General features: G+C 38.6%; 1 long non-coding RNA gene across 3 annotated transcripts; it reads right to left on the bottom strand.

Moving 5' to 3' along the window:
* Window positions 1–19,883: 19,883 nt before the first annotated feature.
* LOC101715546 (uncharacterized) lies at window positions 19,884–50,022 on the bottom strand. 3 transcript variants are annotated; one of them, XR_001183422.2, is made up of 3 exons: window positions 43,290–49,976; window positions 36,679–36,918; window positions 19,884–35,321 (listed from the first exon to the last, which is right to left on the bottom strand). It is a non-coding gene; the product is annotated as an uncharacterized LOC101715546 (long non-coding RNA). The 3 variants fall into 3 exon arrangements; XR_205230.3 differs by having other exon boundaries at window positions 19,884–29,403; window positions 43,290–49,974; XR_001183421.2 differs by lacking the exon at window positions 19,884–35,321 and having other exon boundaries at window positions 36,016–36,918; window positions 43,290–50,022.
* Between the last annotated feature and the right edge of the window lie 22,067 nt (window positions 50,023–72,089).

The following is a 72,089-nucleotide window of genomic DNA, read 5'->3' as shown; positions in this document are numbered from 1 at the left end:
CCAGGAAGGACTCATCTGTTATATAGTCTCCAGCTCCCCTACTAGTTTTGGGGTAGGAGAAAGGAATCAAAAAAGAATCCAAGATGTCCAGGACTAAACACAGGAATTCAGGAGCACTGGGGACCCTGGAAGAAGCAGAAGTTGTGAAAGGAGGGCCAAGGGAGGCCCTCACAGTGTCGCTCTGGGAAGTGGGCAGCACTTCTGCACTCGCCAGAGGGAATTCTGCAGCTCTTGCTGGACTATGTGGTGGAGCTTGTTTCCAGGGATGGCTGTAGTAACATTATTTTGGGTATAAATTAAGCAATTTATTTTGAAATAACTATAGATGCACATGCACTGTAAAAAATATTACAAATGACAATGACTTAGTTTCCCTGAATGATAATACAAAATTGCAAAACTGCACCATAATGTCATAGTCACAATAGTGGCCTGGATAGTTAAGACACTCAGCAGTCTATTGTCATAAGGATCCCTTATGTTGCCATTTTATAACCATACTAAGTATCCTCATGTCACCTACTATGTAACTTTCTTATTTTAAGAATGTTATATAAATAAAATCATGCAATAGGTATCATTTTGAATAGATTTTCCCCCTTCAAAGCAGAATGCTCCAGAAGCCATCTACATAGTTGCATCTATCTTGAGTGAGCTTCATGTTGTCACTGAGCAGTGTTCCATGGCACGGATGTGCCACAGTTTGTCTCAGCTGCCACTTGTTACCACTACTCAAGCTGCTGTGAACATCTGGGTGAGGGCTTTATGTGAACACAGGGACTATTTCTTTGGAGTATGTGTTCCAGAACATACTACTTGGGTGTATGATAATCAAATATTTATCTTTATAAGACAGTGCTGGACTGCTTGCCAGATTAGCTTTACCATCTTATATTTTCACTAGCAATATGTGAATATCCTAGTTTGCCTGCAACCTTGCTAACATTTGGTGTCATTCCTAGTTTTCAGTTTAGTCATTTTGATAGATGTATAGTAACATCTTATTGTGATTTAATTTGCTATTTCCTAATGATATAAAATCTATTTTTATGAACATGCCATATATATATCTTTTTCTTGCTTATTATGGTCTTAGTTTTCATTTTATCTTATAACACATTTTTTCTTGTGGTGCTGGGGCTCGAACTCAGGGGCTCACACCTACTAGAAAAGTGCTCTACCACTGAGCTAGAACTTTAGCCTTATGTAATTTTTAATTGACAGATAATAATTGCATGCATTTATGAAGTACAGTGTGATATTTTAATATATGTATGTATTGTTGAATGATTAATCAAGGTAATTTGCATAATCATTCCCTCACATATTTCTTTGGTAATGAGAATTTTAAAAAATCTACTCTTTTAGCAATTTTGAAATATAGGTTATATAACTATTAAATATTATCACCCTAATGTGCAATAAATCTTTAAAACTTATTCCTCCTGCCTAACAGAAACTTTCTACCATAGGCTAATATCTCACCATTTTTCCATGGTTTCCCAGGCTATGGAAACCACCATTTTACTGTCTACTTTTATGAGTTCAACACTTTAGACTCCACATATACATGAGTCGATTTTGCTATTTCACTTAACATAGTGTTCTCTGGACTCATTCATTGTGCTCACAAATGACAGGATTTCCATCCTTTTAGAGGCTGAGCAGCATCACATTGTTTATAAACATCACATATTCTTCATCCTTTTGTTGATAAACACATTTCTTCCATACCTTGACCCATGTGAATAATGCTGCAGTGAGCACTTCTTGATGATTAGTGATGAGTATTTTCATATATCTGCTTTGCCATTCAGATGTCTTTTTTGGGAGATGCCTATGCAACTCTTTTGCCTATTTTTAACTAGATTATTTGATTTTCTCTTAGTGAGTTGTGCTCCTTGTATGTTTTGAATATTAGCCTCTCATCAGTTGTCTGGCTTGCAAATATTTTTTTTCAATTCATATATATGTATCAAACTAAAACAGATATATGAAAATACTCATCACTAATCATCAAAGAAATGCAAGCTAAAACAACAGTGAGACATTACCTGCAAAGATGGGCATTATCAGTAAAAGAAAAAGCAATAATTGTGTATAAGGATTTTAAACAAAAGGAAACTTTTATACAATGTTGGTGGGAATGTAAACTATTACAGTGATTATGGGAAACACTATAGAGGTCCCTCAAAAAACTAAAGAACAGAATTACTTGAATAGTCAGACCTGAGTACATACCCACAGCAACTGAAATCTTCATGTTGAAGATATATTGCACTCACATGTTCACTGCAGCATTATTCACATGGGTCAAAATATATTGTTCCTAAAATGCTTGCTCATGTTCTTTGCCTATTTTATAATTGGATTTGTTCATATTGTTACATTTTAAAAGTTCTTTATATATTCTGGGTATCTGACTATTTTCTTGTCAGATACATGGTTTGAGATTATTTGATCCCAGTAACTTATCTTAATTTTTTGGTAACTTATCTTTTCTGACAAACATTTTTAATTTTGATGAAGGTCCTATTTGTTCTATTTTTAATAATGCTTTTAATGTCAATTCTAAAGACTATTTGCCTGTTATTAGCTCCGTCCCATTCTCTCATACTTTATTTTTCTAAAATTTTTACAGTGTTACAATGTACATTTATGTCTCTGGTCCATTTTGAGGTAGGATTTGTATAAAGTATAAGTGTAGGTGACTCACCCATTCTTTGTCCATTGAGTGGGTTTTGCATATTTGTTCCATTTTGCATGGAGCAGTTATGGCACATCAGAAAATAAAGAGTGAGATCAAGGGGAAAATACTGGGGTCCTTTCAAACTATAGTCTGCTTGATTTTCTGGAACTTGTTAGCCCTGTTTGTGTGAGGGTCTATTAGGCTCTCTCTTCTGCTCCACTGATCTGTGCACCTATCTCTCCATCAATACTATGTAGTTGTGATTCTGTAGCTAGCCGTATCCTGGGCCTTAATATTAAGTACAGTGATTTCTCTCCCTTCATTCTTCCTTTCTACAAAGATCATAGGTATCTGGAGTGTGTGCTTTCCACATGTGGTAAAATAAGCTTGTCTAAGTCAATAATAATGGCAATGAACTATTTCTATGAATTTGATAGAAGCCACATTAAATCCATAAATCACCTTAGAGAGAAGAGACACCTTTTCTATGTTAACTCCTCTGGTCTATGACCACAGCATGTCTTTCCATTGATTTAGGTGCTCTTTGGTTTCTTTCATCAGGACTTTGTGAAGTTTACATCTATGTATTTCATTTCCTTTGGGGTGACTATAAATTATATTGTTCTTAATTTCACTTGTGGCATACTCATTGTCAGTACAGTTGCTTGTGAACCAAGGATGGAGTTTTGTTCAATACATGCATCATAAGTTGAAAATACTGTAAGTGGAATGTGCATTTAATACACTGACCTTATAGCTTATAGCTTAGCCTTGTCTAACTTAAACATGCTCAAAGCACTACTAAGTCTACAGTCCTGATGAAAGAATCCAAAGAACCCCTAAACCAATGGAAAGACATAGTGTCCAAAGACTGGAGGATTTAACTTAGAAAAGCTTTTAAATTTCTTTGATGGGTATAGAACTATTCAGGTCTTCATCCTTTATGTTCGTTACTCATAGTTTTTGTGGAATTAGTCTATTTATTCTAGTTGGCCAAGTTGTGAACACACAAAGTTGTTTATATTTTCCTATTATTCATTTAACAGTTGCAAGGTCTGTAGCTATATTCCATGTTCTTCCCATTATTTGTGATTTTTATTTTCTCTTCTTTATCTTTGTAAGTCTTATCAAAGTTTTATTAATGCTCATGATTTTTTTTCAAATAAGCAGATATTTGTTTGTATTTATTGTTTTCTTATTTTTAATTTTATTGATTTCAGCTTTTATGTTTACTGAGATCTTCCCTATGGTTGCTTTGGGCTTATTTTAAAAAATTAACTGCATTGGTACATTTTGGGTATACATTATGATCACATTCATCATCGGGAATTTACACCTGTACATGACATATCTTTGTTCTCATTTTTTCCCATTCCTCTTCCTTCCCTTCCACCCCTCCACCTCTCTCTATTTACAAAAGCTTTGTTTCCATTTTTCCCTTCTTTTCTCATATTTTTTCTTCCCCTTCTACCCCGAATTCCCCTTCCCCTTTGAACCTTTGCTTCTTATTTCACATTATCTATCATACATTTTGGTCCTCATTTACACTTTCAGTTTCTCACACAGAAAGACAATTCAGTATTTACATGTGTGTGTCCTATTTATTTCACTTAGGAGTTTGGCCTCAATATACATCCGTTTAGCTATAAATGTCTCTAGTTTATCATTCTTTATGGCTGGCTAGTACTCCACTTTTGCCTGTCAACTGGTGACTGGATAAAGAAAGTGTGTTATTTTAATAAAATGGGCTTATTTTGATCTTTTATTTTTAGTTTCCTGATATAGACACAGATTATTGATTTGTGCACCCCTTAGGATGTGTCCCACATATTTGATTGATTACACTTCTATTTTTATTTAGTTCTCTATATTTTTTTCTTCTTTAGAGAAAATGAAGACTTACAGATGGGCACTATATTGGGGTGAGATTGCTGTTGCTGGCCAGCCAGTTGTTGTCTAAAGGTAGGAGAACAGAGTTCCATTCCTAAGGCCACAGAGATGCTTTTAGACCTGGTCCTTGTGGCCGAGCACTGCTGGCCACCAGAATCTCCCTGTGGAGGGACGGGTGTCTCGGGCTTGGAGGGCTGCTTATTTTTAGCAGACTCTCTGCTTGCTGATCTTTCTCAATTCCCCTGGTGGGCCGGTTCGGTCTCAGGGGAATGATCCTCCCTACACTCCTACTGTTGCTCAGATGTGGGTTGGAGATGCCAGGCCTGGTTTCCTTTTTTCTGTTGAGTGGTTGGTCCCAGTGACCCACTTCTGGGTCATTTCCGAGTCCTGTGACCCCTGACAGGTTCTACCTTTGTAAGTCCTCCTTTAATTTCCTCTTGTGCAATTTCTGGGCACTCTAGTTGTATTTAGTGGGGAGAAGAGTCAGGAGAAAAAAAATATCGGTTCCATCTTTGAATAGGAAGAAGTCAAACAGCTCATTTAAAGTCTTTATTAATGCCTCTTTTTCATGTCCAATTAGCATATCCATTAGCAAAATGGTCAATCGAGCTGTGGGATCAATGATAGCAGCGAGTATTATCTCAGAGACTTGTTTTATCAGTCAAGTATTTGGCAACCTGAGCTACAATAATCCCCTCGGTCAAAGCCTGGCACTGGCTTACTAAGAACCATGAGAATGCTGGGAGATTCAGGCCTGGGGCAAACCCTGCTGCTACCCATAGTCAGAGACTGGCAGTCTTCCAGCTTAGTAGCTGAGGCCGTACTTCTGAGCTTCCAGGGCTCTTCCAGGGCTGTGGACCTCCACCCCTGCCCTGGTGTCTGTCCAGCAATGCCCTGGACCCCAGGGCTGCCCTTCTCACTTGGTGAAGACTCACACTGCTTCAGGAGTGGCAGAGGGACATGACTGAGCTTCACAAGAAGAAATCACCAAGAACCTTGATAATGCAGCCATGTGTCACATTACAGAATTTGGTTCTCTGTGCAAATTTATAGTTTTTATTTCACAAGAACTACTTCCTAGACAGGTATTATCTCTCATTAAACTAATAATATAATACTGTACAAAATCATACACTTAACCATGAAAAGAAACTGGTATGTTGATGTCCACAAAGACAAACTTCAGGAAACAAATATTAAATATATCCAGCATAAGCTAAAGGATTAAGACTTTACTTATAAATTGCTTAACTGAAAAAGTAATTAGTGTTTAAGAATTTTTTTGTTGATGGAAAAATAAATCTAACAAAACTAGTATGAAAAAAATATAGTGACTTACAAAGACAAACAATATCTTAGTTTCATTTCTTCTATATCTTAAGTGAAATTTATATTAAATGGAAATAAAATATTAAAAGTCCATCAGTACGTACAAAATGATTACAGGTCCTCAAGTCCTGTATAGACCTTCGTATTCTTTAAATTTTTGTAAGAATAGTAAATTGACTTTTCAAAAATAATTTGCCAGCTTCTTAAAATTATTAAGTATGACAGGTATTCTGACTGGACATGCTATGTTTTTTGTTTCCCTATGCTTTTATCATGATAGTAAATATAAAACTCCAATCCAATATTTTATGATCCCATTTCCAAGCTCATTAATACCTTAAAAATAAAGGTCTAGATATAAAGTTGATGGCATAAGTCTCTATAAACAGTAACAAAACAAATGTAACAGATTTTTCCTTACAGAGAGGGTATGAAAGCCAAATGTTTTCTCTTTTTCTTTTGTGAGCTTGCTTCATACCATTCTACACTGTCCAATTTTTTTCCAGTGAGAAAACCTCAAAGAGGTTTACAAAAGTTGGCTGAATGGTCTCCAAAATACGGTTATGGTTTGTTCTTATATTTTAACCCAAAAACCTTGGAAATTAAGTCTTTACTTCTGGTAGAAGATTAAATTATCAAAAAATCACCTTTTCTTCAAAAACTTTCAAACAGGGAGGTTTCACATTGTAAATGCTATGCTTTCCTCCCAGGGGCTCCTGCAAAGGAATTTCTCTCCTCTCCTGGAAGATCATGTGCTGCTCCAGGGGGCAGAACCCCAGCCCTAACCCATCATTCCTCCAGACTTACCCATTTTCCTGATCTTTCTAGAGCCTGGCAGACCTTGCTCATGAAGTATCAGAAATTTCTCATCCTTCCAATGAAGTCTGAATCCTGACCCCTGCAGTTGATCCTGGGAAATCTTCAGAGCTCACTAAGAATCCATTTAAGAGTCCCCATTATCCATTGCACCAAGCCAGACATTTCCTGTGCATGGGTTTTCCCTCGCCTGGAATCCTGTCTGATTTACCAGTTGCAGTCATAAATGAACTGAGCTTATCCTCAGACAGATAAAGCATCAACTTCCTTTCCTGAGCAGTCCAGCCATCAGAGAGAATTGTTGAAGGGTGGACTGGCCTTCCAGCTGGGCTCCGAAGCTCCCCTCAGTAGAGGCCTGGGGACCACCCCTCTGTGGTGTCTGCTGTAGTCACCTCCTCTCTGGTTGATAATGGCTGGTCCTCCAAAGACCTCTCGCCAGATTCCACACTGCTTCCAGACCCAGTGACCACTCACTTAGCTGTGGTTTTTAGCATCTTTTGGTGTTGATATGATATCCACCTCCCCAACAGTGGGGTATGAAGGCAGATGCTGACGAGGTTCCTCTTGGAACTCTTTCCCCCACAGCATGTTCTCCTTTCTTCTGTTCTCATCCCTGAGATGAGGAGGGTGCAGACCTGAGCTGTACGCTGCAACCCTGGGTGAATTCTGTCTTGCTTTTCCATAATACATTCACCAGCAACTCTAGCCTGGTCCTAGGGTGTTCGATCTTGGTTCAGGGACTGCAGAGGCTTCGCTGGTTCATTCTTCCTGTGATATCATTGAAGACTGCATGGGATCGGGGCCTATCCTGCAGCTCCTCCTTTTTCTCAAGGAATGTTGTGCCAAACTTTTAGCTTGCTAGAGGTATCTCTGTGTCTTGGCTGACTCTTCTGACCTGAGCCTTGCTCACTGTGTCCCTTCTTTCCTCAGGGAAGATGTTGGGAGTCACAGTGCTGACCTCGGCTAGGGTTTCTGTGGTACTACTCATATCTGGCTTGTAGATGTGGTTTTCAGATCACAGCTGATTTAAAAGAACCAATAACCTTGAGTTTCTTGTGGGACATATGTTTGTCTTTATCCATTGCATGTATCCTGGAGCACTCAGAACAGTGTAGCAGGGGGTAGATGATGATTCTGATCCATGTCCGACTGCGTGATTTTATTCTGTCTTTCAGAATATCATTGCAGCAACAGGTTGGTTCAGAGTCAACATGTTTGGAGGTGTTTGCCTTTGTGGATTACAAGAGCAAGGAGAACTGATGTGTTTTGTGAGGTTCTCTCAAGATGCTGCTCGTGGAAGGTCTTTCTCAGAGGCTTTTGCTTAGCCTTGTTCTCATCTTCTTCTGCTACTCAGGCCTCTTATATCTTGGTATTGAGCAACTTCCCTTCAATAATCCAAAAAACTAGAAGACTCATTGGAAGTCTGCTTCTGGGTGGCCTTTTTGTCACCGTGTCCAGCACTCAAATACCTGACTTGTCCCTGCTGATGAGGGTGCTGGGCATGCACAGTGATTAGAAAATATTCAGGTAATTTCAGGGTTATCCACTTTTAAGGGAGAAATTTTCAGTTTTTAGATCTCAGTGGAGGAAGTGTTTCTCATGTAAATACTGCAAAGCCTTGTGTTCTGCAAAGACCATTTGACTACTTGGCCTTGGGACTGTAGGTGGAGATCATCTCCTCTGCAGAGCAGATGATTATGACACAATTTAACAGATGCACGGATAAAGAAAATGTGGTATGTACACACAGTGGAGTACCTACCACCATAAAAAAGGAGAACAAATTTGAGTCATTTGTAAGAAAAGGGATGGACCTTGAGATCATGTTAAGTGAGATAAATCAGGCAAACGAGCTTAAATATCACATCATTTCTTTTACCTGAGAAACCTAAAATAGAAATGTATTAAAGAGAAATACAAAAGACAGAAAATAGGAAACAGGGAAATAGAAGGAAAGAGGACCAAGAGATAGAGCAAGGAAGGAAGGAGGGAAGGGGAAAAGGACATAAGAAAAGGAAGATGTGTTATATACATATGTAAACTTTGCATGATGAATGTGACCATTATGTACTAGTAAAAAATTGCATTACAGAACATATTTGGGAAAAATATCCTGAATAATTTGCTGAAGTTTGTCCTGTATATATTTAATCTAAACTGCTAAAATTAAGCCTAAGATTCTGAGGTAGACACAGTGCTACCTCTGAGAAGGAGGGAGTTACAAGCTCACTATCAGGATTAATCTCTTCTTGTACAGGTTTTACAAACACACACACACGCAAAGGGCCTAATGTGCTGGACAGCACTTGAGTGTTAGGGCTGGGGTGGGAAAATGCTGCAGGGATTTGGAGGAGTCCCTATGGTAGCAGAAGTGAGGCCTGAGTTTCCCGGAAGGCTGATGATTCAGAACAGGGTGGTCGTGGTGGCTGGAGATGGACCCTGTGAAGAAGGGAGTGAAGGTGCAAATGGATGAAAGACAGTCAAAGGCCAGGTTGCCACCAGTCCTGTGGAAGGTGGACTCATCAGATCATGGAGCTCAGTGGTGACTGAATCCTGAAAGATGGATGTCCAGCTGGGGGAATCTCCATCTTCTGAGAACCCAGGCGACTTGCAGTGCTCTGGATTAATGACCAGGACAAGCAGAGTTTATGAGGGTCTGTTTACAAAGAGATTTTGTATATCCAGGCCATGGTCAGGACCAGATGATACCGATGTGTGTGTATGTGTGTGCATGCACACATGTGTATATAAGAGTTGGGGTGAAAGTATGGGGATGGCAAAGACCACTGTGCAACTGACTGATAAATTTCTGAAGAATAAATTTCCTTATAACTAAAATACTATATTAACTAGGAACACACACGCAAACACATGGGAATGAATCCTTTAAAGTGGTGCAAATTTGCATCCTGTACTTTTGTACCAGTGCTAATGTACAAAATGCTCTCAACAACACTGCTTTAAGTGTAGTTTGAATTTATCTATGCATGGTTGAAAGTAAATAATACTAAGGCCAAATCCACAAGGCTGGCAGTTGGACCATGGCCTTGCTAACTGGCTCTGCTTGATGTCAACCTTTACAACACTTGATTTAATATATGGGACAAGAGGGAAAAAATCTACGATAACTCTGGACTCTGCTCTAGTGGATTTAGTGAATAAAGACAACTGTATTAACTTTAATTTAAAAAATTGATTGTTTTTACACTACTGAAGAGTTATTATATCATACATGGTGCTTAAAATAGTATTGTAAGTAGCATGCATTAGAGCATAGATAAAATCATTTCACGTACAGGATTGTTAAACATCTATTGGTGATGTTGGAGAAAATGCAGATAGATAAAGTGGTGCATTTGTATGAAAAATGAACACAGTCATCATAACCCAGAACTGAGATCATCTTACTAAGCAGCATGAAGCTGGCTCTTGATTGAGGGGATTCCTACCTTCCTGGGATTCTCAAGTTCCCACAAGTCTAGTTGACAGCTAGGTATGACTTAAGTCTTCCCTAAGGATGTTAGACTCTAGCAGAAAGTCATATTAAATAACAAACAATATAATTTGATCAATATTGTTTATTCAATCTATCATCATTCTAGTGGTAATTTTGAAACCTGTGACAGAATATCATTTTTTGTTTTGCCAATTTGTGTGTTGTGATCATGATATCAAACCTTAAATGTTACTTTGATAATTTTCCTAAGTGGAAATAAATAAATGAATGAATAATAAATATCTACTTTCTATCTGTCAGAGACCCTGACCTGGAAGGAGGAATGAATCAAAGAGATGAATCTATGGAAACGGTCATGGAAAATTAACTCATCTTTAGTATGGGTTTAGATCATTCCAGCAGTATTGCATGTTGTCTGAAATAATAAGTATCATTTCATGCCAGCAGAGCATTGATACGGAGAACATAAGAGTAAGTGATCTTCTGGAAGCTATATGTATATCTCATTTAAACTCATCTGAGCCTATTAAACTCATTAACAAAGATCAATATGTATGAGATTTAAATGCTAAAACCCCAGGTAACTGCTTTGAAATTCCCACGAACAATAAAATCATGACTGTGCATCTTTAAAAATAAGCAGATGAGATGTGAGATCATTATAATAATGCCTTTCTCAGTAAGAACAGACAATTTGCTGACATCAAAATTGTGCTATCTGCAGCTTAAAAGATTTGGTGCATGTCCTAAAGCCTATCACTCCTGCTGTATTCATTTTCTTCTGTTAAAGGAAAGGCTCAGTCCACTTCCCAACAATCCTTCCAAGCCAAGACCTTCTGCTGGGCCTCCTACCTGTGCTGCCCACAGTGAGGGGGAAGCATCTGGTGAATGGGTCAAGCCTGGTAAAGGTGACAGTGTTCTGAGTCAAGAAGGGCACGAGCAACTCATCAGTGAAGGTCACACTTTTGTGGCTAACTTTTGGGCAGGTTTCAGGCTCAGTTACAATCAGTGCTTAATTAACATGTGATCTTTGACTAATCAACCATGACTTTTGTATTTCTGCCAAGGTTGAGGTTTGGGTACAAGGACAATCCTAGCAGAAATTGTGAAGGAAAATATTCTGGTCCTCCCTAAACTTCTGGTCCTCTGATCCTCCCTAAACTGACCTTCAATGCCCTCTTGATGTTGAAACATCTATCTTAGTTTTTGGATTGCTGAGACAAAAATACCCGACACTCAAGGCTACATGAGGAAAGATTTATTTCAGATCACAGTTTGTAGAGGTTTCAGTCCCGAATTGGCTGGATCCAAGGCAAGGTGGCATGGCAGAGGGCCATCACAGGGGAGAAACAGTCCATGGTAGGGCAGGCAGAAAGCAGCCACCTACTTTCCCTCTCTTCCTTTTTATTCCACCCAGGCTACAAGCCCACTGGTTGGCATTGCCCACACCCAGGTTGGGCCCTCCATCATTAGTAAATTCAATCAGCTGTACCCAGAAACTTGCCAGTCCAATCAGCGGACTAATCCTGTTACCACACACCCTTAATCCATATTCAAACACCCTAGATACAGCCACGTCAGAAAAGCTCCACCTATGAGCACATGAGCCAACTACATGCAAGTCATAACAACATCATTAATAATGGTTGGGCAACCAATGCTAACCTTAGAGTAATCTCTAAACCAAACTAGCTCTTATGCTCCATGAGTACTTTATATTAGTACATGTTTGCAGTACATAATGTTTACATTCCTTGTGTGGAGTTGGAATATGTACATAAAACATCTTAATTGCTTTTTTATCCCATATCCTTCCTACTCCTTCCATCTCTTTACTCTCTTTGCATTTGAGAAAGATCTGCCTCTTTACTTCCTATTATCTGTCTTTTGTTTTACTCTTCATAATTTGGGGTTCTCATAAAGAGAAACCATGTGATATTTAAGCTTTTATGTGATTTATGTCACTTAACATTATGGTCTCAAAGTGTATCCATTCTCCTACAAGACTCCTACATTGAGTGTCCCATAATGACTCAAGTTTATCTTTCTTTATTGTAGTGTTGTACTCCATTGTGTATAAATACCACATTTTCTTTACCCATTCATCTGTTCATGGACATACAGGCTGCTTCCAAGATTTAGCTATTATGAGTTATGCTGCTATAAACACAAGTATGTATGTATGCTTGTGATATGATATATTTAATTCTTTTGTGAAGGAAGGTACCTAGAAGTGGAATAGCTGGGGAAAATGGAATTTCTAGTTTTAATTTTTTGAGGAATCTCCTTACTGATTTCTATTGTGGTTCTACTAGTCTACATTCTTACCAACAATTTAGAAGGGTTCCTTTTCCCCCACAGCCTTTCCAGCATTTGTTAATATTTGATTCCTTGGTGATTACATTCTTTCTGGGATAAGATGGAATCTCTGTGCTCTTTTAATTTACATTTCTCTAATGGTCAATGGTATTGAACACTTCTTCATGTATATATTGGCTATTTATACTTCTTCTGTGAAGGAACTATTCATTTCACTTGCCCATAATTTGATTTGGTCTTTTATTTTGGGGAGGGGGCTCTATGTTTTTGAGTTCTTTATATATTCCATATATAGCCAATAAATACATGAAAATATTGACTAAAGATTCCCACATGGCCTCTTCTTTTGGTTTGGTCTTCTATCAGCAAGGCACCTGAGTTCCAAAAAGCAGTGTCATGGTAAGGATGGTGGATATTGAGAGTCCCTAGAAATCTGAATCAACACTGCATGAAGAACTTTTATGAAGTAGATGCAGAAGTCTTGTGACCTCACCTCTTCTGTACTGCATTGTTCACGGTGGGCACCACAAGTGTCTACTCAAATTCTAAACATGCTGTGATTGGAGGGCAAGGATGTCCACATTGCAGTGTGGGATGGAGATATGTGGACACTACTATCTTTAGGAAGTCTGATCTGCTGCACTCCATCATCTTGTAAAATTCCTTACTCCAAACAGGCACACTGCTTCCTGAATACCTCAATGACTCATTTCATGACAATTTGAGCTTCAAGTTCAGAATCTCATCATCTAAATCATGCCTGGATGAAGATGAAGCTCCCCAGGTTGAGGTCCTTGAGTGCAGTTCCTTGAGAGAAGCTACACATGCCCAATTCCCCTGGAACAATGGTATAGCGTTCATTAGGTAACCACAATAGACTTGACAGATGTACACAGGTGGTGCAAGGTATCATTGTCCCATCTCTGGAACATACAACCTGTCACATTTGCCTTTTCTACTTCTTATATATCCATTTCTAGTGTGTATCTTATCTCAAAGGTATCATGCTTCTACAGGTGTCTCTACATTTGTTCACAAAGTTTTCCCAGGCTAGAATACTCTCTCCAACTCTTCCTTGCCAAAGTTGGTCCCAATTCGGTTCCACACATACGTCCCAGGTCTTGAAATCTCTTGTGACACTTCATCTTACAGCTGTTTCTTCATACTCTCAGCTACTGAATGCCTATGTGCTATGCCTAGTTTGATGTTAGAAATAACAGAAGAAGCAAAAATAAACTCAGAGTTTATCCCTAAGGAGCATAAATATCAATTAAAGAATCACACAAGCTACTGTGATAGATTGAGAGTGACTGTGCAGGAGAGGTACACCATGCCAGGAGCATCAATAAAGGAAAATGGAGCCAGTAGAGATGTATAGGAAAGGACTTCCCAAAGATGTGATCATGGTGTGAACAGTGGGGAACAGCTGGACAGAGGAGTTGTAGGCAGGAAGAACAGGAGAGAAAGGCCAAGTTGATCAGATGTGGAGACTTGGTGAGTGTGGGGCCTGAGGTGGCATCCAAGTTTGGAGACTTTGAGTAGCTGTGACCCAGTGTAAGTACTGCTAATATCTAACACATGTGGCCACCTCAACATGCATTACACTTAAGTCCACACTGTCTTGTGACAACTCATATTTGTACAGTTTTGAGTTGATTTACTGTTAAATCCATTGATTTATCTGGTTATACAATATGATTTATTTTTTCTCAAACTCTAGGATAAAACCCTTGAGGTTGGAAGTTGTATTTGTGTATTTTTAAGTGATCATCACATGGACATATAAGTACTATTCAATAAATATTTTGGTGAAAGAACGAATTAAAGTGCATATGAATAAATTAATTTCAGGACTTCTTTGTAAGAACTGTTTGAAGTTCCCTTTCTAATCTATCAATAGTACTTATTAAAATTGTCAAAGTATAATCTGTTACACAAAGTCAAATTTAGGAGCACTCTCAGAAGTGCCAGTAATTTTCAAAACTAGTATGAGATGTGTCCAAGAATTACCCTTTATAGTCTGGCCTTCTGAGAAGAAGCTGACTTCCTGTGAATCTCTATGGAAACTGATTATGGCCTTGGCCTTGAAGCAATCAATCCTGGTCAATCACCAAGCTTGGACTCCAGACCCAGGATCATGCAAAATGAGGAGCCATACAGTGTAAATGTCCCACAGCCCAAAGTCTGGCCCTGATAGATCCATGGGAGCTGACTACCTGTCCAGCTGCCACCAATACTAGTCAGAGCTGGGCCCAATGCACAGTGCTCCAGGGGGTCTGGAATGGTGCCCTCCAACCATTTGCCCAGATTCTATGGCAGTCAGTGAGTGCTATGGAACAACCCCTTGTGGCCATCTGGAAGAAAAGCAAGAGCTAAAGATTAAGATCTATCTCAGTATAGGAGTGGAATTGTGTGGAAGCAGAATGGTGGGCCAAGACTGTGACTGGACACCAGATGCTTTTGAAAATGAACCTTGTGAAATCCAGTACACAAAGCAGAATTCTTTGGTGGTTAATAAGGATCTTGAAGGGAATCACCTTGGGAGGGTGAAACTGCAATCAGGGAAATTCTAAGCTGGCAGCTCTGATGGAAATGAACCAAGGAAAAAGAGGAGGGTGGTTGAGGAGATGCAGGAGACAATCAGACTGACCACTTGGCATGCACATGAAGAGAATATTTGAGAGGGTGCACAGCAGCAAGATGACAGGGACGAGAAGAATGACACAATCGTTCTCTATCCTTATGAGATTCAGAAAGTAAAGCATCATCCCAAGGGGTGGATTCTGGGCATTGTTAGTTGACTGCCTTCTGGAAACACCCACAGTCCTCAGAGCAGACCTCAGATCATGAAGAGGCTTTAGATGTTATGTGCAAATATTGCTTGCTTCTCATGGTCAGAGATTAGGATATTAGACATGATTTAATCTGACAATGAAACCTTCCTTGTCCAAGCAGAATAACCTCAACCTGTCCTATGTAGATCTTGGTGGCTTTTAATGCTCACATAGTGAGTGACAAATAGAACCTAGGAGGACCCTAACCAAAACAATTAGTGTTAGCCCTGAATTGATATTCTAGATGAATTCTTTGCCTCAAATTATACAATCCTGAATACACCCAACCCTGCAGACCTTTTCCAGCAGTCTCTCAATGACCCTAGGGTCAGTTATAAGGAAGAGTTTGCTTCAACACAGTTACAGAGAAATTTTTCCTCACAGCTTGACTTCCTCAAGTGACTGGGTTATCTGCCCTGTACCCATGGCCAAAGACTAGAAACCAGCCTGTAGTAGGACTGCCCACTGCCTCTGATCATTAATCATGGTATGTTAGCTTGGATGGATCCAGAAATGCCTAGCAGATTCATAAAACACAGCTCTGGGTGTGTCTGTAGATGATTGACATGCAGGCCAGCCAACCAAGTGGGGAAGACCCACCCCGGATGTGGGTGGCACCAACCAATAGGCTGCTAGCCACGATAGAATAAAAGGGGAAAGAAGATAGAAGTGTTCTTGTTTTTTGAAGAGTTCCTGTCTTCACTATCTCCATTAGACATCAATTTCTAATTTCCTCCATCTTCCAACACAGACTCACACTAGAGACCCTCCCACGAGCTTCCAGGCCTTTGACCTTGGACTGATGCTGCACCCCCATGACCCTTGTCCTGTGGCTTCCATCTTCTTGGGCTGAGAAATGACTGGATCCTCTGACTCTCCAACCTGCAGCTGGACATTGTGGATTCTCCCCTCTCTGATCCTGTAAACCAACCTAATAAATCCCTTTGCATAATTATACATGCATTTCTTATTGGGTCTGTTTTTATAGAGAACCCTAACTAATACATCTTGCTGAATGTTGAGTGAGCCATGTGTGGAAGTTTTCTTTTCTCCAGGATGCCATAGGCTCCCAAATCAATGGAAAATATTTGAAAGTGATGCTTCCAAAAAGGCTAGAGCTGCAGGCCTGTAACATTGTCTGCAACACATAATGTGTGTCCCCAGCTTGGTTCTTACAAAGAACTATCTCCTGTATGTCCATTTCTGGCCATATTCTGGTGTGTTCTGAGCCTGTGTCAGTAGTAGGCTTTTACATCTTAGAGTGGACAGTTAAGCTTTGGAATATCCTTTGGGTTTGAATCATAGACAAAGGGCTCAAAAGTCTCACACCCTGAACTGATCCCAGAACAGAGTCAATCTCTTGCTGATCTCTATGCAAACTGGCTGCAATCCAGTGCTTATGATTATCAAGCCTAGTGCATTGCCATGTTGGGTGCCATTTCTTCCCTCTCATGCTCAATGTCTCCACTCATTCCTGGAGAAGGAGATTCTGTTACCCAAGACAGTCATTAAATTGGCAAAATAGGGGCAGAGGTGAGGTGTGTCCAGGTCATATTACTTTTGTTTACTGGTCCTTGGTCACGTCAGGAGAGGAGCTGACATTTTACTAAGGATGCATCATAAAAGCTGCACAGCCCAAGGGCCCAGTGCCTTCTGCCAGATCTCAGGACTGTGTTTACATGAATGAGTAAGGGAAATTCAGATCTGCTTCCAATCATGTCTATATTTTCTCTCAGTGTTTACTGCTCAAGATGGTTTGGATTGAGTGTTGCTAGGGAATGCAAAAGTCACCATGAACTCAAGACACATTGTGTTTCCAAGTTATGGGTGGTACAGGCAAGATTTCAAAAGCAAGCTGGATTAACATGGACCTCTAGGCTGGGCTCTGACATCTCAGGACCTCTCATCTCAGGCTATAAGAAGCCTAGTGGTGCTGGGGTAACTCTGTAGAGTGTAGAAACCCTCAAGGACATCTGCAGCCATGCACAATGTCATTTCTGTGATTTACCTAATTCTTGGTCTACAGCTTTGTTTGACCTATACAAAGGAGCCTGAAGTAGCCTAGTTATTCTTTTCACTGTTTTTTGTGTTTCAGAAATTGCACATGAAGCAACAAAAAATGATTTCAGGGGATTTAGCTCAGTAGTTTCGCCACCTGCTGCGCAAGTGCAAGGACCTGAGTTCGATCCCCGGTACACCCCCCCCCCCCCAAAAAAAATGATTTCAGTATTTGCCTCTTTGTGGCCTGGTCAACACATATTTACCAGGCATCCATGAACTCATGTTAAGTGTTAAGCATGACATAAGGTGGTCTTTGTACCCACCTTATGGCTCTACTTTCTGACTTCTCTGAATGAGCAAAAGTCATGCTTATTACATTTCCACTCTCCTGATATCATATGGCATTGAATCCTTCCAGAGTCTGGGACAGATTTTGAGAGGTACACTGTGGAGGAGCAATGACTTAGTGACCGCTGTGGGGACTGTGTGCTGCAACACTTGTCTTTCTATAGAAGCTGTTCTATTTATAATGATGAAGAGATGTGCCAAGAGCAAGGAGTGAAATGGCAAAAGCATTAAATTAGTCTCTTGCTTCACAGGGGCTTACAGGTTGATGGAAGAGGCAAGATTTGTATGCAAAAGAGAAATAAAGAATGGTATAAAAATCCCTCACCCAGTCTTAGATAGAGAAAGTATGAATCACAACAAGCAGAGGTATTCAGTCTGCATTGAAAAGAAAGAATGGTTCCATGCCCCTTAGATGTTAGGGAGCGAGCTGGCCAGTATGACATTGAAGCCTGTAATCAAACTATTACAGATTTCCATGTATACTATTAAACAGATATTGACTTTCATGAGGTTATATTAAGATTTATTGGCCCAAGAGGTAAATATTGACTGATAAGATGTTGAGGTCAATAATTACCTCCAGGGACAATAAATCTTTATATTCACAGACACACAAATTCAATAGTCAGTGTGGTTTGTTAGATTAAACACAAATTCCAAGTCATTAGATCTATCTGGAAATCCCTTTTCATAACCATGACTTCTGACAGTTTATAATTCATCTTAAAACAGCATATTTTAAATCAGATTTGATATAACTAAAGATGAGAAAGTTAGTTTTATTTTTAATCAGAGCCTTCTGGAAAAAGTTGTTTTATGCATTTCTCCAGGCTGGCTAATTCTATTCTAGCAACTAGTCCAGTAATTCTCACATGGTGGGGATTCAGTATGTTTTTGAATGAAATTACTCTTATAAAATTTGGCATTTAAAATTTTAATTAACAGCCAAAGCTGTTTAAAAATACATGTTATATAACAATCATTGAGAATTACTTTCACTTGTTTCTTCATCACAAAAATATTTATTTAGAACTGATTTTAGTGTACAAGGCATTATAAGGAAAAATTTATTCAAATGATGAGCTTAGAAAATTTGTATGGTTTATTAGTTCATTGCTACTTTACTCAGAATTTTATTTCAATCAGATATTAAATTTTTAGTGTATTTAAGCTGGATATAATTGAGAATTTAAGTTTAGAAAATATAAAAATACACTAAACACCATAGTTTAAGGAGTAAATCTTACTTAGGAAATGAATTACTTTTGAGATAATATATCTAAATGCTGATTGCATCAAGATCAAGGCAGCTTTACCTTCTAGCAGGAATAAGTAATAATGCTTGGGGCTGGCATTGGGACCCCAAGCCACATAAAGTGTTGGTGTACAGATGAATTCTTTTGCTTTGAACATATGTACAGTGTGTGCGCTTGTTCTTAGATGCTTATATGGGTGTCCTTTGCCTACATCTTCCCAAACCCATGCTGTAACCGCACACGTTAGCCATCTCTTGTTCTCCCCAGACTCTCCTCAGGTCCCTCCTCTCCATTCACTAATGTTCCCCTTGGATCAGGAGGGAGATGATCTCAAAAATGACCACGTGCAAGTCTATTATTGGCCTTTGGGTGTCCTCTGAGAAATTTAAAGTTGTCTCAAGAAAGAACCAGGAATTGTCAAACTGCACCTATATGCCAACCTTTGTAGTTAACCATTGTTAACCATGTATAGGAGATGATTGACATATATGGTGAATGTTTAAATTTTTAAAAATACAGTGAAAGACACATTTCCATCAATCCCCCTCAAAATACTTGCTCTTGCTTTGAAGATACTTAGCTCATTATTGTTGCCACTTTCTGAAGCAGTTCTGGAAGTCTTCTTCCAGATGAAGAATATGTGTGATGGGGGGATTGTAAATGTGCATTATATATACATATAAGTATATTGTTTATGGAAAGGTACACCATAGTGTCATTAAATTCTCAAAAGAGTCCATGAACTCATTTTGGAAAACCTTTTAAAAAGTATTATTTCATTTCAGTGTCATAACTAAGACAAGTTGATTGACACTAGAACCAAGAAAAGTAGCAATGTACAATGAAATCTCTTTTGTTAGAGAATGTACAGGTAAATTTATTAAATTTCCTTTTTTATATCTCTAATGGGAGGTCACTGCTCCCTCAGAAGGGATTATGTCATTCTCCTGGGACCCTAGTTAGTGTCAGGAAAGTGAGTGATTATAAGAAAAAAAGCTTCAACCATCCCCACTCCCTGGCTTCCTGTCTTACCATACAATCTCTCCTTCTTGGACACCCTTCTGCCATGATGCTATTTGCCATAATGTGCTGTGTGTGTGTGGATACAGTAGTCAGCTTTCACATTGCTGGACACAATACTCAACACTCACAAATTAAAGGAGGAGAGGTTTAATTTGACTCACATTTTAAGAGGATTCAGGATTCAGTTCATGGTCAGCTGACTCCAAAGCAGAAACATCTTGGTGGAACAGTGTGGTGGGGCAAAGCTGCTTAGATCATGGCAACCAGAAAGCAGAGCAGGGGAGCCGTGCCAGAAAGGACCAGATATGCACCCCAAGGTCATATCTCCATGACCAGCCAAGACACACCCAGAAGTGTGCTTTCATAATTCTCTGGGCAGCTTCCAAAGCCAATCAAGTTGACACAACCAAGCTTGCCATCACTGGGCTATTGCTGGAGTTGGTACCATGATGTTCAGACTTTTAGTCTCCAAAACCGTGAGTAAATAAACATCTTTGCTTCATAAAGTATCCAGAGTTAGATATTTCAATATAGCAATAGAAAACACTATCACAACATCAGAGGTCAGGATATGCATTTGCTACATGTAATGAACCTGTTTATACTGTTTATACTGTTAAGTATAATCCATACCTCATTTGTATTTCCTTAGTTTTTATGTCATGTCCTTTTCTCAGGATCCCATCTTGGATGCCACATTCCATTTGGTCACATTGTCTCCTTAGACTCCTCTTAACTGTGACACTTTCCTTGTTTTTTCTTGATGAGTATGGTGGTTTTGAGAGTAGGGGTCCTGTGGTTTTCCAATTTAGATTGGAATTCCTTGATTTTCTTTCTCATGATTAGACAAGGATACAGTTTAGGGAGAAAGGCCACCTTTATCACAATATACCAAGCATCTACACTGTCAGCACATCTTCTCACAGTGATGTTGACCTTGGATATCTGTCTGAAGTGGTCTTGGTCAGGATTCTGTACTCTAAAGTCACAGTCTATGTTTTTGGAGGGAGTCAACATGTGTAGCCTGCACTGGAGGGATCGGGTTTGTGCAATATCAGGTGGAGAATCTACACGTAGTGTTTTGAATTCTTCTACAGAGATTTCTCTATCCTGTCTCATGTATTTATTAGGTCATTGACATCAATTGAGAATCAGGAGTACTTGTATACTTTGGTTGATAATTTAATACCATTCTAACCCTTGCTCAGATTGTCCCAGCTTAGGTCATTGAAAGTTATCAGTCTACCCTGTGCTCTTCTGACACTCACTGCTGTGAGGTGGTCTGTCTGTCTCTCTGTCTGTCTGATTTGAAGGCTTCCTTCTTTTCTGATACTACAGGTTGCTACAGGCTGATCTTGTGTATTTCCTGCCCCAATCCCAAACTCCTGACTCACTTCCTACATTTATTTTAAATCTATTTTGCTGAGAGTGTGTGTGTGTGTGTGTGTGTGTGTGTGTTTGTGTACATGAGCATGTGTGTGTTGATTATAACCACTGGCTGTGTGGCTTCCAGGTACCCCTTTGGATTCACTTTCCAGTCTCCTCTACCTGCTCAGAGCCCGGGGAGGTGATGTGCACGGACAGACACAGAGTGCTGTGATCCAGAAGAAAGTGGGGGGCACCCACTGTGATCCTGGGTGACAGTCCGGTCACGCTCCATGATATGGTAAAAATCTCCATGCTGTGCACATGATTTCTCCATCTGCAGGGCCCCTCACCCCCTAGATGCCCTTCTACTCAGCTCCCCACTTTGTCCCCTTGGGGCTGGGGGTGACTGGTGCTCCTGTTGCAGATACAGGGAAACTGCTGTGTCTTGTAGTTTCTTTTCAGCTCACCCACACTTTTGTAAACATTTTTATTAAACTCCCAAATTATCCTAATTTGATCATGTCACCTATTTCCTGACAAGATACTCAGCATATTTTTCAACATCTTTTAGAAATAATGTATACACACACACACACATATATATGAACTATATATATATGAACATATATATATATATGAACTACATATATATGAACTATACATATATATATATATACACACACACATATGTAGTTCAAGAATAATAGGAAGAGTGAAACAGGAAGAGATAGGGGGAATATAAGAGAAAGAATCCAAGTGAAGAAAGGAAAAGGGAGAGAGAGAAGTGATTAAGAGAAAGCAATCAGGACATCTGAATATGTCTTGTGATAACTTGAGGGAAGATACTTAGGCTCAATGGCAGAGAACAGGTTTCTCCCTCACAGCCAATTTGTTCCTCACAGACTGAATAACAGTTTTAAATCCATGTGGGACTAGGCTATTTCGATTTAGAATTAAACTTTGTAGCTAATAATTTTAATATGCAGAGTTATTATTAATAACTGTTATGGTATCCTGACAATGTGTTAGACACAGAATTCTCAAGTAGATTAAGAGCAAACGTTTCTTATTAGTACAAAACAACTGTGCATGTTCCATATTTCTGCATTTAGGAGGTTTCATAATTTCCTTTGCATTATCTTGGGTACCATCTTAATGAAGGGGAAAATCTTTTTAGAGACAATTCTTTAGTGTTTGCAATAACTGTGACTTATGTGTCCTCTTGGTGAAAAAAAAAAGAATTCAAACCTGCAAGTTGTTTAATATTGACAGCATTGCATTATAATATTTCTTAAAACTGCTGAAATGCAAACAGTGAACTGTGTACAGAAATGTATTGATGTATCCTCTATCGCTTGCCAAACCATGCTGATAGGCAGCTAATATAAATTATATATAAATTGTGAATTTTATAGATGAATAAGGTAGATGGAGAGAATCTAAGTTACTTGCCTGAAACTAAAAAAAAACAAAGATCGTAAAGGCAGAAACCAAACCCCTGGAATGTGAGTCTTCCTACCTGTGAGCTCTGTGCTCTTTTAATTATACCACTGGTTGTTATTGACCTTTATTTTGGGGGAACAATTAATTAAGAAATATTCAGTGTGCTGAAACTTGGAAATTTCTTTCTGTGACGTTTTCATTTACATTGGGCATTAAATTTTGAGTGAGAATTGAAAACACTTTGAAATGAACTAAAACTACTCTTGAAAACATGTAAGAGTAAAAGTAGTCTACGACTAATCCTGGCATAGAATACAACAGAATTGGTTTTATTTACTTTCTGCATCAAGGTACTTATCTTTTTTATTTCAAAGAAAGAAAGAAATAGTCAAAAGTAGCGTTTGTGGGAAGAGAAAAGCAACATGTTTTCTCCTGATTTAAACTGTGGTTGTTTACTTGATCTAACTTTTCCCTGGTAAAAGAGAAAGGACACAAATAGTCTTAATTGAGAAAAGTGGCTAACTTATATATATATACATTTTGGACAACTTCTTCTATTCCAATTGAAATAATGATGTATATTTAAATTTTTAAAACTTCACACATGTTTGCAACATATAACATGTACAGTTCTTGTGCTGAGTTGGTGCATATACATAACCATCTTCATTTCTTTTTTCTTCTCCTTTCCCTCCCCTCCTTCCATCTCTTGATTCCCTTCCCATTGGAGAAACATTTATGTCCCTAATTCCTGTTATCTATTTTTACTTCTCTCTTTATTCATAATTTGGATTTCTTATATAAGAGAAACCATGCATTATTTACACTTTTGTGTCTGATTTACTTCACTTAACATTACAGTCTCAAAGTGCATCCATTCTCCTACAAATGACTGACACTGATCCTTCTTTATAGTAGAGTAGTGCTTCATTGTGTGTAAACACCACATTTCCTTTATTCTTTCATCTGTTGATGGACATACAGGCTGCTTCCAAGATTTAGCTATTATGAATTGGGCTACTATGAACATGGGTATGAAATACTGAATAGTTTCTCTAGTGTGAGAAACTGAAAGTGTAAATAAGGACTAAAAGGTGTAATAGATAATGTGAAATAGGAAGAAAAGGGGCAAAGGGGAAGGGGAAGTGGGAGGGGTAGGGGAAAGGAAAGAAGGAAATGGAATTAATACGAGAAAATGAAAAAATGGAGACAAAGTCTTTGTAAATAGGGAGGGATGGAGGGGTTGAAGGGAGGGCAGGGGGAGGGGGAAAAATAAGAACCAAGAGATTATGTAAAGGTGCAAATTTCCAGTGATGAATGTCATTATATTGTATACCTAAAATGTACCAATAAAATAAAAATTAAAAAAAGAAAGTATCACTGTAATATGTTTTTAATAATATCTATTAACTGATCAGCAATGTGGTTGTTTATACTCTTTTGGCAGTGGCGGGGCTGGAACCCAGGACCTTGGCATGCTAGGTATGTTCTCTACCACTGAGCTATACCTAGCCTCAAATGCCATTTTTTTCTTTCATTTAATTCAACAAATACTTTTTAAGGATTATACTCCAATAGATATGTTCAGGCATCAGTTATTGTGCCAGGCACTGCAATAGAGATGACCACATTATATGCAAATGCAACCTTTACTTAGGAACTACTGGTTCTTCTTGTACCTGAACATCCTTTTCAACTGTGTTCACAATTTCTAACTGTTTGGGTCTGGTGCTTTAAAACACTTATGTTTCCAGCAGTAGTTGTGAATAGCTCTGAGTGCTGGAGGAACAGGCTGCAAGCTTCCTGAGGCCTGGGGTCTTCCTGTGTCCATACTGCCCTTGACCTTCCCAGGAAGTGGGGGAGCTGGGTGAGGTGGTGATTTTTTTCAGGCCATATAGCCAAAGCAAAGCTTATTGCTTCACCGCTCAGTCCCAGGCTCGATTGCCCCACAGAACACCAGCTTATATAGTTCTATGTTCCTTCGTTCCTTCCTCATTTACTTGAGTATATTCTTATCTTGACTCCAAAAAGACAATAAAGGTGTTAAATTACTCACACACAATTCCTTAAAGAAATGGAGTCACGAACAAGGCTAGGAGAAACTCAAGTCAACCCTTTATCCTGGAACAGAACAGGGAGCCAAGAGGGAGGACAGGACTTCCTCAGATTGTGTGGGAAGAGATGGGCTGTGCCATAACCAGAGAATAGCACAAGGGAGCCTACAGCAGGCTTTCCCCTTGGAGATGGCGTGAGCCACAGTCCAGGGGTTCAAGTTGCAACAGAATAGAGAGGAGGCATTTCCTAGGGGGAATTTTCAGACCCGAAGAAATAAATGAAGAAAATATTTACTCTGCCTCAGGGCCAGCATTTCCCAAGTGCTGGACATGCACTAACTGACCAACTTGTCACACCAGAAGGAAGAGACAAGGTGACAGAGCAGGGAACCAGGGACTGCACTGCCTAAAACACTCGCCCATAACCACGCATGGCAGGTGGAGGAGATGGAATTGGAGCCAGGGCAGCCTGCACCAGTGTCACTGGACCTAGTCACAATCCTACATTCTTTGAGAAGGTAAAGCAAATAGTTGGTGTTTTATGCCCTCCTATTGCTTCACCATCTCTGGAGTTCAATTTCTACAGTTGGGAAAAATTACTCAAACCCCCAATTTGAATTTATGCCTTGTCATACTGTATTTGCTTAATGAACGCAAGCCTCTATATTTCCTTTCATGTGTGGGCTTATGAACGTCAGCATCACACTTATGTGTGGTTTTTATTTTTTTTAAATGCCTATCCTGCCATAATTAAAGATACCTACTTTGGGCAAAAATACTTTTCTCCTTCTTGTGACAATCCAGCATTAAATATACCAAAAGGAAAAACAATCCAACCCCTGGGCTGAGACAAGCAGCACTTTGTATTTTTAATGCTCCTGCAATTTAGTGAGCTTACCTTGCCCAGTTTCTAGGCCGATCTTCCTCCCATAGCTTTTCCTCTGTATCATTTTTGTGGCTGCTCCATTTCTGTTTAATATTTGCTTATTTTTGTTGAAATCCCCAGTGCAGAAACCCACAAACCGAACAAATACTCACAGAAAACTCACAGCGGCTCGAATGTCCTTGGAGACACTCAATTTTTTTTTTTTTTTTCTGTTTCTTTTTTTTGCCACCATTTGTCATCCTCTGCTTGGAGAGATCAACAGTTTTTAGCACACAGATCAATAGTCTCTTAACCCAGACCTAATCTGAGGAAATCCTCCCTCCGTTTCACCTTGGCCTCCTCCTCTCTCCTGGACTTGCCCTTTTTCTTTCCCTCCAGCCATAATTTTGTCAGAGTAAGACAGCAATTTTTCATCCTTTGGTCAAAACTGGTGACAAAGGAGGGAATAATGGTTGCTGACATACAAAATGATAGATTTGACATGTGGCTTGCTGAGCTGGGAGTTTTCACGTGCCAAAGGAGAAGACAGATAAGCGGGCTGATGGCTCTCCTGACATCCTGGCCGGCCCACTACCCCCTCCTACCATCACAAGACAACCTGGACTTCTCTTTCCTTTTCTGCCTTTGCTCTTTTTCTTCTCTTCCTCTCCCTCTCCTTCTCCATCCCTCCTTCCCTTTCTTCCTCTCTCTCCTTTTTCTGGAAGTTTATCTCTCTGTGCAGGAAGCTAGTATATACTCTGCTCCTCTGTCCAAAATAAACATCTCTCCATCCTGCCCTGCTGAAATGATCAATCCCCACCCTTTCCCTAGCTCGGCAAGGGCAGTGCAGCCGACTGCTTGAGGAAATATTAACAAATATAGCCAGTGATTGGGAGACAGATGGGATGCAGAAACTGAACCAGCAGATTTCTGGACTATGTTCAATGAGAGGAGTTTTCGAATATGGAAACAGAACTGCTCTTTAATTTTTGTGAGCATCAGTACTCAAGAAACACCTTTCCCCTAACCTCCTGTCTCCCTGTTAAGGACCTGTGCAGAGGGGCACAAAAGGGTCCCATTGTTGGTCACCCTGGCACAAGCCAATGAAGGCAGACACAAGCTAGTGCCAGGCCGGAAAGCAGCTTTGGGGACAGACCTGTGACTTGTAAGCCACCGGCATCCCTCAGCCCTGGGATCCCCTTACATCTCTGCACACAAAAGCTCCTTTCACAGCCTGCACTCACCCACCAGTTCCAACTCCTGCCTGGGCTCCTCCATGCTCTCTGAAAGCCCTCACACTCAGTTATTTATGTTCTTTAGATTTACAAAGAAAAGGCCACCAGCACCTTGCCAGCCTCCTAGCAGCCAGGGCAAGAGAGCTGTCTACTCCCCTTCCGAAATCCACTTCCACTTTCCTCTACAAATGCTACTATTTGTATGGGAAGCTACAGCTCTTTCACCATCGTGCAACTGCAGGAAACATTTAAAAGTCACCCCACCACTGCCAGCCTCCATGGTAAAATAGACAACTATTTGATGGTGAATGGTACTTACAAAGCCTCAAAAAAACCTTTGACTTTTCTTTAAAAGACTGTATAGAAGTAATTTTTTAACCTCATTCCAAAAAGTAGTCTTGTTCTTCAAAACTGCTAACTTCCTGGAGTACAAAATATAATAGGAAAAAATGAGGGAGACTTGATCAAATGTGTGATTTTAATTGCCTAGTTCTCTCTCTCTCTCTGAAAAATATTTCTTTTCTACTAATACATGGTTCCACACATTCTATGGTATTTTTCACAGTTTCTACATGTTTGACATGGATGGGAAACCAAATTGGAGAACTTCAATATTTAGCTTTCAATAAAGAAAATTAATAGAGGAATTTATTTTTCCAATAAAAGAAGATAAAGTTTTGGAGGGATTACTCTTTAATAATTTTTAAGAACTCAAAGATTTACTACCCATAGTTACTGAGAGATAATAAAGTGACTTTTTAGAGTTATAAACATTTTGAAATGTGGATATTGTGAAGAGAAGAAGTACAAAGGAAGTTAAGTAGGAAAAACAAATAAACAAAAGAAACCTAGCAGAAATGAGTTTTCCCTTAAAAAAGTAGTTTGTACAAAAAAAGGTTCAACATAAGGTGTAAGTTTTATTCTTTTCATTATGAGCTAGATTTCTCACAAAATTGCCTGTAGTCTTTGTTTGTTTGTTTGTTTGTTTTCAATTAATGGTAAGGTCAGGATTTGGGGTACATTTCCATAGTGTAGCAGGCCCTTAGTGAAGACTGTAGGGTATCTTCTGGCATTTTCTTTTTAATAGCAATTTCAAGTACAGAATTGCTGAAATGTAGAATCATTTTTGAACACACACCCTGAGGCCACAGGACGATGAAGAACATTTGCAGGGAGTCGATAAAATAAAAATAAAACCACATTCCTGCTCCTCAGCAAGCAGTAAGAGGGGTCTTAGTGGCCTCGACTCTCACCTTGGCCTGTGTCCTACCCGGAAGCTGAGCTCCCTCTGCCTCAGGTGGCAGAAAAGGATCCCCTTCCTACCCAAGCATTTGTAGACACACTGTGAAAGGAAATGTTTCCCATATCATTTCCTCCCCTAAGAATTCCATAGTCTGGGCGATTCCAGTAAAAGTATCCGCTTTTGCTTCTTTCCTTCCCATCGGCTCACTCCTTGTAGAATGCAAAGAGTTAAGAGGATGTTTCTTGTTGTAGAATTAATCAGATTCATATTAGCGGTAGTAAATGTCATGTTGGCACCTTTTCCTTCTCACACATTGCAGTTTCAAGTCTTTGCTATGAGGGAATAATGAAGTCAAGATATGCAGTGCCATATACCAAGCATCTTTTTTGTCAGGCTGCATGAGAAATGAATTGTATTTGCTACCGAGGGGGTCAGGGGAGCAGTGAGTTAAGAAGACTGCTTAGAGAAATGACATGTCAAAGGAAACAAAAACTTATTTTTTAGTACCTTCTAGGTGGATTGCCTTCTGGGAAATAAAACATTTGCAAACACCCCTGTGTGAAAAGGCTCCGGCTACTACATTTCCTTACAACCCACTGAGTGGCTTTGAAGTTCTCACAGCTTAGTTACTGAGATCAATAAAATAAAAACCAGTTCTTGGGAGGCAGGCTTGAGTGCTCTCAGGAGGAAGGGACCCTGCCATCTGCCCTGTCCCGGGGGCCATGTCCTGGGGTTTTTGCCTGAGGGTGGAGTTCTGAGCACGGACCCAGAGCAAGGTTGTTCTTGTGCATCCGGCTCAGCCTGATGAGACTCTTGGGGCAAATACTGAGGAAGGTGCCAGAGCTGATCTTGGAGGTAAAGATGAAGGTCCTTCTGTCCTGTGATGTGTGCCTCATAGGCTGCCCACAGACTGACCCTGGACTGTAGGTTCTGGGTGTGTGAGTTTTAACATGCACTCTTGATTCTTTAATTTGCTCAGCAAATGTTTCTTCATCACGTCTTAGGGAGAAGAACTTGGAGAGCTAGGAACAGAACTGACCAGGGTCAGATGAATCAGGAGGGACCGTACTCTAAAGGTGATTTCACACAAAGTCACTCTCTGTAGACAGAGAAGAGAGCAGCTCATATCTTGGTAGAAGTAAGGAAATCGGTGCTCATGGATCCATAGTGAGTTATAAGGTTCTCTTCCTCAGCTCCCCCGTTGCAGCACTCTCCTTTGCCCACTTTCTTAATCTAGAAATCACAATATTTGACCACTTGGCAGAGTTTATTGCTACCATATTTTACCCAACCTTATTGATCTATGACCTACATATAACCAAATTTGCCCCTTTAGGTGTGGGGTTTGGTGTGTCTTGAAAACTATAGAAAATGCAGAACACTCTCATCTCAGGACAGGTGCATGAGCTTCCTTTGTGTTTTTCCCTTCTCCTCTCTGACCAATGGAAAACCATTCATTTTCTCTCCCTGACAGAAGTTTTTCCTTTTCTAGAATTTCCTGCAGACGGTACTGATGGCATGATAATGGCTGTGGTCCTTTCTACATGGGTCCTTTCATAAGTATAAGGCTTTGGAACTTCACCAGTGCCCCTGATTAGCAGCAAATCTTCCCATTTAATTGCTGAATACCATGCCATCATCCAGTGCATCTCAACCTCCAATAAATGGAATTTGGGTTATTGCCAGTGTTTGATAACTAGAAGCAAACTGCCATGGACTTTTCACACTAATCTTTATGTAGATGAACACTTTAATATTGGGAAAATATCTAGGATTAACACTGCTGAGCCATATACTATGCATACGTGTGACTTTTTAAGGAATTGCTGTTTTCTTTTATGAAATGGGAGACAAAGGTATGAGTAACATGTTAAAATAATGTGAAATAATTTGTGATCTTTATAGAATACGTAGTCAGCTCAAGTTCAAGTTTTGAGATCACCCACTACACCTAAGTAACGTTCCAGGTACCAGGTCCTCCATGATGTGGGATCACTGATGCTGAGAAGTAGCTTTAACATATGGCGGGCAGGTGGTGACACTTACTATAATAGAGACATCCACAAACTCACAAGTGCTTTTAAGAGAAGAAAGTCTGGATTAACTTCAATAAACTCTTATTTGCAAATAAACAAAAGCTGTCTCCTGCATAGTCAGTCCTGTTCAATCCCCTTTGGCTGGACAGTTAAATCCTCTCCTTTATTCCCCCAATATTTAATATTAATTTTGATTTTTAATTGACAATAAAACTGTATATTACTATGTACAACATGATTTTGTGAAGTTCATATACACAATGAATGAGTAAATCTAGCTGATTAACCAACCTCTCACATCACATACTTATCCTTTTCATATGAGAACTCTTAACATTCATTCTTTTGTATTTTCTGAGAATACAATGTGTCCTTATTCACTCTCGTCCTCCTGCTGCATGGTGTAGATCTTGAATTCATTCCTCCTTTCTAATGGGAAGAGAGGATGATAATCCAAAGATACAATGGCAATTAAGCCCTTCAAGCTTTTCCCCATGAGTTGTTATGAGTTCACATGGGGAATGGATGTGAAAACATCAAATGCTACCAAAGCACAAATTACTACATTGTGCCCCTCACCAGCGTTGCAACGACTCCTAAACACTAGGCATAGTGGACTAGAATGAAAGGGATCCCTGTAGAGAGGGGCTTCTTTTGTTTACTGTGCACAGATCACTTGGGGACTGTATCAAAATCAGATCCTGAATCAGAAAGTCTGGAGTGCTGCCTAGGAACTGGCATTTCTAACAAGCACCCAGGTGAAGATTCCCCTTCTGGTAGCAAAGCTAGATAGTCTCTTGGGCAGGGAGCATGCTCTGCTTAAGCCTTGCCAGCAGGTCTGGGGCTCTTCATTTTTGTTCCATTTGCTGTGGATTCTCCTTAATAAACCACTGTGTCCCCAAGGAACCCAGTGTCCCACTTTGTTGGGCCCTGCAACCCTGAACTCTGGATGCCTGATTCTTGTGTTGACCGGGGATTTAAAAATGTTCCCTAAAAGTTCTGCCCTAGAACAATATCATTAGATTCTCTGACACCTTATATGTTCTCATCCAATAGTCTTCTTTGATCAAATCTTACCTACAACAACACATCCTTTGTTTATTGTTTACAGAAATAACTGTAGTAACAGTGTTCATCATGTTTTGGGGCCACTGGTACAATTCTGATGATTCCCATTCATTGTTCATTTTAAACAAAGGCTAAGTGAGTTTTACTTCAAGAACAGACATCCACGTGAGTATTGGTGTTTTGAGTCATCCAAAGTCTTAGAACTTTTATGGGATTTTGAAATTTACTAATACACCCCTAGAGAATAATTGATTTAAATCTTGACTCTGATTCCTGAAGGAGGAGTTCAGCTATTATCCCCAGTTTTCAACTAAAACAACTTCCAGCATTTAAATACATTTTAAAGAATTAAGACATACAGATGGCAATGATGAAATAAAACAATTCAACTAAATATCTTGCTTCCAGCCCCTTTCCTTTTTCAACTTCTTCATGCCTACATGGTATATAATTCAAGTAACCAGCCAAGAGAGTTTATATATTATTTATTCCTGAGAATAATCCTATGACATTCTGGATTTACTGATAAGGAAGCTGAAGTTGATAAGGTTAGAGATTATCTTGGATAGCATAGTCCAAAAATGATAGATTGAGTCAGACTTGTAAAGGGTTTTTAACCTTTCTATTTTTGAACCAACTGTAGGATCATACAGAAGTTGCACAAATAGTACAGTCACCCTCTACCCCTGAGCAAGCTCTACCCACCTTCACACCTTCCTTAATCAGGTTACACTGATCAAACCCTGAAAGGTACAACAATATTAACTGAAGACCTTATTCGCATGCCATTCATCTTTTCATTAATATGTTTTTTATTCAACATCCAAAGCAGGAGCCCACTCCGTGTTGTTCCTCGTTACCTTCAGACCTCGGTAGTTCCTTGATCTGACCTGGTCTTACAGATGTCCGCCCTTTGAAAGAGCACTTAGTCATTGGTTTGTAAGATGTCCCTCAACTTGGGCCCATCTAGTGTTTCCTTGGATGGTCCCACAGGGTCAGGGCCTCCTCCTGACACAGGAGCCACAAATACCACATGTCCCATGACTGCAGAGGGTGACTTTGTCCCCTGGGCTAAGGTAGTATCTGTTGAGATTCACCAACTTATTTTTCACTTTACTGCAAAAACTACATTGAGACAATGTAGACTTCAAATCCTGTTTGTTTCCCAAATATGAGACAATTTTGAAAAATTGATCATTTGCCAGAGAAAAAAGTAAATAAAATTAAACTGAGGAGAGTTACAACCGTCACAGTCTGAAAAAAAAACCCTAGTAGAAGAACCATCATCAATCCATGTTGAAATCTGTAGAAACATCACTGGTTACTTTAGGGCAAAATCAATCAACTTATAAATCCGTATTATTTAAAAAAGAATTGTGTATGCTGTATATGCAAGGTTAATTATAAAAATTGCCAAATTTAAAGGAAAATTAAATCCCTCTTGTTGAACAATGGGTACAATAGCTGAACTTGTGATCCAAAAGACAATTTCAAGGTTTCATATCCTTGAATGTTCATTAATTCATTTTTTAAAAGATTTATTTTTTTACACCATACTCCCAACACTACATTAATGATGAGTAAAACAGACAGGAACCCTATTATATTGATAATAATGAAAATAAATAAATTGATCTTTCACCTCAAGAAACTTTACAGTAAACCATTAAATAAATGCAGGGAAAAAAAAAGAAGAACAAGTAGATGAAGCATAGGACAGAGAAACAGCGAGTACAAGGTGTGCACTCTTGGAAATGCAGGCAGCCACATGTCAGGGTTCATCAGAAAAGTTGCCACAGCATTGTGACTTCAAAGCTCAGTAAAGAAAAGGCAAATGTTTCCTTAACTTAGGGAGAAACTTAACCTGGGATGCAAATAGGCGATTCATAAAGTGATATTTAAAATAGCCAATAACCATGTTAAATTTCATTACTAATTAAAATTAAAACAATGAGATTATATTCTCTCCCATCAAACTCATATTGAGCCAAGACCGGAAGCCCCTGTATGTGGAAAACTTGAGGGGAGAACTGGCCCACAAATATCGGTGGTGCTCTCAGTTCAATTACTTCTGATGGCAATTTTTCTCAGTTTTACATCAGATGCTTTAAAATATATTTTGCCCATTCTAAGAAATTCAACATTTGACCACAAGGATATAATCATTCCTGGATTTAGACACGATAATATTCATCACAGCATAATTGATAACAGTGGAAAAACAAGCAAGTTAATGACCCATTCATTAAGAAACTGAGTCATTAAACTGATAAATTTGCAAAGTGGAATATTATGTATACAAAAAGAATAATATTATAGAACATACTAGTGAGAAGATATTCACAAAATATTTCAGGACATTAAAACTGTTTATTATATTTAGAATATTTTTAATACAGCCACATAGAGTAATGATTTCTATGCTAGAAATCTTAATGATGGATGACTTTAAGTCTAAGTATCCTTCTCACTTGTGTGTGTGTGTTTAAATCTGATTTTAAAGTGCTAATAAAGCTGTGTCAAGTTAGCTTCACTTCTAAACCTTGTCACTTGCTTTTTTATGTTTTTGTGGCTATGCCAGTAAACCTGAATTTTTCTCTTAATCTTATTTTTTTCTCTGAAAATAATAATGGTCCTTTTTTAAAAAAACACTTTTGAATTTTTAAAGCAGGCTTTGAAAAATATGATTTCTAATTTATTCCCACTTATTATACATTTGTACATATTTTTTTTTCCTGTAATTTGGTTTTCTCCATCCATCTTTGAAACTTTTCAGTCAATGATTACTTATCAAAATGGGGCCCGGTAGGTATTGATGAATTCCGAATTCTTAAAATCAAACTAACAAAGTAACTCTCCTTTGCTCACAAGAGATTATGGAATTTTATGGTTTACCAGTTCAGTGCTCACTGGCTCTGGATTTATATTTGTTTTTCTTTTGTGTTTTTTGTTTCTGCTTCTGATTGTAGTTATTTACATTAGTGTTTTTGAATTCTCCATTAACGATCACAGGGTCTCCCCTTCCATAGTTACAGGTCAGTGCTATGTGAAAGAAATGGCACCATTCCCATTTTAAAGATTTTGAAATCCTTGTTTTCTGTGAAAACCTGCATAATGGTCTCTCAGCACCTTCCTGTGCCCGTCCCTCTGTGCACCCAGACCTTGGGAAGCTTCCCAGCTCTGCTTCCAGTAGTTACCACCATGAACTCAGATCCCCTCCAGGCAAATTCAGAAAGTTGGACATGGCAGGATCCCTATAGAGAGGGAATGTGGATGCCTGTAGTGAATCCGTGTGTGATCAATACCCGGGAGTATGGACAGGTAACCTTCACAGCCCATCAGCCCAGGACAAAAAGAATTGGAAGAGGGAGCACACACATGGATGGTCTGAAATTCTAGACCCTCTTGGACTAAGTACATTTCCTTAGTTGGGTGATTCAGTTGTTTTCTAATGTTTAATAAGGGGGCTAGGCCAGGAAACAAAACCTTCATTAGGAAAAGTTGTTTTTGTCACTGTGCTTGGGGGGCGAGGGGTGTTCCAAATCCTATTGATTTGTGATGAATTTATTGTGTCTAAATCCAGGAATGATTATATCCTTGTGGCCAAATGTTGAATTTCTTAGAATGGGCAAAATATATTTTAAAGCATCTGATGTAACACTGAGAAAAGTTGCCCTCAGAAGTATTGAAAGCCCATTGATTGGATAACTAATTCTTGAGTGTGTACTTGACACAAGTTCTTCTTAATCCAGATCCTGGCAAGGCTGTCTACATTAGTTTTCTAATGAACAAAGCAGAACTTAAATTCATTTTCTCTATAACTAAATGAAAATTCCCAAGAAATGAAATTTCAGGAGACTTTCATACCAATTGCACTCTAAAAGTATTTAATAAAAAATGAAATCAGATTCTTTTGAAGTTTTTGGAAATATATTCATTGTTTTACTCAGGCATGTGAGCCCCAGCTTTATGCTTAGCTTGTTGCTGTTTGCTAAGTACCCCATTGCTGCTTCCGGGCATCAGAGATGAGATAAAGTGACTGAGTCCCTGCATTGGAAAAGCATAATTTTATTATCCACCCTCCCTGCTTGCTTCTATTTCCCTTTTATCTGTTTCCCCATTTGATAAATAATGACATTTGATCCCTACTGTGCCATATCCCTTTCGTGACACCTAGAGAAACAATTCTGTTTGTGATTGCAATGCCATCATTCAGCCAAGGCTTCCCCAAGGCACTTGCAAATTTCTGGCAGAAATCTTGGACTTCAGAATCTGGCAGATCTGAGTTTAGATCTCAATACCACTTCTGCTGACTTAAGTCTCCCAACAAGTGTTTTGACCTTCATGTGCCTCAGTTTCCTATTTGCAAAGTAGTGCTGTGCTAGCATCTACAGATGATTGAGAGGATGAAAAGTTGGGCATGATTACTATCCCAGAGTAAGTGTTCAATTAATAACTCCTACTGATATCCTAAGTGGTAGGTACAGTACTAAGAACTGATGATGTTTAAAGAAATCTCCACGTGATTGTGTGACACCCATTTAAAACTTCCATATTTCAAGATTCAAGATACAAAGTTTCTGTCCTCTTTTATTTTGGCCACTGTGTTAGTCAGCTTTCCATTCCTGTAAGAAATGCCTGTGAGAGTTTATTTACAAAACAAAGATTTGTGAGCTCTGGGTTCAGGTAGTCTCTGTCCATGGAACCTTATTGTGTTGCTTTTAAGCCTGTGGTGAGGCTGTGCTCCTTGGTGGTGAGCCCAGGGTGCACCAAAGCCCCCCATTCTCAGTGGCTTCTCACCAACAGTTACCCAGGAACACCTTCCTAGTCCTCTCCTCCTAGAGGTCCCACCTCTGCTCAGATGTGCCAAGCTGGAGAACAAGCTAGTGACCCTGGGCCTTTGGGGAGCTGCCCGGACCTACTCTACCACTGTCTCTAATCTTATGGATATCATAGCTGGATTAAGTACTTGACAAGGTTTTAGCTACAAACAGAGAGTTGTTGTTGTCTTTTTTAATCAGCTCCATTCACACTGTTTTTAGTGGCCAATCAAACTGGCTTGCTGTAAGGAGATCCCTGAGCAAAAGTGAAGAAAGGAAATTTCAGTTTAGTATTTGACCTCATGGAGCTGATAGGTTCACTTAGTCTCATTTCTAAAATAAGTAGATAGAACCAGGTGGTTTTTATGGCTCCTTCAAACTGGGGCATTCAGAGGAGTCTGGGCTCTCTGTCAAGCTGAACTGTATGCATAGCCACCTGTGCACACCTTGTCTCAGTTTTGTGCCCTCAGCTGCATTTATCGCCTCATAGCATGATGCTGTTCAGTTTCTGTTTGTAATTGAATGGACTCCCCATGTGTAGGGAGGTGTTCCCACTGTAGCATACAGTGGGTGCCTGAACTTACCCTTTCATGGATCATGGATCTTGTTATTATTCATGGGACAGGAGACACCTTCTGCATAGCATCACCAGCCCTGCACTTCCTGTGATATCTTCTGCTCATGGACAAGCCCTCTTGATGGCCAGTCTTCAGATCTTGACTCACCACTGATGTTGGCTGAGCAGCAGGACTTAGTGGCATTCCTCAGAGCCATCTTTTCCAGAGAGATCTCTGCACCATGCTCCTTCCATGTGCTGTCTTCTGCTGTTAAGTAGAGAAAGCTTCCTTAGTCAGATAAATGGGACACACACCAGGATAATGAGCACTCCACAGCTTCCTAGAGCTGAGCTTCTCAGAGCCTTATTCTGTTCATGATTGTGAGGAAGTGGCCCAGTGCCTTTGCCTGGGAGCCTCACAAACTCTGTGCTGTAGCTTTTGACTCATGCAGCCTCCTACTTTCTCACACCCGGTACTCATTCTCCATTCATCTTTGTGTGAAATGCATAGCTCTGTCCTGAGCTCAGGAGTCATGGTTCCTGAGATCTTCACACAGGTCACATATCCTTCATTCCACTGTGCCACCTCTTGCAAGTGTGTAAGAGACATATAGTAGATACCAAGAAAAGTCCTGCTTTGGTCTAAATGTGCCCCAAAGGATTGAGTGTTAGGGGTTTGGTCCTTGGTGTGGCAGTGGTTTTGAAAGTGGTGGAACATTTTTTTAAAAGTTGGGCTACAGTAGGATGCAATTAGGTCATTAAATTGCTGGTCTTGGAAGGAATTGATGGAGTTCTCATGTGACCCTGGTTAGTCCTTGGAGATGATTGTTACAAAAGAGCAAGCCTGGTTCCTCCTCTGTCTCTCTGGCTTTCTGTCTTGCCATGTAAATTCTCCTTATCTGCAATCCTGCATGTTGCCATAGGCCACAGTAGGACTCAGCCAGGGGCCCTGGTGTGAGGGCTGGCACTATGCTTTTGGACTTCCTGCTTCCAAAACTGTGAGTTAAATGAACCTTTTTTCCTGTATACATCCCCCAGCTTCAGGTATTATAGCAATGGAAAAGTGACTAGTACAAATCCTTCCTAGTTGACCAGTGTTAGAAGAATTCAGATCTCACGCCTCAGAAGCAAGTGAAAGGGAGAGTTATTTTTCTCATAATTCTTCAAGCAATGTGTTGTACAGTATCTTACTAAACTAGAAGGTGGTGATGTTTTGGGGTTAAATTTTCAAAGACACATCAAGGGCCTCGGAATGGGATCCCCTTCCCCTCTGTTGAAAATTTTGGTCCAATTCAGGGGTAGCTCGGGTTAAGTAAGTATTGTGCTCCTGTGTATATAGGATGATAATGCAATCTCTTGTTTTCTCCTAATCCTGCATTTATGAAAACATAGAAAAGCATTAAAGGTCACTATTTTACTGAGAAAATTATCTTTATATTCTAGTGGAGCAAATTCAAACATAAACAAGATTACAGAAGTTTTAAATATTTATGGGAAGAAAGCTGGAGAAGTTGCACATCCTTTTGTTCCTTGAAAGAAGCTCTCTCCAGCCATCCCAGGTTAAAAGTGACATTACTTCCTGACCACCACGTTTGCTGACTCACTTCTGGCTCTTAGTGAGTATTCCACTGACATCTGTGAAGAACTCGGTATGGGCAAGTGCTGTGTGAAGCTCTGGACATAGAGAAAACCTAGAATTTGTCTTGCACCTCCAGGATCTCAGGATCTCAATGGGGCAACACACTGTAAACAGGTAAACTATAACTCAACAAAGTGGAGCATGTTCAATGTACAGAGAGGTAGCAGGCTACAAGCAAAAAGTGAAAAGCAGGCTACAAGTTCCCTGTGCCAGCTGCCATCATCCTTGGGCAGATCATTTAGAAAAAATACTTGTCCTGATCTGCCTTCCTCAGTCAGGTCCTTTGAGCCTTTGAGTCTACTGAACATCTGTATGCTTGCACAGGTTCTCAGGCTGAGGAAAATTGGAAAAATGCAAGATTTTCTCCTCTTCAAGCTTTCTGGAAGAACAGTGCTTGGCTTGAATCAGGGATAACATTAAACATATTGAACAACCACTGGGGCCAGTTGCCTGACCATGACGAATGGATGTCAGCCACTGGGCTGGAGCAGAGCCCCAGGAAGGAAGCCACACTGCATTCTGGGAGCTCTGGGGTAGGGCCAGAGCTGAGGTTCTGGAGGCTTTGGGGCCCCAGGGAGGAGGCTGTTCCAAACTCCAGTGTCAGGGTTTGGCTATTGTATGGCTGCACTGGTGTGGGCCAGCTGAGAATCAGACATGTCTTTGTGGTGAATAAATAATTTGACATCTTTATTCAATTAGAGAATACAGAGCTAGCTATTGTGATTTCAGTAATGGGCACTTCAGGGGAATCAGGGAAGGAAGAGGATGTCATAAAAGGGTGCTAGGGGAAGCACTTCAGAGCAGGTACCCCTTTTTTCTCCTCTCTGTTCTTCACCTAAACATAAGCAACACCGTGGAGGTAGGTGTTGTTAGCTGAACCTCTATGCAATCAACATGGTTCACTCTTGTTTCAGACCTGGGTTCAATGATGTTGCCTGATTGTCCAAGGCTCAGAATGTCTTGCATTTACTCTTGAATTCTTTTCTCAGCTGCTTTTACATTGATATGAGACCAAACATTTATTTTGTCTTTCATTGAACCCAAGTTGAGAACTCAGAAGATGACTTTAAGTATTTCTTCTGGAAGGAGTAGATAGATGTATCCCTGTGCATGCAGATCTCTGATTTTTTGTCATTGTCTAGATGTTCTATGAACAAAATGTACAATATCTCTCCGAAACACAAAAAGGTAAGGATTAAAGGAACACACAAAAAATATTAGCTACTGTAATAGTTTGCAAAAAGTAAAAAGTTTTCAACTAGAAAATAAGATCATAAAAAATCTTTGGTTTTTTTTTTTTTTGTTTGAATGCAAGACAAGCAATGACTCTTTAATGCAGTTTAGGTGAACGCATCAAGTATAATACACTGTGCAGTCTCCACAGACTTATCCAACTAAGGATGCCATAAAAATCACTTTTAGCAACTGATAAAACTTTTCCTGCATAAATTATGAGAGTTTTGAAATGTATTTGTTTTCTTTTGATGGCATTAGATTTGACTTTCTCTGTGATCATTTATAGTAAAGAAATAAGCTTCAGAAAGCAGGTGTTAGTAATTACTCCAACTAGTGGGAATTTGTTTAATGCCCATTTTGAAGATGCAGTGGTTTTATTTCATCTCATTCCTTATTTTCCTGCATCATCACTAGAGTCACTTAACACAAATTAACCAATCTTCCGTGAAAGGGATTTCTGTAAATCCTAGAAGGTAGCTGTTCATGAATGCCCCTGCAAGTCGGGGGTGTGAGGGATATAAGTGACATTTTACTAGGCTTGGGAGGTGTGGTTTTGTTTCCAATCAAGTTTGTAATCTGTCTTCCAGGATCAGTGAAAAAAAGAATAAAAATGTCTTTCCTTTTTGATTTGAAGAAGCTGTAATTTTTTTTCTACTGTCTTGGTGTAGACTTTTAATCTGTAATGGGATCTTGCCTCCAGCAAATCATGTCTATAGGATGTTTTCCAAACTGAACAATTCTAGGGGGATTCTAAAATGTCTTTATCTAAATAACACTTAAAAACTGGGTTACTTGAGAAAATTCAGACATAAAAGCAATAAAAATTCTCAGCACATTTTAAGTAAAAAGCCCTCTGGAAAAAAAAAGCAGAAATTAAAGAAAAACTGCTCAACTAAATACTTTCTTACTAACTAGAAATATGTACACTGGGGAGAATGCGGACTGTTAACAATGCCAAATTAGCAGACACCATTAACAAAGCTGACCCATATGGCCGTATTTCAAAAGTGTTCCATACTTTTCCAATTAAAACAATAAAATATTTTTTAATCAAATAAAAATCAGAACTACAATTTCCATTATTTTATGATAAAGGAAAATCACAAAAACCTGTAAATCTCAGTATTCCTTTTTCCAGATGTACCAATTTAATTCGTAATTGCATGACACTGCCTGGTTTTAATGAATGTGTAACGTATGGATTAGTTCATTTTGCTGCTTTTACATGTCGGGTCCCCAAGAGTGGGAATAGATCTTTTTAAATACAAAACAACATTCTGGAGATTAAATATTTTTAGGGATAATCATTTCTATCACTCTATCGAGCTGCACTATATCTGTGCCTAAATTGTTTCTTGTCTATAATTTGGACAGTTCCGATAACTGACTACCACGATATTAGCCTTTGCCTCTGTAATTAACTATTTTAAGAATCATTTATTCAACTATATGTTTAGGCCCAGCCAAGCAGTACAAACTTTCTCCAAAGCAACATAATTAGAATAATTGCCACTTGAGGCCACTGTGAGTCATGCTGATTAATTTTACCAAAATTTAGAGTTTTATAATGGTCCTCCTACCAAAAACCAGACATGGGAATAGGACAAATTAAAGTTGAATCCAACTGCTCCCCTTAATGAAAACACAGAATAATTTTAATCATTTAGGTGAAACCAAGTATTGGTTTAGGCAGGGAGAGAGTTAGCTTCACGGATGTGTGCCCTGGTTGGGCAGGTCTCTTATTTTGTAGAATGAAGAACAGGGTTCTACTCACAAGGAACAATTTAGAAGAGTTTCTGCCTGCACGGATTTGAAAGAGAAGGAATGGGAAGATAGTAAAAAAGTGGGCTGTAGAGGTAGCTCAGTTTTGAAAGCACTTGCATAGCACATTAGAGGTTCCATCTCCAGCACCTCAAATTTGTTTCCAATTTCTGTTGTTAATTGTTAATTCTACTCAAGAAATGTGCACTCTGTCCAGCCAAATATTTTATACTTGTGCCAGTCAATATTAATTGTTAACTTGACTGGAATAAGAGACTCTGGGAGAGGTGATAGGGTAATGGGGGTGCTATTCTCTTCCATGGATTAATCTCCCAGTGTGCATAGTTGAATGTGTTGTTTGGAGGTGGGGCCCAGTTGGATCTAGTGGCCACTGGTTCCCGTCTTTTGGAGGGTGTATTTCTCACTAGTGCTCTGTGCTTGTGCTTTGTTTCCTGGCTGTCATGAAGTCAGCAGATTTGCTCCACCCTGCCCTTCTGCCATGATGTTTGTCCCTGCCTTAGAGCCAGCTGACCATGGACTGAAACCCCTCAATAGTGAATCAAATAAGTCATTTCCTTCTTTAAGTCATGGGTGTCAGGTATTTTGTTTCAGCAATTAGAAAACTGATCAATAGATGTGCAACAATGCTAAGTAGCCACAAAATGAGATCATTTAAACCTGTGTTTTTATGAATCTGTATTTTTCTTTTTATTTTGTAGAAAAAATTTCAGTCATATGAAATTAAATCCAGTTGTTTTACATTGAGTTAGACTTATTCATCCATAAATGGTATTTCACTGAAGACTAGTTAGTATCCACCAACAAGGGACGTTACTATATATTGTCCTAATGAGCAATTCTCCTGTGAAATTCCACTCATTATATCCTAATTTAGGGATTTTATTAAGAGAAAATTTAAACCACCCCAAAGAATTAGTAACTCTGATATGAATGCTCATTTTTTACAGAACCAGGCAGAGCAGCTCTGTGGGAAAGACCTGATATTCATCAGGTAATGTTTGAACACCGTGCTGTAGTGACTACCTGAGTGGGGCAGAGAGGAAAGCGGACACTCCAATGCTGTGGATTCTGAAAAAAAGGTTTTTTATTTCCAAATTCTGATGAAAGACTTTTGGAGTCTCTGATGTGTGGGTGTGCTAGTCAGTTTTCCATTACTGCATCAAATACCTGACATCAGTCAATTTCAAAGAGGAAATGTTTCTATAGCCTCATAGCTTGGGAGATTTTGGTCTGTGATCAACTGTCCCTGTTGCTTTTGGCTTGTGGCCAGACTGAACATGATGGCAGGGGTGTATGAAGACACAAGCTGCTCACTTCATGGAGAGAGGAAATGAAAGGGCCCAGGGTCTCACAATTCCCTTTGCAGTTGCCTCCAATGATCTAGAAGCACCATTCAGCCCCAAGTCTTAAGAAGTCATCATTGCCAGTAGCACCAACTTGGAGACAAAGCCTTGAATATATGAGCCCTTGAAAGACATTTGAGACCCAAAGCATCACAGCTGACATTCAGCTCTTTACCACATCTACCCCCAATTTGTGATTTTTTGTTTGACTGCTACATTTTATGGTAGCAGAACAAATGATTTCCCTGCATAGAATTTAACTGTTGTATCTCACCTCCATGCTTGTTTATGTTTCTTTCCCATGAGCCTTTGGGGTTCATGAAGACAGAAAATTTGTCTGCTTTGTTCACAAGGACTCTGGGTGATTAATTGAGTCTGTTTGCAGATTTGATGCTTGTATTAACAGTTTTCTGTCATTGGAACAAAATACCTGGCACTGGCAATTTAAAGGAGAAGTTTACCTGGCTCACATTTCTGGTGGGTTCAGTTTATGGTTGGCAGGCTCCAAGGCAAAAAACATCATGGTTGAAGGGCCTGGTGAAAGATAGCTGCTCACCTCGTAGTAGCTAGGAAGCGAAGAGAGAAAGGAGGAGACATGGACAAAAATACACCCTTCTGTATCACAACCCATTGACCTACCTCTCTCTGCCATGCTCCACTTCTTAACAGCACAGTCAGTTATGAACTCATCAATGGATTAGTCCACCAGTGAGTAGAGTGCCCCCGTGATCCAGTCATCTTCCACATGTCCCACCTGTGAACACATGCGACTTTTGAGAGTCATTGTAGATCTAAACCAGAAAAAATATTCAATAAATATGTTGTTAAACTCAAGAATATGAGGTCAACAATTATGTTGCTTTGAAGTTTACCAAACACTTCCTTATTATCTCACTTGTAATTTCCTTTGAGTGTGACAAAGTGTATCTTTTGTTCTGCCTTTGGTCAGTCTGATAACTCATTTATGAGTTATTTGTTATGCTACCAATGGGTAAGCATAACAAGTATATCCATCTATGGTTTATTAAGCCCATGAATGTAAATGTCAAATTTTATAATATAATAAAAATATCAGTGAAAAGTCATTTGGACTAGGTTACTTCTGCTACCAGAAAAATGCCTTCTCAGTCTTCTGGGTGAGAAAAATCAACATCTCACAATTTTTCCTCCCACCGAAGAGTATGTCCTGAGTAATATAATGTATCTTCACACTCTTGAGTCCGAAGGCCCATTAGTAAATGTTTACAGGAGCAGCTGTCCTGGTTCCCTTGAGGAAAACTAAGTGAAAAATTAATCTTTTTTCTCAATAACTGACTTTACTTCTATGGCTGTTTCAAACACTGAAATTATTCTTAAAATTAAGGAAAATAAGAATAAATCCAACCATTTATTTTGTATTGCATATATTATTTATGTACAACCCATCGATTAGGTTCATCTATACTCCACCATCTGATATTTTAATTGTGTTCCCCACACATGCTTATACATTAGTTGTTTACAGTTCAAAATATGTTTGCCCATGGAAATAAAACATTTTTTTTCATTAAGTTTATTGGTACATTTTAGGTATACAATACAGTTACATTCATCATTGGGAACTTGTACCTTTACATGATGTATCTTGGTTCTTATTTTTCCCCTATTCCCCTGCCCTCCCTTCAACCCCTCCATCCCTCCCTATTTACAATGACTTTGTTTCCATTTTTTCCTTTTCTCGTATTTTTTTCCTTTCCCTTCTTTCTTTTCCCCTACCCCTCCCACTTCCCCTACCCATTTAGACCTTTTCTTCCTATTTCACATTATCAATTTTACATTTGATCCTTATTTACATTTTTAGTTTCTCACACGAGAGAAACTATTCAGTATTTACACATGTATATCCTATTTATTTCACTTAAGAGTATGGCATCAATGTGCATCCATTTAGCTATAAATGTCTCTAGTTTCTCATTCTCTATGGCTAAATAGTACTCCATTTTATAAAAAAAAACCCCACATCTCCTTTATCTAGGCTCCAGTTTGTGGGCAATTGGGCTGTTTCCAAGCTTTAGCTATTACAAACTGTGCTGCTATAAACATGGGTGCACATATGTTGCTGCGGTATGATTCTTTTAATTCTTTTGGAAAAATACCCAGCAGAGCAATAGGTAAGTCAAATGGGACCTCTAATACTAGTTTTTTGAGATATCTCCATATTGATTTCCACAGTGGTTGCACCAGTCTACACTCCCACTAACAATGGAGAAGTGTTCCTTTTTTTCCACAACCCTGCCAGCATTTGTTATTGGTTGATTTCTTGATAGCAGCCATTCTTTTTGCAGTGATGTAGAATCTCAGTGTTATTTTCATCTGCACTTCTCAAATGACCAGTGATCTTGAACATTTTTTCATATGTTTATTTGCTACTTTTACTTTGTCTGAGAAATGTCTGTTCATTTCAGATGCCCATTTTTGAATTGGGTCTTTATATTTGGGGGAGGTCTGATCTTTTTAAGTTCTTATATGTTCTAGGTAGTAGTCCTTTGTCTGAGGAACATCTGATAAAAATTTTTTCCACATTGTGTGTTGTCTCTGCACTCTGCTGGTGGTTTCTCTTGCAGTGCCAAAGCTTTTTAATAAGATGTTATCTCAGTTGTTGATTCTTTGTGCTAGTTCCCTTGCTACTGAGGTTTTGTTCATAAAGTCTTTTCCTATGCCAATGTCTTCAAGAGTTCTACCTAACTTATCTTTCAGCAAGTTAGTGGTTTTGTTTTAATATTTAGATATTTAATCCACTTTGATTTTAGTTTAGTGCATGGTGAAAGATATGGGTGTAGTTTTAATATTTGGCAGAATGAAATCCAGTTTTTCCAATACCATTTAATAAAGAGGGTATCTTTCCTCCAGTGAGGATGGTTGGCTTCTCAATGATAACTTAGCTGAGTATTTCTGGAGTTGTTTCTGCATCTTCTAATCTATTCCACTGATCCTTTTTGCCAGTACCATGCTATTTTTATCACAGTGGCTTTGTAGTATAGTTTCAAGTTGGGGATTGTGATATCCCGTCATGTCTCTGTTGCCTAGAATTGCTTTTGTTATTCTAGGTCTCTTTTGATTCCAAAGGAATTTTTGGATTATATTCTCTAGTTCTGTGAAATATATTGTTGGAATTTCAATTGGGATTGCATTGAATCTATACAGCAATTTTGAAAAGCCTTTGATCTCTTTTTTCAGATTGCTGTAATTTTCAATGTAGAGCTCTTTTGTTTTCTTAGTTAGATTGATTCCTAGATATTTTATTTTTTTGGATGCTATTGTGGAAGAAATTGTTTCCCTAATTTCTCTCCCAGGGAGTCTGTTATTTGTGTACAAGAAGGCTATTGGTTTTTGAGTTTTGACCTGGTATCCAACTACTCTATTGAATCTGTCAATTAAGTCTAGAGGTCTTTTGGCAGAGTTTTTTGGGTCTTCTATGTAAAGTATCATATTGTCAGCAAATAATGACAATTTAACTTCTTCCTTTCCTATCTTTATTCCTTTTATTTCTTTCTCTTGTCTAATTGCTGTGGCTAATATTTCCAGAACTATATTGAACAGGAGTGGAGACAGTGGGCATCCTTATCTTGTTCTTGATTTTATTATGAAGGATTTCAGGTTTTGACTATTTTGTATGATGTTGGCTGTTGGTTTTTCATAGATAGCCTTCATCAGGTTGAGATAAAGACCATCTATTCCAATTTCCTCTAGGTTTTTTTTTTATTATGAATGGTTGTTGGATTTTGTCAAATGCTTTTTCTGCATCTATTGAGATGATCATAGGGTTTTTGTTCTTGGCTCTGTTAATATAGTGTATTGCATTTATTGATTTACATATGTTGAACCATCCTTGTATCCCTGGGATAAATCTGACTTGGTTAGGGTGTTTTCTTGATGACCCTCTCTTTTCTGTTTTCCAGTATCTTATTGAGGATTTTTGCATTAGGTAGATTGGCCTATAGTTCTCTTTTTTGGTTGGGTCTTTCTCTGCTTTTGGAATCAAAGTAACACTTGCTTCCAGAAATGAATTTGCAAGTATTGCTTCCCTTTCAATTTCATTGAAGAGTTTAAAGAGTAGTGGCAATATTTCTCTAAATGTCTTGTAGAATTCAGTATTGAAGCCATCAGGACCTGGGTTTTTCTTTGTTGGTAAATTTTTAATTATGTTTTCAATTTCACTGATGGTAATTGGAGTGTTTAGAATTTTTACATCTTCTTCGTGGAAACAAAATTGTTAAAGGTGATTTGTTTTTCAGGTGAGACTGCTGATGCTTATTTCAATCCTGTGCTTCTTAACATGGTGTGGAGTTGTGGAGATCAAGTTGGCCAAGGTCTCCAGATGGGCCTGGTCCTGGGTGGAGTTATGTAGTCATTATCACTGATCTCTTGCAACTTTTGGGGTGATTACTTTTATCTCTGTTTTATAGGTGAGCTGCTTTATGCTACAGACATGGAATCAGGTTAAGCCACAGGGACCAAGCAAGCAGCAGGTAGAGCTAAAATCTGACTCAGTTCTGCTGGAGTCCAAGGCTCCAGATCTTTCAATTGTATGTCTGTGTCTGCCCAAAGCCTAAATGAAATGAGAAAACCAAAAGATTCAGATTCAGTTACTAAGAGAAACTGAAATCTCTCAATAGATGCATCAATGGTAGAAATTAGTAGTGGTTCCTATGGAATAATTTAAACTGCTCTTGGTTGATACAGAATTGTTTTATGAGTTTGCAACTCTCATAAAAATAATAAAAACTAGAGTCAGAAAGTCCTAGTAAGAGATCCAGGCAATTGGTCAAGGCCACCATTTTGATGAAAAGCAGACAAAGGTAGTTAACTGGGAGAGAGAAGGCTAAAGACAGAGAGAAAGATATACAAAAGAAGTGGGTCATGTGGAGGAAGAAAAGAAGGCATTTCAGGAGTTGTCCCACTAGTTAATTACTTCCAAGGTGTTACTAAAGTATTAAGCATCAGGCAGTAACAACACAAGCATAAATTGCTTTGGAAGCTGCCCGTGTTAGCATGTGCTTCTCCTTATCAGAGATTTACTCTATTGACTATTGAGAATATTTTCAGGGGAAGAATACTGTTAGCATGAAAAGAAATGGACTTGGTCTATGTGGTGCTATAAAATATTAGGAAGACAGATAAACAAAGTGATAATTCCCAAAATGTAATCTACATTTACAGAAGATTTTAAAAAGAATCTGCTGTTAAAGTAGGCACAACACAGGCCCTGTAACATTACTGTTAGTATAGAGAAGATAAACTATGCCTTTGGGATACAAATACCCAGATAAAATCTCATGAAAATAAGAGTGGCATGACAGAGGCAATAAGGAAGATTATTATAATTAGGAATATTATTATTATTATCTTTATTTTATTGGATTCCTACTGTGGGCTGAAGCTTTATTTAATTTTAACATTAATGCCTGGTATCCCCTTATTTTGCACATAAAGAAACAGGTTCAACAAACCCTCAAGTTCAGAGCCACAGGGGTAGAATAGGCTCCAAACAATGGTTTTCAGACTTTTTGCTTCTGTTCTTTGACTATGTTATGGTTTAGAACAGAGATATAATCTTGTGGGTCTGTGACAGGAAAAAAAAGAGAAATCAGAGGCATACAAAAACAAAGATTTCCTCAATAACAAGTGACATGTAACTGATTAAAATTGAGCTGAGTTGTTTTGTGCTTAGAGACTTCCATGGCATAAAATTGTGCATTTTCTGTTTTAGTAAATGTAAAAATTGTTTCTCTCAGTGATCCAAATTATGTTTCTGAATACCTCCTAATTTAAAAACATGTACCAGGCACAGCAAATTTACAAAGGAATAAAGAGTACCTGCCCTCCCTCATAGAACTTAAAATGTAGGAAAACAGAAATGTAACCAACAGTGTGACCTTCTTCTCACCTAGTCCTTAGGTCTGGTAGGATGTTTACAAAGGACAAGATGATTCAGCAGGAAGCCTGGGTCCTGTCTGACAAGGAGGGTGACAAAGTGGCTTTTGAACAGAAGCATCTTTTGAGGGAGGGTCTAGGATGTGTGTGCAGCAGTAACAGGATGGCCCTGCAGGCTGAAGGACAGCACAGTGGGTAGCTGAGTCACTGGCTGGATTCAGTAGCCCAAGAGTGAGGTGAAAGAGTTGCTAGGACAGAGCTGAAAAGGGATTATCTTTGAAATAATTACAGACTTAAGTTTCAGGTTGATTTGGTAGCTAGGAGGTAGCCACAATAGGTGTTTAATCACAAAAAGAGAGATGTTTCTTTGACAATGACAATTATTTGTGGCCTATTATCATATGAATCTCAATATTTTCCAAATTAATTTATTTAGCTTGTAATTTTTTGGTACTGAGAATTGAACCCAGGGCCTTTGTACTAAGCTACGTTGCCAATCTTCTTTTACTTTTTATTTTGAGACAGGATCTCTAATTTGCCCAGTTTGGGCACAAACTCGAGATCCTTCTGCCTCAGTTTCCCAGAATGCTAGGAGTACAGACATGTGCTAACATGCCTGGTTTAGGCTTAATTTCATTAACTTATATAAGCTCCTTGTGAATTGGGTCAACTCTTAGCCACAGTTTACCTGGGAAGAAACTGGAGCTCAGAGAAGGTAAGTAACTAGCCTAAGATACAGAGCTGGTAAGTACTGGAGGTGGGATTTGAATTCAGGCACCGGGCACTGGAGTGGGAGCCCTTCACAAAGCCTTTGTGTTGGTCTTTGCTAAGTTCTAGGGGTCAGGAACTGAACTTCCTGATGGTGCAAAGTGGTGCAGGAGACAAGGAAACTACAGATAGGGAAGTTCAGCAACCTCGTGACACCAGAGGTTTCCAAGGGGCAGCAGCCAAGATTTGTTGTGGTCACCTAGCCATTGACACTCAGTACCAGTCCTGTGCTTATTATGAGGAGTACTTCGGATTTCACTTCCTTCTTTCTCCTTGCATTTCTGCCTGAAATAAATACTTCTGGACTTGTGTTCATTTGTGTTTGGTGTGTTTTTGCACACCCTTGGTTTGAGTCTAAGTGCTTTTCTTATTTATTTGTTTATTTATTTATTTGCTGTGTAGAAGATGAACTTCTAAGCTTGTGCATTTTTTAAGCATTTTTATTTTGACACAGCTTTTACATCTGCATATGCAAGATGCTCCAACAGCCTCGTACACCAACCATGCACTGAATTTATTGGAAGAGGGATAAGTTGGGAGCTGGAATGGGAGCTTCTGCAACGTAGAAATTGACTTAAATAATTTTTTAATTATTTTCAGTTTAAAATATGAAAAAGCATTCTTTTTACTTCTATGAAAAAATAAAAGAAAATCACCAAATTTGCTTTCAACCTGACAGACTTGAATTTGTCAGTGGGGAAACTTTTATGAAAAATTTAAAAATTCTATTATGAAAACAATAATGGAACATTACATAAAATTTAATTAGTGTGTGTGTGCATGCACGTGTGTGTGAACTTCTATAATTCCCACCACACTCATGTAATTACAGTAATTTCTGCATCTTCCCTTCCAGTCCTTTCTGCACACACAGTTATATTTTTACATAATTGCAACCAAAATATACAGATGATTTGCATCCTGCTTTTTAATTTAGTTCAAGGGAAGTTTAGCTACAGTTATTTGAGAAAAAAATAATAAGTATTGGGTATAAATATTCAATTACAAATGAAGGAATGTTTTGTTCATCAGTCCTCATGTAGAGAAAGGAAAAGCAATGAAAATGGAGAAAAGTGATTCAGCAGCACTTTCCGGTTCTCATTGGGCAAAAAAAAGCACTTTCAAACTTATGGAATTGAATAAAATATTATAGCTAGAGGCACTAGTAGTTTTTGTAATATTTTTCTAAGCTTTGCTTCATGCTACATCTTGAAGCTTTTGGTTCAATTGCTTTTAATGCCTTGCTGTAAATATCTGCTTTGAAATAGAACATTATTATTATTAATTTATATTTGTAAGATGGCAACATGTAAAAATTCTTTACTAACATTTGAAAAACACCATTTGATCCTTGCCAAAGGGAGAAAATATAAATTAGACAAATATAATTCAAGGAACGATGGGACCGTGAAGCAACGTCCTCGGTGGTGTGGATTTCAGGCTGCACCAGCTCCACCAAGCAAGCCCTGTGGAGCGGATGCCTGAAAATCATGGAAGTTTCTACTGAGAATAAATTAGGCCTGTGATTCATGAGTCTTGTGAAGTTTATAACTTTTTTTTTTCCTGAGGCATCCCTTCACAAGTTCTATAATTTCCATAATACCCCTAAATTTTAAAAGCTCTGGATCCTCAGCAAGAGGCAGCTGCAGACGGTGAAAAACAGCAGTCTGACTTTCTGCTCTGCAGTTCGTATTTTCTATTAACATGTCTGCAAAAATGGACCTCGAGGTGGTCCAAAGAAAAAGAGAGGATTCATTCACTGATTGATTTTTAGTTTATTTTTGTTTTTGAGTTGCAAAAAAGTAATTACCCAAAGTATAAATGTATTTTAAAGTAATATTTAATAGTTCACCAGTAGCTATAACATTGGCTTTTGGAAGGGAAGTAGGAAGGCAGAAAGTCATGTAGCCAGATGCAGGAAAACAAGCCCACTGCTTTGATCACAGGCTGCATGGCTCTTTTTCCTAAATAAATAAGGGTCTGCTCCATGCCATGTTTTCTGCCTGGTCAACTAGACGGCACATGGACAGCTGAGTCAACTACATAAAATAAGTGGCCAGAGTCAGAGAACTTCACAAAATTTTAGTAATGTATTTCTAGCTAGCCAAATTTCAGTCATTTCTCAAAGGCAGGTGTCCCTAAGCACATTTATGGGTTTATCTGTTCTCTTTAATCCTTCAAGGAAAGATTGTAATTTGGCAGTGGTACAAAATTTAATTTAAAGTTGGCCAATGAAAGATCTTGGTGAATCTTAGTAGCCTGAGTTCCAGAAGTAAATATTATGTAATATGCAATTTTTTTAAAAAAGAAAAGAATTAAATATGTTAATAATAGTTAATTGCTAAAATTCAAATATGTATATTATGTACTGGTTGCTATTCAGATCACTTCTCACATAATCTCATTTTGTGCTCAAAAACAATCCTGTAAGATTAATACTAGTGTTGCTCTTTCCATTTTGTAAATGAGAAAAAAAAAAACATCACACAACTGGCTAGTGAAAGGCTAATATTAGGGTTTGAGTGTCTGGTTTCAACGACAAAGCAATATGCCTCAACTAGCACAAGAATTAAAATATGCACTAGACATGTGGAGGAGAAAGTTAATTTTAACTTGGTTCTTCTTTGTGCCCTAGTCAAATAGCCCTATTGGACAAATACATCCTTAGACAAAAATCTATAAAAAGGAGAGTGGTCAAAACTAGACAGAAACTGAAGGCACACTGGAAGAAAGGGATTCTCCCCGAAGAGATTTCTGCTTTGTACAGGACACCCCAGCCTTTGACTCATACTGGGTTCCCTAAATTATACAGACACATTCTGCCTTGCTGGATTGAAATGTCCAAAGGTGTCATTTATAGAAATCACAACCTTGGAAAACTCAATGAAGCGAGGAATACTGGAAACAGGATTCCCCAAATTCTGTGTACAAATTGTTCCCAAAACTCTTGGTGGGCCTTGAACTATGCATGCATTGAACCATAAAGCCAAGACTTCAGATTCTTTCTGCCATAGAGTTTAAAGTTCAGGGTTATTCAAACTCACTGCCTGCTCTGCAGGGCACTCAGCTTCCTTTGGAAGAATACAGCAGAATCCAGAATCTCCCCAGCTTAACCTTCACAATTTTCTGGATATCATCCAAAAATTACTCAATCTACAAATAAACAGGAACGCATGAATCATAGTCAAGAGAAAGAGACCAATTGCGACCAATTATGAGATAAGATAGATATTAAATATATCAGAAGACTTTAAATTCAGACATTATAGTTATAAAAAAAATTCTTGCAACCAATCTAAGAAATAGAAAAAAATCTCAAGAAAGAATGGAAAATATGAAAAAAGTATGAAATGGAAATCAAAGAACTGTGCAACTTTCAGAATTTCATTTAATATGATTAATAGAATATTCCAAATGGCAGGTAACAGGGTCATGGAACCAGGGGAGAGAGCCAATAGAAATGACCAATCAGAAGGAAAAGAAGAAGAAATACAGTATCTTAGGACCTGGGAGGCAATATCAAAATGTCTAACACAGGTGTAATTGGAGTTCCACGATGAAAAGATAAAATAGGACAGAAAAATATATTCAAATAAAGAATTTCAAAAAATTATTCAAATTTGCTGAAAGATATACCTTTCAAAATTGAAGAAACTAAAATATAAGACAGATAGATACAAAAGTGAAGAAAATATTGAAAGCAGTCAGAATAAAAAACCATATTACATATGGAAAAACTATGGATAGTGACTAATTTCTCATCAGAAACAATGCAGGGCAGAACAGTATGAAAAGATATGTTAAATTGTTAATGAGTAAAACCCCCAATCAACCTGAAATTTTATACATAGTGAAAATATCCTTCAAAAATAAATGAAGACACATGGATATGAAATCTGAACATTTTTTTGATCAACAGAAATGCTAAAGAAAGCTCTCCAGAGATTATAACATATGTATGAACATATGTATGAACAATAGATAGGGCAAAATAGGCCTTGGCCACAGGATGGACAAGTTAACAAAATCTAAGTAGGGGTATAGTTTTTGCATTTATGTGAAATTTGTTATTATTAGCTTTATGCAGACTATAATCATTTAAGGGTCCATACAATATCCCCTAGTACTACTTTCAAAAAATGAGGCAAATAGACATAGCAAAATAAAATAAAGAACATAAATTTGAATGTAAAAGAACACAAATTTTTAACAAATCAGACAAGAAAGGAGAAAAAGAGGTACAAAAGCAAATGGGACACACACAGAGGAAAGCAAGATGGTAGGCACAGATTCAATTATCTGACTGTTTATGTTAAAGGTAAATGGCTTAAATTTTCTAATAAAAAAACATATACATATATATGTATATAGTAAAATTCAACTATATTGCCTTTAAAGAGAAGTCTTCTACTATACAAAACAAATAATCTGAAATCAATTGGAAGAATGCATTATACTTATTCAAATAATACCCAGAAGTGTGCTTAAGCAGTCACACTGCATTAGATAAACTAGACTTTAAGTCAAAGGTTAGCATGAGATACAAGTAACGTTCATGGAGAGTCTAAGTGATAGGTGTATAGGTTTTCACTGTAGAGGTCTTCCCACATTTTTGTAGATATGTTTTACAATATTATGTTGACAAAATTTAAAGTTAATCCATATTAAAAAGGATAAAGTTGGGAAACAACAGGGAAGTCAGCACAGTGACTGTAGAAAGCACTTAGATATGGCAGAGGCACTTGAGTTCAAATCTTAACTCTTCTGTAAGCCAACTCAGTGACCTTCAGTTTGGCAGTTAGCCCCCTTAAAAATCAGTTTCTTACCTGTAAAATGAGGCACTTTTTCATACTTAAGTACTGTCTGGTAAGTTTTGATGAATATCAGGATATTCTGACTTTCAAGAGTTAGAAGGAAAACAGGTATCAATATTGACCATCCCTACCTTTCTCATCTTATGAATATCTTACATGTTAACCAATTGTGGATATATATTGATTCGTTCTTCATAACTCAAAAAATTGGATTGTGGAATAAACTTTTTATTTTAAAAAATATATATATATATAAATTTTATCTTTAAATCTATTAACAATTTAAAGGTATTATTCTCTAGCGAGGATAAAAATTGGAAATACGATTTTACTAAACTTTTCAAGTAATAGTAGTATTGCTTTTTCTGGCAGCTCAGTAAATTATAAACACTCAAAATGTCAATGAAATTAAATGATTGTTTTCAGCTTTCTCATGAGAAAGATAATTCTCCTTTCACATTTGTGCTGAAGAATAGCATATGTGAAACATGGTCAAATTCTCAGATATAAAACATTTATTTCATTATTTATTGAGTAATTCTTGTTATAAAACAATATATTCACTTTAGAGCACTAAGAAAACATAATAAAGCAGAAAATAAAAGTCACATCTGTTTTCATAAGCTCAAGTGATATTTTGGTACATTTCCCATACAATTTTATTTTTTAAAAGATTTTAGTTAACATATATAATTATTTCTCTTTTTAGAGAAAAATGGCAGAATAGGTGTCTAAATTTATGAATTTTGATGACATTGGATCATAGAAAGGTATTGATTAAAATTGAAATTCTGCAGTTTTGAAATGCACATGCTCAAATTCAAGTTTGTCCACTATAAACCATCACTTCTGTAATTTGTAAGCACTCTAAGTGAGCTGGAATGAAGGGAAGTGTTCCCATTGGCTAGTTGGGCAACTCTCAAATAACTCATCACTGCATCTGGGTGCACAGTGGAAGGGGTCTTGCATATATATAGGACTTAGGATTTAAGACATGACTCATGATCACCAACATAGCCCATCTTCTGAAAGAGCAATAATTTGCTTGTAATCATTAGAGGAATAATTTTAAAAGAAGAGTTTTCAGATAAAGTTAGAGAAAAGCAGTGTAAAATTCCTTTAGTGACGACATCTTGCAGTTTCTTAGTCAGTTACGGATCTGAACACTTGCTCCTTGGAGTTTGACCAAATGGAAGGAGGATGCCGATAGATTTCCACATGCCGACAGACAGACCCTAAGACACCTCCAGGCTCTTGACTTCTTTTTCATCTTTAGATATCACCTTCAAGAGGACCACAAACATTCTGGATTTACCAAAAAAAAAAGTTCGTGCTGGAAGAATAAGTAGACTACATAAGGAGCCTTTAACTGGGCAATTAAGCACTCAGCCAAGGTATTTATGTCACTTCTGGGCTCCCCAAGTTAATGTTCACTAGCCAGAAAAGTACATTGTTAAATTTTATACCATCATATGCTATCAAACCCTTGGTGTATGTGATCCTGAACTCTCCCTTGCTGGATGCCCCTGCAGTGAGTTAGAGACTCTAGCCAGGTATCATGGGGAAAAGGAAACATATAGAACTTTGCATTAAGCCCATTCCTTTCTGGTCAGGCAAAATCTGGTTATTAGGAAAGGAAGTGGGCTCTCCTGACAGCATCCCTAGCAGCAGCATCTCATAGAGCCCGCATTTTGGACTACAGCTTTGGTATTCAGTAATGAAATTCCCTGAAGGCAAGAGATGTGGAAATTTACAAGTGCCTCTCATAAGTTACTTATTGGAACTGAGTTCTGGAAGCAGCATTTTTCTTGCTTGGTTTTTCTCAATTTTTTTTTTTAGTGCTTGTCAGCTTTACTATTATCAGAGAACTCAATCTAAACACTATGGCTTTAATTTAAGCTTTTAAGTCATCAAAACTTCAGTGATAAGTGGTTTTTAAGCATCAGAAAAATATTTCAGAAGAATAATTTAAGTAAAAAAGAGTAATATATGCACAGGAATTTTGCTTTGTTCTACCTATCTAGCCATCTATCAATCATCTATCTATCTATCTATCTATCTATCTATCTATCTATCTATCATTTATCTATTTTTGATTGCTTGAAGTTGTCCTGAACTTTCTTCTTTGTACAGATGGCCTCATGTTATAATAAAACAATATTTAGGTTGAATTATATCTTATAACAAAGGTCACTCTTCGTTCTCTCATTTCATTAATAAGAATAGTAATCTATGATTTCACAAAAACTAGAGCCTCAAAAATGTAAAATACATAATTTAATGTTAATATAAGAAAGTCTAGAAAAGCATAACCAAAACAAATCATAAATCATATGAGAATAATGCTTTTGACTATCCAGAGGAGAATGTGGCATTAAAATACCTCGCATGAATGTCTATGCAATTCACACCAACAAACACATACGTACATTAAACGAGTCAAGTCACATGTGACTTCTCTGTTGCGGTACTCTAGACCTGTCCACATCGGGGTCACCTCAGGGACTGGTAAGGGGGAACAGCCAGTATGACATGCACTTCCAAAGATCCTAATCCTCTGTCCCAGGGCCAGAGTTCTGAAGGCACTTGGGCGATTTTCTCAAACACCAAGTTCTGTCAGAACGCCTGCCCTTTGAATGACCTTGGAATTTCCTCCTTTCTTAACCATTTTTTATCTTGCCTGTTTTTATTTTCTTTCCTTCCCTCCCTTCTAAAACTACTTTTTATTTTTTTGTGTCCTGGTTGGGGCTCACAGGAGGGTACCTGGGTGGTTGGGGAGATGGCTGGGTAATATGATGGACCTGTCCCATCCTTCCTCTTATCTTGCTCTTTGCAGTTTGATTTATCCTGTCAGCTCAAAGATTTTGCATTAATAATGTTCAAATCTAGATGTAGAAATGTGTGAGTGTAACTTTTTTTGATTAGCACAGCAAAAGTGGTAATATGTCATCAGGATCTGAGAGGTTGAAGTGCTAACATTTTCCCGAACAGGTGTGTCACGACACTGTGTGCAGACAGCCTGTCTCCTGTTTGTCATTTCTGCACCGTGAGGTCTGCGACAGTCATCCCCAGAGCTACTCTGGGTGAGGCAAGAGGCAGAGGAGTGGAGAGCTGTCTAATTGAAAAGAAGTGTAAATACCTGGATTTTGGGCAGCCAGACTCCGACCTAGGGAGCTTATTCCTTAAGTCATCATGTTGCCATACAGGTTGCAAAAGGGAATGATTTCCAGTGTTCATTCAGCTACTCAATATTTGTAGGAAAGGAGTTATTAAAAATCATTCCAAATATGTCTGATTTACTTCAAAAGGTCTGAACCTTCAAACTCCTTGCTCTTGGATATGGATTGTGTCGTGCCTCAAAAATAGCTGGAACAACTCCATGTGTGATTAGTAAGTCTAAAATTGCAACTTACATATTTCTCCATATTTCTCCTTTTTGTGGTTTCTGTAAAATACACAGACATTTTCTAATAAAGAACTTTGACTCCAATTTTTCAACTTTTCCTTTCAGAGAGCTTACTGGTTCCTCCCAATCTTCCTGTCTTCCTGGTGGATGACGTAAATCATTCTTCTGGCCAGAGTCATGACAATTTGTACAAAGGATTTGTGTGTGTGTGTGTGTGTGTGTGTGTGTAAGTAATATGGCTGACCAACAAGTGTGGATGACCCATGTTGTCCAGTTGGAGTCTCAAGGAGAGTTGTGCTCTGCAGCCACACCTCTCGGGCACGGTCTGTTGCAGTGACCCACAGAGAAGTGCTGCTCTCTTGGGAATAGAAAGTCCTTGTTCATCTGCCAAATGTGTTCTTGGAAATGTCACATCTGGATATGGTCCCAGGAATGTTTTCTTTACTGTATTTTGGTGTGTGTGTCCATATGTCTGTGTTTATTTTTGTTAGTACCTCTTTGCTGTACATAATGATTGCACATTCATGGTGGTAAGTTGGTCATGTACAAAACACATCTTATTTCTTTTTACATCTCTTTTCCCCCCACTCCCTTTCCTCTCCTTCTATTTATTCATTCCCTTCCCATTTGCAAAAGATCTATCCCCCTGTTACCTACTTATCTTCTTTTATTTAGCTCTTTATATATACATTGGGCTTCTCATATAAGAGAAGCCATGTAATATCTAAGCGTGTGTGTCTGATTCATTTCACTTAACATTATGGTCTCAAGGTGCATCTAATTTTCTACAAATGACTCAAGTTTATCCTTCTTTTAGGCAGGGTAGTACTCCATTGCATGTAAATATCACTTTCTTTATCTATTTATCTGTTGATGGACATATAGGCTGCTACAAAGTTAAATTATTATGAGTTGTACTGTTATAAACATGAGTATGCATGGGTTACTGTAATGTGATGTCTTCAACATTTTGAGGAAGATACTTAGAAAGGGAACAGCTGGGTTAAATGGAATTCTAATTTTGGATTTTGAGGAATCTCCATACTGATTTCCATTGTGGTTGTACTAGATTTTTTAAAAATTTTATTTTATTGGTACATTTTAGGTATACAATAAATATGACATTCATCATTGGAAATTTGCACCTTTACATAATCTCTCTTGGTTCTTATTTTTCCCCTTTCCCCTGGCCTCCCTTCAACCCCTCCATCCCTCCCTATTTATATAGACTTTGTTTCCATTTTTTCATTTTCTTGTATTAATTCCATTCCCTTCTTTGCTTTTCCCTACCCCTCCCACTCCCCCTTCCCCTTTGCCCCTTTTCTTCCTATTTCACATTATCTGTTATACCCTTTAGTCCTTATTTACACTTTCAGTTTCTCATAGTAGAGAAACTATTTTGTATTTATACATGTGTCCTATTTATTTCACTTAAGAGTATGCCATCAATGTGCATCCATTTAGCTATAAATGTCTCTAATTTTTCATTTTTATGGCTGAGTAGTACTCCATTTTATTAAAAAACCCCCACATTTTGTTTATCCAGTCTCCAGTTGATGGACATTTAGGCTGTTTCCAAGTTTTAGATATTAAAAACTCTGCTGCTATGAACATGGGTGTACATATATCACTGTGGTATGATTCTTTTAATTCTTTGGGGAAGATACCCAGCAGGGGAATTGCTGGGTCAAATGGGATTTCCAATCCTAGTTCTTTGAGTTATCTCCATACTGATTTCCACAGTGGTTTCACCAGTCTGTAATCCCACCAACAATGGAGAAGGGTTCCTTTCTCCCCATACCCCCACCAGCATTTGTTATTGGTTGATTTCTTGATAGTAGCCATTGTTTCTGGAGTGAGGTGGAATCTCAGCATTGTTTTCATCTTCATCTCCCCAATGACCAGTGATGTTGGAGTTTTTCATATGTTTATTTGCTGCTTTTACTTCTTTGTCTGAGAAATGTCTGTTCATTTCAGATCCCATTTTTGGATTGGGTCTTAATTTTGGGAGGTCTGATTTTTTTAAGTTTTTTATAGATTCTAGATAGTAGACCTTTGTCTGAGGAACAGCAGGTAAAAATTTTTTCGAACATTGTGGGTTCTCTCTTCACAATGTTGGTGGTTTCTCTTGCTGTGTAGAAGCTTTTTAGTAAGAAGAGATCCCATTTGTTGATTGTTTGTGCTAGTTCACAGGCAACTGATGTTTTGTTCATAAAATCTTTTCCTACACCAATGTCTTCAAGAGTTCTATCTAACCTCTGTTCCAGCTGGTTCAGTGTTTCTGTTTTAATATTTAGATCTTTAAAAACAGCATGGTACTGGCAAAGAGACAGACCTGAGGACCAGTGGAACAGATTAGAAGATGCAGAAACATCTCCAGACACACTCAGCCACCTCATCTTTGATAAAGGAGCCAAACACCCTCAGATAGCCTCTTTAATAAATGGTGCTATAAAAACTGGCCTTCAACTTGGCAAAGGTTAAAACTAGACCTATATCTCTCACCATGCACTAAACTTAAATTGAAATGGATTAAAGATCTAAATATTTAAAAAGCAGTTGTACTATTTTGTATTGCCACCAACCATGTAGCAGAATTCCTTTCCCACCTTGTGGATACATATTTTAATTCCTTGTAAATTCGAGGCTGAAAAGAACACTAGGGGACCTTGTCATGTTTACCCAGAAGGAGGGCACAAGGCTTCATGAAAACAGGATGGATTTGTGTAAGGTGTGTTGGGAAGTATTTCCCTTAGTGTTGTGAAATCAGAATTAAAATGTTCTCATGCTAAATTCTCTGATCTGCCAAACACAGGTATCTTTTAACCACAAGTGACATCACACTTGAACATGAGGCTCTTTCCTTTCTACTTTTCTGAAGGTGCTCTCTGTTGTACCACTGCCCTGTGCTCTCAGCCTATGGCCCTGAAAGGATGCTATGCTGAGGTGGACTGAAAGGCCAGGGTTGGGATGCCCATCCCCTCCTTCTGTGCTCCCCGCCTTGGCTAATGCCTTCCTGGAACCTGTGGCTGAGTCCTGGGTAATTACCTTCTCTCCTGGTTTCCACTGCTCTTTTGAGATCTTCAACACTCTGACCTCACTGACCTCTCCAACACCTCTTCTGACTGGGTTTATACATGGTTAACATGCATGGCTGATGGCAGTTCTTCTGAATCAGCAATTACTTGGTGAGCTTACCTGGCATTGGGGATTACACAAAGAAGTTTGTAAGCAAGTGTGGTTGTATACACCTGTAATCCCAGCATTTGGGAGGCTGAGGTAGAAGGATTGAGAGTTCAAGGCCAGCCTGGCCAACTCAGTGAGACCTTGCCTGAAAAGAAAAAAACTGATAAGGGCCGGGAATGTAGCAAAATGGTAGAGCAGCATAGGTGGGTTCAATCCCCAGATACCAGGCAGGGCTGCAGGTACTGAACTGCAGGGTATTTCTGTAGAAGCCTTTGGAACTGGATTCTGGGAGTGGCCTCCAAATGACCCAAGCTTCTGTGAGCACAAGTTCTGTTTTATGCAGGACTCAGGTGATGGAGAGATGTTGGAAACTTACACACATAATCCAGGGTCTTCACGATTACCATGTCAAAACAACCATTAATTCTTAATTATTTATTTTTTCTTGTTAAACTTAAAGAATAAGATCTGTCTTTATGAATGGTAGGACTAAATGCTTATCACAGAGGCAAAATATGAATGGGTTCTTTGTATCTGTGTCTTACTTATCACTAGGCACTGGCCAAGGGCTTGCTATCTCTTTATACTGAGTCTTTCTCTCTCTTTCCCTCTCAGTCTCTCTCTCTATCTCTCAATCCATCTCTGTCTTTTGTCTTTCTTTGTGTTTTGTGTGCTCTTTGTAGTGTTTCTTAGCTGTTTTTTTTTTTTCCTTGCTGGTTGATGGCTGGGCCAAAAAAGAGTCTCCTCCCAATGGATCTCCATATTTATTCTGCATCCTTGGGAGAAAACAGCTGTTATTTTATAAGTTTTTAGTCTGTATTGTTCAGGACTCTGTGAGCAGCACATTTTGAAACTGAACTCATACAAACTTACTCAGACTAAATGCTGGTTGTTCCTGTGACTGAAAATTCTAGAGTTCAGGCAGAGCAGGAGTCTGGACTCTGGGCTCAGCCACAGCAATTGCTGTCCCTGTTTCTTCTCTCTGGCTTGTTGTGCACTGTCCTCATCCCTTTTTGCCAATGATCCTCAAACCTCCTCTGCCTGCTGCAGGGTTGGGGGGAGTTTGTCCCAGGACTGAACCCAGGCTCTGGTTCTCTGACTTATTGAGCCACTCACTGTCATAAGTATGAAAAAATGCATAAAATGCATTTATTCACAATTGGCCAAATAGGAAGGGCAGCCAGTCACTAGTCTGCCCCTCTAGAGCACACAGAAGTTCTCAGGTTTATAGAAGGAGCAGGAACAAAAGCCAGGAGATATATGTATATATATCTCCAGGCTTTGGCCCCCAGAGAGCCTGGGGAAAGCTGAATCCTCCTTGGGCTGGGCATGGCAGTTTCTGCTGTTTGTGAGAAAGCTAAAGGAATAGCCTATCTTTTAAGAAACCCTAATTTTAAAAGATCCATTTTTACTTCTCAGTTATACCACACCTTTGTCCTGTGACCTATGGTCCTGGAGACAGGAAGTCCTCTTTTCTGCTTCCTGTGTCAGCCCTTTCCCGAGATGCCTCGCTGTTGTTTCAGTGTCCCCTCTCCACCTCCTCAGAGCACTGTGGCCAGAAAAACAGCTGTCTCTAATGTCCAGGCTCAGCTCCCAAGCTCATTCAGCTTCAGAAGCCAGAGGAAAGAAAAATGGTATCCAGAAGGAGAAGGGAGTGGTCAGGGTGGAAAGAGCTGTTGAGTTGACGGGGGTCTAGAGCCAGTCAGGATTTTACAGAACTCTCTGCCCCTGGCAGCCTCACTTCTACTCCGCTGCAGGTCAGGGTTGAAGATGGAGCCACTGTCTGATGTGTGTTGGTGGCTTCATAGTGACATCCTACATCCCAAAGTCCGGGTTGTCTTACAAAGCAATCCAATGGCTTTTATGACAGCAAAAAAATAAATCCCTCATTTCACTTATAAAACCCCAGTAGGGCAGTTGAGGCAGAAGATGAGGCACTGCCTGTGCCCGCTCTGTTGTGGGGAGTCCTCTCTATTATCACAAGTATGGGGACTCAGTCCTGGGCAACCTGGCCATGGCCCTTTCCCTCTCCTGAGAAGCCTTGATTAAGACTCTCTTGGTCCAAATAAGAAATGCTACTGCGATTTGGATCTTGTAAGGGAAAGAGTAGTTCTCCTGACCCATTTATCCTCGGGCTGTCCTTACCCCAGGACCATATTGGCCCAAATTCTTCCTTACCTAAAAGTAACATATTGAGAGAGAAACTGAATCTACATATTGCAATTATAGTAAACTCAAAGTCAGACTGCTCACTTGCCTCATATTTAGTAAACTGAGAGATGCCTTAAATAGCATTTGTGAAGTAAAGACATAATACAATAATTTAGAGCACTTTTTATTACCTCATGCCACCTAACAAATTTACCATGCTATCTTTATGATGAACCCACTTAGAATATCCATGCAAGCCAGGGATTTAGCTCAGTGGTTCCGGCACCTGGTTCGCTAGCACAAGGTCCCAAGTTCAATCCCTAGTACCAAAAAAAAAAGAATATCCATGCAAAATATTAATTACCATATGCTGGGCACTGTGCCAAGGATATGGAAATAAATGGTGGCCCAATGAGGGAGGGTTCCTTCCTTTAAGGAGAATGCATTTTACTGTGGGAAATGAGCAGTATAAAAATAGAGTGGTAAATAATTTAAATAATTACAGATTATGAGAAGGACCAAGATGGATATAAACAGGGAGTGTGATAGATAAAAGCAGCCCTGTTGGGAAGATTCTTTCAGAAAGAACAATTAGGAAAGATTTCTGGAGGAGTTTGATGCTGAGACCTAAGCTTCAGAAAGAACAGAGTTGTGGGGTGCAGTGGGGCTGAACTATCCCCAGACCTTGGGGAGCCAAGAGAGCAGGGTCCAGAACCTCAGATAGAAGACACACAGGGCAACACAGCACAGGCTGCGTAAGGAGTCTGATTTCATTTTCCACCTGTTGGAGTGGATTTTCTACCTTCAGCTGCCAGAATCCTACAGTTAGAGCATTTTCAAATCTGAACCCAGAACTTCCCTCAGGGCATGACTACTCCCATCACTGTGGACTTTGTTTCTCTAAAACTGAATCCAGACGCAGGTTGGGTATTCCATATCTGGAGTGCTTGAAGAAGTGTTGCAGATTTTGGATTTTGTTTCAGATTTTGGAATATTTATACATACATAATGAGATATCTTGGGGATGGGACGCACGTCTAACCAAGAAATTCATTTGTGCTTCATATAAACCTTGCGCACATAGCCTGAAGGTCATTTTGCATGCTGTTTTAATAATTTTATGTATGAAACAAAGTTTCACAGTGTGGAATTTTCCACTTGTGGGATTTTTCCACTCATCAGGTCTCAAAAAAGTTGGTATTTGGACATTAGACTTTTGGGTGGGAGGTTCCCACCTGAAGCACAGGCCCTGACTCCCACACACTGCTTTTCCTCCCTTGTGGTGATTAAGATCAGCGCTGTGGTAAATTATTACTATCAGTAGGATTTTGGGGCTCTTGCTCACCCATCGTGTTTACATCGTCTTTGACCACGGGACTTGCTTTGGCAGTTGAATAATGGAAGAAGACACATGTCCTGTTTCTAGGAGAAGCTGGAAAGCAGCAGCTCCGTATTGCTCTTTCTCTCTGCTCCCGAGAGGCCAGGGCCACACGGAGCTGCCCTCCATTGTCGTCCAGGAGGAAGCTGCATCCCACCTGGTGCCTTCCTGCAGAGCAGGGAAAACATGACGGAGAAACAAAGCCCTGCTGTAGCCCAGGAGACCTGGTTGCTTATTATCCCAGTGGAAGCTGGCACATAAAGAAATTGGTACTGGTAGTGGGTTATCACAGTGGCAACAGCAACAACAAAACCCCGAAGTGCATGTCATGGATGTTAGACAGGGTATCAAGTCACGAAGAAGTGTCGTCCTCATGCTATCTAGTGGGGGAACTTTTGTAAACCTCCTACCCGTGTCCCCCACGTGGTGTCCAGGGAGGGCTCAGAATCTCCTGTGTCTAATTCTGACCAGAAATGCACAATGAGAGCTAATTTAGGGGAAACCTCAGGAACTCCCTCAGTGAGAAAAGGAACATTTCATCAAAATGAGGTGGGAGAGAGGAGCCTTAACCTCCAGAGTGTCAATGCTGTAAAAGTCAAAGAAAAGCTGTGGAAATGGTTCTTCTCTGGAAGGAAAAAAAGAAAATGCATAGAAGTAAATATAGGGTCAGCGTATGACCTAGACTGGGGCTGTACTGAAAGGATCAGGCTCCGAGGCCTCCATGGGATGAACTGGCATTAGGAGGGGAAGTAAGTTCTCATCTTGATGAGGAGATCTGTGAAGAGTTAGGGAACCCACAGGGCTGTGGCTTCTGTGCCTCCAACAACAGCATCCAGAAAGCCATTGCCAAGTCTTCTGCTCCATTAAACCCTGGAGTGTGGATAAAGGGAGCACAGACAGCACTGGAGGAACATGTGTGACGCACAAATGAAAGCGGGAAACTTCTCTTTGGATGAGAACAGCAAGGCAGAGGCTGTCTCTCCTTCACTGCAGCACTGCTGGCGCTGGAGGCAGAGAGTGGCAAGAGCTCAATGAATGAATTAATTAGATGATCAATCTCAATAGAAACAAATGTGCTTTTCAAACTATTCAAAACCTACTCTCCATGTATTTAAAAGATCACATTCTTCTATTATAAATAATATGTGTATAATTCCCACAGCCAGTGTCATATTTAATGACAAAATTTGGAAGTGCTACACTGAAGAATAAATATGAATGTCACTTTAACCGGTATTTTTAAATATTGGCTTAGAAATAAGGCAAAGAGAGAGAAAATACAAATGATAGCTTTGCAGATCAAATTATTGCCAAAAAAATCTAAAAGTAAGATCTAGGTGGTATAATCTAACATAAATTGATAAATAAACATGTACTTAGAGGTGGAGTGTTACTGTAATGATAATAGTAACAAGAAAATCCTGAAATGTATGTTGTTGGTAGTTAGTCTGGATGTTGAGTAATGAAGAAATGTTTTTGCCATCTAGTCAAAATTTTATAGGACTACTTCCTGTGTCTCCAGGAAGTAGTTCCTACTAGAGCTAATTGGAGACTTTACATAATATAAAATTAACATTGCAGTATGGGTATAAAATAGCTTTCCATATGTTAGAATTGGAAAATCTTATGGAACAAAATTGATTATGATACTGATTGTGTTTGAGAGAAATCTGTAGAGATTTACTGACAGGTGTGATTTAGAAAATATAAAAAAGAACCATGAAAGCATTTAAATTGATGCTAAAAATGATGTTCCACAAAGCTAAAATATCTGGCATGGACTTCTTCCTACATCAAAATGGTGTGGAAAATGATATTGCATATTAGAAAGATGATAAATCATTGCAAAATATTTGAAGGCAGATCTTTTGATTACCTAAGAACTTTTGCTCAAGAGGAAAAGTTTGGAAAGTAGAATGTTAATTGTGTATTTTGGTTGCACATTAGCTGTCCTTGGCACACTATCACAAGGAGATGAGCTCTCCAAAGAACTAGCCAGTTTGCAAGAGAAGTGGACAAGAAAGAGGAAGATACCAGAAATCTGGAGCTTTGCAATATTAGAACAGATTATATGGCCTGAAGAGTTAGGAATGCCATTGTACAATGTGCCTTTGAAACATAAAGACATTATTCTCCAGCTCTACAGGGAAGAGTTTGCCTAGATTCAACATATCTCATGATAAATTAAAAAAGAATAGTGGATAAGAATGCAGAGATATTACATGGAACATACAGTGCCATGAGAAGTTTAGAGCATAAAACTGATGGAATGAAACAGACTAGGAGCACACTAACTTTTATGATAGATGGTTAAGCATTATGTGCAAAACAATCTTTCATTTAAGTTAGCTTGTGATTGGGGATTTAAATAAAGTTTAATATATTTCACTGTTGCAGAATTTTAAAATTATACTCTCTTAATATGCTAGGGAAATCTCTAAGAAAGGTCCATAAAATGTAGTGATTGTCAAAATTTGTAACCCTAGAACATTGTATACCACTGTTTTACTAACAATCCAACTTTTAACATCCTTCAGAATATTGTTTCATTGAATATAGCTTGGAACATTTAGAAGAAATTAAGACTGAATCCTTTGATTAGATTGAAAACGCACCTTTTAGGAAGTATAAATATACATGAAGACCATATAGAAATAAATGATGAAAGATTCATTTTCCTTTGGCTTAGAAAATTCGTATCAAATCAATCCTCTCCATGATAGCAATGCAAACTGTGGGTACAATACAAAACCATGAGGGCAATGGAGAGTGATCAAAAATAAGCGGACAAAATATAAGTAAACTTATAGGTGGTCTGAACTTTAGAGTGCGTGTGTCTCAAGCAATGGGCATCATTCCCGAGCTGGCTATGGCACAGCATTCCAAACATTTACCAAGGCTGGGACCACCCAGAGGCTACCAAGGAATTAAATTAGAGATCAGTTAACCGTAAGATAAGAAAACTTCAAATATTTTGATACCTCAGTTGTCAAACAGCTCCAAACTCAAACTTTCCACTACTTGAACAACAAAGTTTGAAAAAAAACACTGCTTGATATTCGTTGTTCACAACTTTGCTCCATAGTCTGAATTGAAAATCCCACTTGAAGAAACCTGTAAAGGCCAAGAGAGTCATGCTTCATGTCTCGTCAAGGACACGAAAGGGAGAAGCTTCAGTCTAAGCGCTGCTCTCACCCAGGCAACACATACTGCTTGTGTTAGTGTGATCAAACCTTTGGCATTTGGGGTTTTTTCTGCTTTATTTGCATAAAATACCATAACCACGGGTCCAAAGAAAGTGGTACCATAAGTAAAGCTAAGAGGAAAACTATGAGAACCATGATAGAGTTGAAGCAAGAAATCATTGTGAAATTTGTTAGTCCTGGAAAAATGAATTTATAAGTGTAAGTTTGGGGCCTCAGAACCAATTATTTGGTTTTCCATTATTTCTTATGGGAAAAACATGTTCAGTTCTCTAACTTTTTAGTGTTCAAATGGGAATTTGGAACGAATTGAGTGTCATGGTGTATGGAAAGAAATCACACAAGTTTAGAAAATAATTTAGACTGAACCATAATGAATAAATACAGCACATGAAATTCCCACGTGTGGTAATGCTCTAAGTCAGTCGTGGTGAACCTAGGGCCTGCGTGCCATAGAGGGCTGTTTATATCATTGAAAGCTCTGATATGTGCACCGTCTCTGGTCTAAGCCCTTCTGAATGACCCCATTGTAGGAAACCTGGGCACAGAGCAGAAGCACAACCTCTAAAGGTATTGCGAACTGACTTGGAGCCCAGAGGCATTGGTAGGAAATTCCCCTTGGGAGCTGGGAAGATGCAGAGCTGCAGGAGGGAACTCTGACCCCTCAGCATTTTCTCTGACTTCAGTACAGCTGGTAGGGCATGTGCTGCAGCAGAAAGACACGTGGTGCAGAGCTGTCTGTTTTCTCTGAAGAACTAGAAAAGTGAAGCTGCAAAGCTCTATGAGTGCCTGGATGGTGTGGGGAGAAGGCAAGATGGTGGAGCCACTTTGGAGGACATAGAACATTCTATTCCTAGGCATTAAAATTAAATTTAAAAACATATACCCACAAAAGTGTATTATTTTAAATAACTCAAACTCCCACTAACCTACAGTGAATAATGAGATGAATGAATTGTGGTATAACTGTTCCTTGGAATACTACACAGCAATAAAAATGGAAAAAGTGAACTGTACATGAAACAATACAATGGATGTTAAAAGTGTTAGGTTACATGACAGAAATCAATCACGATAAAACTGCATTTAGTAGGATGCTACTTATATAGGATGGTAGAAATGGCAGAAAGCAGATCAGTGGTTGCCTGGAACTGTGACTGAGTTTGGGGAGTCAGACCAAAGAGCCCTTGGGAAAGTCTCAGAGAGGGCAAATGTTTTACCCAAAGCTTGATCTCGGTTGTCTGTTACTTAGGTACAAAAACTGTTCACTTTCCCCTGAACACAGACTTCTGTGATTTTTTCCTCATATACAATGGAGCACTACTCTGCCATAAAGAAGGATAAATTGAAGTCATTTATAGGAAAATGGATGCCCCTTGAGGCCATAATGATAAGTGAAATAAATCAGACACATGAATTTAAACATCACCTAATTTCTCTTACATGAGCAATTGAAGATATAAATAAATAGTAGAGCAAATTAAAATAATAGGAAACAGGGACACAGAACTTTTGCAAAGGGAAGGGGACCAAGAGATGGAGTGAGGAGGGAGGGAGGGGAGGGGAAGGGGACATGAAGAGAATGAAGAAGAAGTGTTCTGTGTGTGTACCAACTCCCCATGAGGAACATAATCATTGTGTACTGCAAACATGGGCTAAAATTGTTTTTAAAACCTCTTCATGATGAAGTACTTTCTCTGCTGTCCTGTCTATAACTCTTGGTCGCATCCTATTTTAAATATTTGTTTTCTTTTTCAGCCTCTTTTCATAAATTCCTGCTTCTTAAGAAACTGGACTGTGCTTTGTTTTTGAACCTTTGCAAGGATGCAGCTGAAATCCCCAACAAAGAGAACATAAACCATGCATTTTATGTTCCAATTTCTCATTTCCCAAAGAACAGTTTTTACTAAAGAGGCTTCTGGGTTTTTTCTCTTTTCTTTTCTTCTTAAGAAGATCCTATAAAATTGCCTAGTGTGGTCTGCACTTTTCCCATGTTCTTTGCTAACAGAATCTCAAAAAATTCTTTTGAAATGGTTCATTCAGAGATAAAATATTTATATTTTTTCCTTCACTCACCCTTGGGAATATGCATTTTTTATAACATCTTAAGAAAATCTTTTTGTTAAATAACTCCCTATATATTTTGCACAGAGAGCTGTAATTGAGAAACGTGAATCGTTTTTATCCCATTTGTATTTCCCCTTATCTTCTGACCAGTATAGCCAATGCTGCCTGAAATTACCATCCATAAATTTGAAGAGGATCATTACACTTTTCTATAAGCAATATCGTATGCCAATTTCTCTAAACTTTCTCATAATATTCACATTGCCTTAATTTTAATTCTTCCTGAGCCTTCTCCAGCCCCTTCATATCATGAGCCATGCATGCCTGAATGGCCAACAATTCACCCTAGCCAGTGTTGATATGGTGAGGTAATTACACACCACAATTTTGCTAATACATCACCATAATCATGCTCACTTCTTTAATAACAGCACTCTTTCTAAGAACTCCTCAGTAGCACAGTTTCTTGTTAACGATGATTGGATTAGCATTGTGTGGGGGAGGTATGCTTTATAAAACCTTCATAGCTTCAGGAAGACAACAATTCCTTTGAGGTTAATGGCAATTTAGACATGGTTCTCCCACTGATAAACTTTCTCTTTTCCCCAGGAATCATGTTTAAAGGAAATTTTTTTTGCCTCCTTACCCAGACACCAGCTTCGAATACCTATTTCCTGGGTAGACGAAGCCAAGAACCAAGCAGAAATTGTCTAATGAAAATAAATAATTTTCCCTGAGCCAAAGAATAAATGATAGAGCTAGATTTGAATTCAGGCCTGTCAGATTCAAAACTATTGCTTTCTATTCTGAGACACTAAGCTGCTTTCTTCTCTGTGTGATCTTTAAAGAAAACAAAATAAAATGAAATCCCAAAACCTTACTTTTGCAAAATGTTTCTAAATAACTACAACAGCTCAGAAAGCACCATGCTGAATGTCGGGCTCTCTCTGCTCAGATTTAAGGTTTATCAAAGTTCTACCGCACTTGGTTCCTTCACTTCACTGGCTGGCTTCCCATTCTTTTCCTTTGCCACAGTATTTTGAAGTCATTCTCAGGTGGTATGTCTCTTCACCCTTCTATATTTTTGCAGGCATCTTAAAAGAATAATATTTTTCACATAACAACACAGCCTTCCTCGTGCCTGACAAATCCATTGTAATTCATTAGCATGTAGTGTCTCAAACATATCTGCAAAAATCCTTTTGTTCAAATTAGAATCCAGAGAGCCCCCATATGATATTTACTTGTGGAGAAACTTGGGACTTTTTTTTCTACCTCTCTCCTTCCCTCAGTCCCTTCTTCTCCTTGTTTTAGATATCGACAACTTTCTGTAGAACATAGGTAGGAGTCCTGCAGACTGTTGGGAATTTTCCCTTCCACGTTAGTAATTTAGTTTGTCTTTCTGCCTTCAACTTCCATCTTTCCTGTATTAAAATAAGAATCCTATAGTCTCAAGAGATTTGATTAAATTCAGGCACAATTTATTTTTTTCCTCCCCCAAATTCATTCAAACCCATTGCTACGTGTTTCACATGCTGGTTGTCCCGTTTTTAGAGATGCAGAAACTGATAATTTTCAGGTGATAAAACCCTAATTTCTTCCATGCCAAAATTTTCATCAATCTTATATCCTGCTGTGAGTCACTATCCAATTGAATTAATTCATTAGCTGCTGTAAAATGGTGATTTTTCTAATTTTATCATTCCTTGCACATGTATTAGCTACATTTCTTCTATAAAGGAGACTCATTCCATCAAATAGCCTTAGTTATTTATTGGGAATTGCACTATATGTAGGAGAGTCAGAATAAATGCTTAAAGTTTTTTCCTATCATGGTCAATATTCGGTTTTTATTCTAAAAACCTTGTCCCTTCTGTAGATGTTTCTCTTAAATTTATTATAAACTTGCAGGTTTGCATACCCAATGTATTTAAATAAATTAACTTTTTGATGCAAACATTTTAGCATCTTTGGCTCATGGAAGATCTTTATGTTACTTCCTTAGTTCTTTAGTCTTAAGCCATTAGTTTTTTTAAATCACATTTGTATTTTCTGGCTCAAAATACCTGAAGTAGTTCATCGTGTCTATTTCCTCTCTCATATCTGGAACTACCCATTACTCTGAAGAGTCCTATCTCATTGCACAATTTGGAGTGTAGAATCTGGGCTTTGGGGCTGAGTATTGCTTTTGAATTTTCATTGATTCTGGACATTTCTTAAAGGACAGAACTAGTAACTTATTATTATACAAAAGATAAATTTATACACATATTTCCAACATACAGAATTTTACTTCAGTAAAATCCAACGTAATTTTACTTACTTTTTTTCTTGTACTAAACCATTTGTTTTCTAACAACATTAAATATATGATTATTTGTGTCCACAATCATAAACTACATAAAGAGAAGCCTGGATTTCATCACTAGTTCCTCTAACGCAGCCCCTCTTTCACAAATAGTAACCATTGTGAGTAGGTTAATACTTTTATTTCTCTCTTGATCTATTTATTAACCAAAGCTATGTTGCTAAACATTTTTTAAAGGATATTTT

This window comes from Heterocephalus glaber, unplaced genomic scaffold, assembly GCF_053883595.1.
Source record: "Heterocephalus glaber isolate CG9 unplaced genomic scaffold, H.glaber_assembly_v1.0 deba00000470, whole genome shotgun sequence".
NCBI classification, from domain to species: Eukaryota; Metazoa; Chordata; class Mammalia; order Rodentia; family Bathyergidae; genus Heterocephalus; species Heterocephalus glaber.
Note: the sequence above shows the minus strand (reverse complement) of the source record. Positions and strands in the feature narration are given on the sequence as shown.